Below are 72,089 nucleotides of genomic sequence, written 5' to 3'. Positions count from 1 at the left end.
ATGCTCTTTCACCTCTTTTGGCCTGGCCAATGGCCAGCTCAGACACCCCCTCCTACAAATGCTCTAATTGCCTTCCCAATGTGTTCTCCAAGCTTGTTGGAGGTAACTTTCTCACATGGGCACACCTTGAAATAAACTGAACAGGAAAATTTAACAGCTATTTCTGCAGCTGGGCACAAGACTGGTGAGAAGAAGTGAGGGAGATACATGGACAAACTTCAAAATTTTGCTCATGGCGTCCTTTCAGTTTTGGTAGATTTAACACTTCTAACTCATAAAACAACATAAGTCTAGATTTCAAGATGGGATATTAGATTGCCTTTGTGGCCTCACAGGAACAATAAAGCATTGTGAGACTTTAAAGTTCATAAAATTTAAGATTTTTCTATTAGTTTTCCCAATTATCTTCTGTTCTCTCCTTCTCAGCACAGCTAACCCATCACATAAAATGAATACGAGCCTTAGCTCCCAAGCCAAGCATCTCCAGGCATCAGGGTGGACTTGTGAGAATCAGGTAATGGGCTTAATCAAAATAATAGAAATACATTATATTCATATGGAATGTTACACTTTTGCGAAACATTCCCTGTATCCTAATGTGTTTGGCATTCACATCAATCATGAGACAGATGGAGCAAGTATGGGTTTCCATTTTGCAGAAAACAAAAGCGAGGCCAGAGAGGTTAAATGGCTTGTTTGGATTTCTTGATTAAATTTAAAACTGAAACCCATAAGCTATTTCTTATAAAAGTTAACATGCATCATTTACTGTATGACAATCACGTTCCATGTTTTCCAACTCTGAGCTCATTTAATCTTCCCAATCATGTTAGGAAGCGGGTGCTATTATTATCATCTCCACTTAACAGTGAGAAAACTGAATTTCTTTCCATTCAACCATAAGTCTACACAAAGAAGGAGACTCCATCAGCCCTTTTTCCTTGTTATAAGTGACAGAAACTGACCCTTGCTGCTGTAAGCAGAGAGCATATTTATTGAAAGTAATTGGATTTGAATGCAAATGACTTCTTAGTGTCAGAAAAAATTCTATTACTTTCATAGCTCATGTTTATCATATTTTTATATTCACTATTGTTTTACCTGAATTTTCTCTCTTTTCTTTAATCAATAAATTTAAAGTTGACTAAAGATGATGCACTTCATATATCTCTCAAGTGGAGTTGGTAATTTCTCACTTGTTCTATTGGAAGGTTCTAAAACACTTTTCCCAATTACAGCACTTTAATCAACTATTGAATTAATTTTGCATCCCATTTGGAAAAATAAAAAGTACATGGAATGATTGACCAACATTCAGGAGGAGACTGCCAACCACTCTGAGACGGCATCCAGAAGCAAAGCCCAAGTTCACTGCTGACCTGGGCTGCCCTGCCCACACCTCCATCACCCCACCCCCTCTACCCACTGCCAGGGGCCTGCTGGCTCCCTGCTTGTCATTTAGAGCTGGGGCAACCTCACGACTGGCAACACCCAAGTCCCATGGCTGCCAAGTGGGGAGGAAAGTGGAAAGCATGAGAGTCTGCATTTCCAGCTTTGACTATGAGTAGTGGGCTCAGACCCACAAGATGGCAACTCTCCCAAACATGGGCAGGGAGCTAATTTAATGCTGTGGACCCCAAGGTTCCTTATCTGAAGGTCATCCAGAGTCTCACCAGGACTGCCAAGTGCCCTCCCTCACTTCACGCAGGTATGAGTGACGTCAAGGGACCCTGGGCTGCCACCAGATGGCCTATCCTCGGTCACAACTCACCTTCTCTGCACCTAAGGTGGCAACTAGAAACACATTATGGAGTGGTGGGTGTTCATTTTACCGTGACGCAGCTGCCTTCCCCCTTCCTCCAGGATGAAGCCTTCTCTGATCCCTGACCTCTGACCTTCTGACCTCCTGACCCCCCTGGTCTCCAGATATAGTAAGTAGTCTGATGTTACTCTCACCCTTCCTTTGTGCATCCCTGGTATGTACTTATGCATATGTCACACTCCATTTTATGGATTTATTGCATGTATGTCTTGAAGCTCCATGAAAACAGCGATAACTTGTATCTTAATGTATAACTTCAGTGCATAACACCATGCCAGGAACATATGTGACTTTAGTATGTAAAACCCATTCCAAGGACTTGCCAACAGAAGGCTGCATGTGCTCACTGATTTCTTGGTACTTACCAAAGAGCAAGAACTTGAATTGTTTTCTGTTCAATATTAATCAGTAGCTTAGCTATAGAAAACACTATTTAGAGACATTTGCCTGACTAATTTCAGTCCATTTATTTTTCTAGACCAGAATTCACAAACTGGCAGCCCAAGGTGGAGGTTGGTCCTCGGAAGTATTTGATTTGGTCTCTACAGTATTTTTAAGTGTGACTCGCATGCCCTTGCCCAATCTGGTACTTCCCACAACTCTCTGTTGTCACATGCTGGGCACAGACAGTATCACTACCTGCCACATCCTGAAAGTATTTGGGTTTAGATCCGTCCTCCTCAGATATGATGTATGTTACCTTCAGAGTAAGTTCAAGACCAGAATGCATCATGCCTGGGCGTCATTGTTTCAGTACCATGTCACTTTGCCCTTGCTGTACTGAGCTGAGATGGTGTGCCCTCAGCCAACACAAGGGATGCAAGGCAAACAGTCCTGTAAAAGACATTCCTCCTTGTATTCTTATGAGGATGGTTTTGCTGCTGTAGTCCTTGGAGTAAGGACTTTATGAGCTTTCAGCAGAAGCCACTGGAGACATTTATGCCAGGAGTGTCTGTGCCTCTCCAGAGTTCCGGGTTTATGATTATTCTCATGGGATTCCATAAATCCTGTAAAGTTGACAGTGTTGTTGATTGTGCTTTCCTCTTGGGCTGGTGTTTAGAAAAAGACAGAGCTACAGTTTTGATCCATCTCCAGAAAACTATCTGAGCCCCATGGATATATTTGGGGTAAAAACCATTCCCTGGTTTCATTACGTTCCATTTTCTTCACTTTTTAAAAAAGTGTTTAAACTGCAATATATCTTTCTAAAGGCTTGTTAAAATAATGTAAACTAAAAACAATGATATTAAAGACAGTCAACTATAATAATCGATGTCCTGGGAACTATCCAAAGGACATATCAGATGAGGTGGTGGGAAAAGACAAGCAAAACCTAAACTCCACTAGTGGAGAATGGAAACCTTACCTGGGACCACGCACCACAGTATCTTTTCACTGTACATCTATTGCCTTTTTTAAATTATTTATTAAATTAAAGAATAAGCCCTCAGAACTAAAAATAGAAACAAATCTCTTACATGCCCCTGTATGTTCAGACTGACCTGGCATACACTAGAAATCAATACATGTTTGTTGAACAAATAAATGAATGAGTACATAAATTGAACAAAGCAATAAGCGGTATGAGAGAGGTCTAGAACAGCTGAGCTACGAGAGCAGACTTCCAGAACAGGAAGCAGCATCAGCATCTCCATTGCAAAGGTAAGCCCATCGGAGAAACACCCAGACAGTAGGCAGAAGAGAGTTTCATGCACCTGCAGTTAAGACCAGCCCAGGAAAGGCAACACCCAGCACAAAACCCAGCCAGAGCAGCGAGGACGGTGGCAGGACCAGAGCAGCAGAAGTCTCGATCAACCAAGTCCAACCTCAACACTTGGTCATTTCCCTACACTCTGCCCAGTTCAATTGTCACTGTGGAGTTGCTTTCCCTGGATTTGGCCAAGAGTTTCTCTGCAAGCAATACCAAAGTTGTTGTGGCAACACCATCAGTGCAGAACTCCCTGAAAGCTTTCAGTCCCCCTGATAATGATGTTCACAAGGGTCTCTTGAAACATTTGATAATCCCCAGATTTCTGAGCATCATAGCATACAATGTCCCCATTACATGTACAAAGTACCGCTAAACACTTATGAATCTTTTTAACCCCTTAGTGAAGATTATTATGTACTCCAAAATGAGCAAAAAATACCAAAACCAAAGTGAGCTGTGCTGTTACAGTCTTGGCAAGCTTCACTCACCAGCAACTCCATACCAGCTTCATGCTACCCAGTATTCACATTTTATCTCTGAAAATGACCATTTATCATGGATTAAGGATTCTGTGGAGGTGCTTTGCAAATCAGTAGTTGAAACCACAAATATTAAAGTCATCCTTACTCCAAAATTAATTTACCAAACTCTTCCTCTCTCTTTCAATCTCTCTCTCTCTCTCTCTCTCTCTCTCTCTCTCTCTCTCTCTTCCTCACCCTCTCCCTCCCTCCTGCCCTCCTCCCAGCCTCAGAAGAAAACTATTAAAGCGCAGATATTAAAATCCTGAGCAATAACTTTAACAATGCGGAAAAAGCAACAACCTCAGGAAAGTATTAAAGACAGTATCAAAAATAAATTAGAACACCAATCACAATTATTTTTTCCAAATTATCAGAATAACTCAACTCTCACTCAATATCATTTGTGTTTTCTTCATTAACTTTGAAGTTTACCTTATCTCATTTTCTTCTCTCCCCTTAAGTATTTGTATATTGCTCTGTCCGTAAAGTTTGATATGAAGGGAAAATTCAGACTACAAATATTGAATCTGAGCTTCACAAATAGAGTGATAATGGAAAAGTCAGACAGAAAACCTTTGTAATAATAGACTCAGACAAAAATAAAGCCCTTAAATCAGCTGGTATAGTGAAGTCTAAATTGTTTATGCAATCAGTTATGCCCTCAGAGCTACGGGGGCTGCTGTCTTTTGATTTGGGCTCTAATGTGTGTCCGGGCATGGATCACCTGGTTTTTTAAAGCTGCTGCCAAAAACTGTCTCTAGGACCACAACTAGAGTATCATCAATTTCCTTTTGTCCCTGCCCAGCTCCCAGTCATTAATTAGTCTGATCACTTCCCTAATTTGTTCTGCATTTGGTGCCATACACCTGTGGTCTTGCTCTGGCCTGCTCTAAAAAGTGTCATGTGAAATGGTGGTGTCTTTCTGCTTACAATAAAGACCTCCCCAGTGCTGATGATTTGAGGGCCAGCAAGGTCAGCTCAGAAATAGAAAAATAAATGTTTCTGGAATGTGTTTCATTATTTTCTTGTTCTGCAAACATTAACCCTGACAAGTTAACAAAGTTCATTAATTTATTTACAATTCCGGCTTAGAACAGCGCTGTCTAATAGAAATACAATTCAAGCCACGTATTTAATTTTGTTTTTGTTTTTGTTTTTATTTTTTTGTAATTGAAGTTTATTGGGGTGACAATTGTTGGTAAACTTACATAGATTTCAGGTGTACAATTCTGTAATACATCATCTAACCCTAACCCTAACCCTAACCCTAACCCTAACCCTAACCTAACCCTAACCCCAACCACTATCCCTCTGACATCGCACAGAGCCATTACATTTCCACTGTCTCTATTCCTAATGCTGTACTCCTCTTCCTGTAAGTATATACATACATATATATATATACATATATATACATACAAACTTGTAGTTGACATTCATTATTGTTCAGCTTCAGCTTCAGGTGTACAGTGCAGTGATCAGGCATCTGCATCATCCTTCAGGTGGTCTCCCAAATGGGACAAGTGTCCATCGGATATCCTACAAAATCTTTACAACATTATTGATTACATTCCCCAAATTAATTTTCAAAACCCCGTGGCCATCTTGTGGTTACTGACTGTTTTCTAATCTCCTCACCTTCCCCCTTATCCCCACCCCCCTCCCATCTAGCAACCCTCAGTTTTTCCTCTATGTCTTCAAAACTGTTTCTGATTAGTTCATTCACTTATTCTTTTCTTTAGATTCCACATATAAGTGAGATCATATGGTATTTGTCTTTCTCTGTCTGACTTATTTCACTTAACATAATGTTCTCTAGGTCCATCCATGTTGTTGCAAATGGTAAGATTTCTTTCTTCTTTATGGCTGCATAATACTCCATTGTATAAATGTACCACAGTTTCTTAATCCAGTCATCTACCGATGGGCATTTCGGTTGTTTCCATGTCTTGGCTATTGTGTATAGTGCTGCAATAAACATAGGAGTGCATAAAGATTTTTGAATTAGAGTTTTGGATTTCTCCGGATAGATACCTAGGAGTGGAATTGCTGGATCATAAGGTAGTTCCATTTTCAGATTTTTGAGATACCTCCATACTGTTTTCCATAGTGGCTGCACCAATCTGCAATCCCACCAACAGTGCACAAGCGTTCCCTTTTCTCCACATCCACGCCAGCACTTGTTGTTTGTTGATTTATTGATGATAGCCATTTTGACTGGGGTGAGGTGGTATCTCATTGTGGTTTTTATTTGCATTTCTCTGATGGTTAGTGAGGTTGAGCATTTCTTCATATGTCTGTTTGCCATCTGTATGTCCTTTTTAGAAAAATGTCTCTTCATGTCCTCTGCCCATTTTTTAATTGGGTTGTCTGTTTTTTGGGGGTTGAGTTGAGTGAGTATTTATAAATTTGTGATATTAACCCCTTATCAGATACATCATTGGCAAATATCTTTTCCCATTCAGTAGGATCCCTTTTTGTTTTATTGATGGTTTCCTTTGCTGTGAAAAAACTTTTTAGTTTGATGTAATCCTACATGTTTATTTTTTCTCTTACTTCCCTTGTGTTAAGGGATATATAAGTAAAAATCTTACTCCGGGTAACGTCTGTGAAGTTTCTTCCTACATTTTCTTCTAGGAATTTTATGGTTTCAGATCTTACATTTAACTCTTTAAGCCATTTTGAATTTATTTTTGTATATGGTGTATGGAGGTCGTCCAGCTTCATTTTTTTTCATGTGTCTGTCCAGGTTTCCCAGCACCATTTATTGAATAGACTGTCTTTACCCCACCGTACATTCTCGCTTCCATTGTCGTAGAAAAAATGGCCATATAGGTATGTATTTATTTCTGGACTCTCTATTCTGTTCCATTGATCTATGTGTCTGTTTTTATGCCAGTATCATGCTGTTTTGATTACTGTAGCCTTGTAGTATAATTTGATGTCAGGTATTGTTATACCTCCCACTTTGTTCTTATTTCTCAAGATTGCTGAGGCTATCCGGGGTCTTTTATGGTCCCATATAAATTTTAGGATTATATGTTCTATTTCTGTGGAAAATGTTGGTAGTTTGATAGGAATTGCATTGAATATGTATATTGCCTTAGGCAGTATGGACATTTTAACTATATTAATTCTTCCTATCCATGAACATGGTATGTGTTTCCATCTATTTGTATCTTCTTTCATTTGTATATTGCCTTAGTCAGTATGGATATTTTGACTATATTAATTTTTCCTATCCATGAACATGGTATGTCTTTCCATCTATTTATATCTTCTTTCATTTCTTTCTTCAGTGTCTTATAATTTTCTGAGTACAGATCTTTTACTTCTTTGGTTAAATTTTTCCCAGGCATTTTATAGTCTTTGGAACAATTGTAAATGGGATTGCTTTTTTAATTTCTCCTTCTGATGTTTTATTATTGGTATATACAAATGCAACTGATTTCCGAATATTAATTTTGTATCTTGCTACTTTACTAAATTCACCTATCAGCTCTAATAGTTTCTTGGTGGAGTCTTTAGGGTTCTCTGTATATAGTATCATGTCATCTGCATATAATGACAATTTTATATCCTCCTTACCAATTTGGATGCCTTTTATTTCTTTTTCTTGTCTGATTGCTGTGGCTAGAACTTCCATCACTATGTTGAACAGAAGTGGAGAAAGTGGGCAACCTTGCCTTGTTCCTGATCTTAAGGGGAATGGTTTTAGCTTTTCCCCATTGAGTATGATGTTAGCTGTGGGTTTATCATATATGGCCTTTATTATATTGAGATATGATCCCTGTATTCCCACTTTCTTAAGGGTTTTTATCATAAGTGGCTGCTGGATTTTATCAAATGCTTTTTCTGCATCTATTGATATGATCATATGATTTTTATTTTTCATTTTGTTAACGTGGTGTATCACATTAATTGATTTGCGGATGTTGAACCACCCTGGCATACCAGGAATGAATCCCACTTGATCATGGTGTATGATCTTTTTAATGTATTGCTGAATTCTCACTAATATTTTGTTGAGGATTTTTTCATCTATGTTCATTAGAGATATCGGCCTGTACTTTTCTTTTTTTGGTGTCTTTATCTGATTTGGGGATCAGGGCGATAGTGGCTTCGTAAAAAGTGTTTGGGAGTCTTCCTTCCTTCTGGATTTTTCGGAAGAGCTTCAGGAGAATAGGTGATAATTCTTTTTTAACGTTTTGTAAAATTCACCTGTACAGCCATCTGGCCAGGGCTTTTGTTTGTTGGGAGATTGTTGATTACTGATTCCATTTCCCTGGTGGTAATCAGTCTATTCAGGTTTTCTGTTTCTTCTTGATTTAGCCTGGGAAGGTTGTACACCTCTAGAAAACATAGAATATAAAAACACCATTTGGCTGTGATAGACAAATTTGCAATAAAGACATTATTGGCTATGGAAAAAAAAAAAAAAAAGAAGAAAAGAAAATTGTCCATTTCTTCCAGATTGTCAAATGTGTTGGCATATAGTTGCTCATAGTAATTTCTTAAAATTTTTCGTATTCCTGCGGTGTCTGTTGTCACTTCTCCTCTTTCGTTTCTGATTTTATTAATTTGGGTCCTCTGTCTCTTTTTTTAATGAGTCTGGCTAAAGATTTGTTGATTTTGTTTATCTTCTCTAAGAAGCAACTCTTGGATACATTGATTTTTGTATTGTTTTTCCAGTTTCTGTTTCATTTATTTCCGCTCTGATCTTTATTATCTCCTTCCTTGTACTCCCTTTGGGCTTATTTTGTTGTTCTTTTTCCAGATCCCTTAAGTGTGAAGATAAACTGTTGATTAGTGATTTTTCTTGTTTCTTTAGTTAGGCCTGCAATGCTATCAATTTCCTTCTTAGGACTACTTTCGTGGCATCCCACAGATTTTGGGCCATCGTGTTTTCATTTTCATTTGTCTCGAGATATATTTTGATTTCTTCCTTGATCTCCTGGTTGACACATTCATAATTTAGTAACATGTTATTCAGCCTCCATGAATTGGTGTGTCTTCCAGTTTTTTTCCTATAGTTCATATCTAATTTCATAGCACTGTGGTCAGAGAAGACAATTGGTATGATTTCAATTTTCTTATATTTATCAAGAATTGTTTTGTGGCCTAACATATGGTCTATCTTGGAAAATGTTCCATGTGCACTTGAGAAGAATGTGTATTCTGCAGCTTTGGGGTGAAATGCTCTGAAAATATCGATTAAATCCAAGTGGTCCAATGTGTCATTTAAGGCTGTTGTTTCCATATTGATTTTCTGTCTGGAAGACCTGTCCCTTGTTGTCAGAGGTGTGTTGAAGTCCCCTACTATGATAGTGTTACTGTTGATCTCTGTCTTTATGTCAGTCAATATCTGTTTTATATATTTAGGTGCTCCTATGTTGGGTGCATAGATGTTCACTAGGGTTATGTCCTCTTGTCAGATCAATCCCTTTATTATTATATAGTGCCCATCTTTGTCTTTTAATATGTTCTTCATTTTAAAGTCTATTTTGTCAGATATAAGTATTGCAACTCCAGCTTTTGTCTCATTTCCATTTGCATGAAATATCTTACTCCAACCCTTCACTTTCAGCCTGTGTGTGTCTTTTGATCTGAGGTGAGTCTCTTGTATACAGCATATACAAGGGTCTTGCTTTCTTATCCACTCAGCCACCCTATGTCTCTTGATTGGAGCATTTAATCCATTTACATTTAAAGTGATTATTGATAGGTACATAGTTATTGCCATTTTTAAATTTGTAGTTAGATTGTTTTCATCTTTCTTCTATTTACAGAAGTCCTTTTAGTATTTCTTGCAATGCTGGCTTGGTGGTAATAAATTCCTTTAGCTTATTCTTTTCTGGGAAGCTCTTTATCTCTCCATCAACTTTAAATGATAGCCTTGCTGGATAAAGCAATCTAGGTTGTAGGCCTTTGTTTTCCATCACTTTGAGTATCTCCTGCCACTCCTTCCTGGCCTTCAATGTTTCTGTAGAAAAGTCATTTGATAGTCTTATGGGAGTTCCCTTGTATGTAACCCTCTGTCTTTCTCTTGCTGCTTTTAGGATTCTCTCTTTGTCTTTAACCTTTGCCATTTTAACTATAATGTGTCTTGGTGTGGACCTGTTTGGGTTTATCCTGGTTGGAACTCTCTGCACTTCCTGGGCTTGTATGTTGGTTTCCTTCATCAGGTTAGGGAAGTTTTCGGACATTATTACTTCAAATATGTTCTCAATCCCTTGCTTCCTCTCTTCACCTTCTGGTATTCCTATGATGCGCATGTTGTTGCACTTGATGTTATCCCAGAGGTCTCTTAAACCATCTTCATTGTTTTTTATTCTTTTTTCTTTCTGTTGTTCTGTTTGGGTGATCTCTGCTAACTTGTCTTCTAAGTCGCTGATTCGATCCTCTGCTTCATCTAACCTGCTGTTAATTCCTTCAAGTGAGTTCTTTATTTCAGTAATTGTGTTCTTTAGTTCTAACTGGTTGTTCATTATGATTTCTACATCCTTCTTTATGTCATCTCTAAGCTCCTTAAACATTCTTATCATCAGTATTCTGAACTCTGTCTCTGATAGTTTGGTTACCTTTGTTTCATTTGGTTCCATTTCTACAGATTTCTTCTGTTCTTTTATTTGAGATATGTTTCTTTGTTTCCCCATTCTGGCTGACTCTCTGTGTTTGCTTCGATGTACTAGGTAGATCTCCTAGAGTTCTTAGTTCTTGCTGGGTTATCTTATGTAGTATGTGTCCTTTATATTTGACTTGCAACACTTCCCTATTCTCCTGTGCATGTGATCCAAAGGTGACTCTTGTGTTGTGTATATTGTCCTGTTAAAGAAGATCTTTAATTGCTTTTCGCTTGTGAGTAGGTGGGGTTAACTCCTAGGCTGACTAGTTGTGAGACTTGGCTCTGCCCACCACAGGGTGTTCTGCTGCATGAGGGTTGACCACTTAAATGTTGTTTGGCCTCTATGGGCTCTTGTGCCTGTAAAGAATTCCCTCTGGGTGTGTCATTTGTAGGTCAAACCCGGTAGTACTCTGGTTTGGTCTGGAGTTGGCCTCTGGGTATGTTGAATCTTGTGCCTCTTAAGCTGGGCCCTGGTAGGGCAATTTCAGAACAAAGCAAATCACCAAGCACCACAGCAACAAATAAAAAATCAAATACATTCACATGCAAAAACAACCGACAACCCCCACTCAACACAGGCAAAGATATCAAAGATATAAAGACAAACAAAACAAAAAGCAGCGCCAGCCTTGGCTTAAGCCCACCAAGTAATCTCCAGGTTGTCCTCTGCTTTACCAAAGAGTTCTCTGCACATTATGCAGGCAGATCCGGTCACTTGGTGCCCAGAGTGACGTTGGGACTACAGATTTAGATGCGTGGGGCTGAGGGGTCTGGGTGGTAGTTTCTACGAAGTCAGTGCATTGTCTGCCGTTGCCTGCACACATGTACACTGAGAGTAGCACCAGCATCCCTGCATCCAGTTCTCCTGAGTCTTAGGGCACTTATTCCGTGTGTGTGTGTGTGTGTGTGTGTGTGTGTGTGTGTGTGGCAGGTGGGAGATTTCTAAGCTACTAAAAGCCCAGAGCTGCGTCTGCCACTTACTGCTGATCCCTGGGAGTGTCTCTGCAGTTGTAATTGCCCTGCCCTAGGCAGGCCAGAAAGGGTGGGGGCTGGGGATGGAGGGGTCTTCTCTCTCCCAGTCCAGCCGTGTCACACTCTTCCCGTAGGGCAGAAAAGGTGGTGGCTGTGGGTGGAGGAGTCTCTTCTCTCCTAGCCCAGCAAAAATCACACTCTTCCCAGCCTCTTCCCTGGGTCAGAGCCACCCGCCAGTCTTCCCAGAGCCTGAGCACTAAGTCTCCTCTATAATCTGACACTACTCCTCAGTTCAGGGGCCAGTTTAAGTCTCTGGAAGGGTCGGGGTAGGATTGGAAGAGCGGGGGGAGGGGCCCAGGTATGGAGTTTGTGTCCTTTGTCCGGCCTAGGGCCCAACTGGAGGTATCAGCTGAGGTTATTGCCTCAAATGCTGGATATGCTGCCCCTTCGATGGGAGAGATCAGCTGTAGGATGCAGGGAAAGAGCCCACCTCCTGGCTTTGTATTCTCTGTTTCATCCTGGGAACCCCTGCATCTCTGCAGCTGCGGATGCCGGCCGCGTTTCCACAGCCACAGATGCGGGTAGCGTCTCCACAGCTGAAGGTGCGGGCTGCATCCCCACAGCCACAGCTGCGGACTGCGTTTCCACTGCCGCAGATGCAGGTTGCATCCCCCAGCCACAGATGCGGGCCGCGTCTCCACTCCGCTCCTTTCCCTCTTCCCCTGCTCGCCCAATTTGCCCACCTTCAAGTAATCCTTGCGGGAGTCTCTTAGCTGTTCTGTATGATGAGCAGAGAGTCCTTTGATGGTTTATAGATGTCCTGTTTGTGATAAGATCTGGAGGAGAACTCAAAAAGTGTGCCCCGCTGCTGCCATTCCTATGATGTCCTCATAATTAACTGTTATTCAAAAATCTATTAAATGTTCTATCATGTACCCTGGAGTAAATTGGGCATAATATAATCCTGGAGTAACAACAAATTTCATGTGCATCTTTTAAGTGTGTTGTTGGAGAGTGGGTAGGCCTTCCAGGATGTAAGAACAAAGCCTCGTGAACAAAGCCAAGCAGGCCAAGCATTTATTAAAAGAAAATATAGTCCCAAAATGCAGTACATAAGGAAGAAAGTGACTGCCTATACCACAATTTCTTTATCCAACCATCTATCTAAGGACACTTTGGTTGTTTCCATGTCTTGGCCACTGTAAATAAAGCTGCAATGAACATTGGAGCACATATATCTTTACAGATAAATGTTTTCAGATTTTTTTGGGTAGATACCCAGGAGAGAGATTTCTGGGTCATATGGTACTAACAGTCACATTTAAAAAAATGAAAACAGATGAAATTACTCTTTAAAATATTTTTATTTAATTCAATATATCCAAAATATTATCACTTCAACGTGTAATCAATATGTGTCCAAAATATGGGGTGTATTTCACACTTCAGACATATATTAATAAGGACACTTATTTGCATCAAAATACTTGATCTATATTAAGAGTTTGTCAAATTTACAGTTGAAATTTTACCCAAATTGTTCACATACGCAAGTTGTTCCAAATGTACATAAAAGCTCTCCAATAACTGAATGGAGTATGTTTTCAATTTTAAATTGAAATGAATTAAAATTCCAAAACAGTACAAATTTGTTCAGTCACACTAGCCACATTCCAAGTGCTCAAGGCCATGTGTGGCTAGTAGCTACAGTCTCGGCAATACATGGTTAGAGAAGGGACTGCCTTTCCAGTGTAGCTTATGAGCTGGGCTGTCAAGTCAGTGCAAGCTAGATTGAAATCCTGGCTGGCACACTTACTTGTCTGGTGATCTTGGGCAAGTCACTTAACCTCTCTGAGTCTCCTGTTTCTCATCCAGAAATTGGAGCTAACAATGCCTACCCTCACTGAGTTGTTAGATAAAACCTTAGCTATAAGAGGTCCCCTGCTATCAGTACTTAATAAATGCTACTTCCCACTCACCCATTGAAACCTCTACACCTCCTTTTTTCACAAACTGATTTTTGTGATTACATAAGGCAATTAACATATAAATTAAATTTAATCAAGTAGGAAGACTTTTCCTCCAAGAACTACAAAGATTCTACTCAGTCCTATGGGCACCAGGGTCATGTTAGGCCCTCTGGGCCCCTCTACTGAGCAGGTGCCACTGGCACTGTAATTGTCTGTTTACACATCCACTCTCCCACACACCCCAGGAGCCACCAAAATATAGTTTAGTTTTTTAATAAAGCAATGAATTACCCTATGATACTATCTGTGAAAAAAAAAAGAGTAGGTGGAAAATCCTTGCACTGGAGATGGGGCAGGGGGGATGATGACTTCTAGATAGTAGAGACACATATTATCCATGAAGCTTCCCCCAAAGACTCTGACCCACAGTATGCTTAAATTGTCTAAAGTTCAGTGAATTTTGAAGGACAACTCAAAAATCCCGCATGTAATGCTATGAAAGTTTTCTCCAGTTCTTCCAATAGGCAGCACCTCCTCTCCACTCATCTCATTCTGGTTTATGTATTGGAAAAGCGTTTTCTACCTTCTTTCCTATCAGGCATGCACTGAATAAATCCTTTGAAATTCACCTTATCCAGTACTTCCCCTAAGAAGCCTCACCTATATCTTGCCCTTCCGCCCACTGTATTTTCACTATGTTACTTTAAGACTTGTAATAGTTTTCCGTTGCACTTAAGGTTACTACATTTCAAATTGTTCACTGAAATGTCTGCCTCTTCTCCCAGGACCTGAGTGTGAGCGTCCTGAGACAGGAGTTGTGCATCCCCCAGGCCCCGCTAAGTGTCAGGTGCAGGGGTGTGGGGTCGGTGTTTGGGGAACTGAACTGAATTGGATTGAATTCTAATCTTTGAAGTGTATGAAATCTTAATTGACTAAAGTTCAGAGAACTGCATTTTATAGTTTTAATTACAGTTTTCTAGAATTCTATTTTTGTGGCATTTCATCTTTCCAGGAGGAAGGACCCAGCATGTGTTACTCTAGTAGTAGACCCCAAGAGAAATGCCAAGATAAAAATGGGGGTGACTGAAGGTAAGGCAAGATAACAGCAGTATGAACCCCCACACACACAAGCACAATGGAGTACACACTTGTATAAGGAACAAGTACTCCTGAGAGACAACTGAGGGCTGATTAAGCAGCTTCTTAACAATAAGTTAGAGAAAATGAATAGAGAAGGTTGGGAAACCAGGAGAGCTCTCTGGGAACTTTGAGGACTCTCCCAAATGCAGGTGCCAGTGAGCATCGTTGTTTATGTCCCCTCTACTTCGATCGGGTGGACACAGCTCTGTTCAAACACAAGGTCGCCATGGCACCTTCCCAGCCACACTGCCCAGAACCCATTTTTGATTCAAACAAAGGGAGCAACCAGCATCAGCAGTGCATCACCACATGCCTGGCTTCCCTGCCTGAAGCCCCTCCAGCTAGGTAGGCCAGCAAGCCAGAGCACCAGGCACCATAACCACCCACCTGGCCACAACCAGCACACGCAGCCTACACAGAAGTCGCTTATTTGCAAGATCACTTTTCATACAAAAAGAGAGAATAACCACATAGAGAAGACTGGGGAGTTGCGGGAACTCTCTGGAAACTGTGGGAATTCTCTGGAGTCAGAGCAGCCAGTGAGCACCATCGTGTATGTCCCAGTCCACCTTGGTAGGGTAGACAGGAGCTCTGTCCAGGTGCTCTGGCCTACCTGCAAGGTCACTGCAGTGCGTTCCTGGACACATCTCCTGAGCCCATTTCAGCTCCAAACAAAGGGAGTAAGCAGGATCAACAGAGCATTACTACACACACCTGGCCTCCCTGCCTGGAGCCACTCCAGCTTGGTAGGCCAGGGCCCGAGAGACTACAGGAACCCTCTCAGCTCCAAACAGCCTGCCAAAAAATAAAAATATAAATAAATAAATAAATAAATAAATAAATAAACAAACAAACAAACAAACAGCTCACACAGACTACATAGAGATTGCTTCTACACAGACCACTTTTTCAAGGATGGGAGGGATAGCTGTTTTGTCTAATTCATATACACAAACATAGAAAGTCAAACAAAATGAAAAGACAGAAGAATGTCTCTCATATGAAGAAATAAGAAAAATCTTAATTAAAAGAAAAAAACCTCAATAAAACAGAGATAAGTGATTTGCCTGATAAAGAATTCAAAGAAACAGTCAGAAGGATGCTCATCAAACTAGTAAGTGGAAGAGAGGAAACTATGGAGAATTTCAAAAAAGAGTTCAAAAGTATAAGAACCAAGAACAACTGAAGAAAACAATAACTGAAATAAAAAACACACTAGAAGGGATCAATAACAGATTAGCTAATACAGAAGAATAGATCAACTACTTGGAAGACTGACTAGTGGAAATCAACTAATCAGAACAGCAAAAGTAAATATGATTTTTTTAAATTAGGTGTTACATAAAATTTCCCATCGTCAAGAGACAGAGAAAGAGGCTGACAACTCCACCATGACATCAGAAGTTTTTTAAGGGAACTTACATAACAAGTCTCGTCTTGAGCAATGGCAAGACAACATGGGTATCACCTATCCATGTGGCAGCAGCTAAAGGGCTATTAGGAGAGGGGTACTGGGCGCTGACCTACACCAGATAAGGGGGAAATGCCTTACACACTTCCCCAGGGCAAGGCAAGGGCCTGTTTCAGGAACCAGCATGTCTGGGGTCTAGGCCATGGGGGAGCGGTCAGACCGTCTCTGAGGGGATTTACAGGGAGCAGTCTCTGTTCAAGCCTGGATCTAACAGAAGGGTCTCACAGTGTTCAGGCAGCGGTCGTGTCATGGCACATGAGGATAGTTTAAAGGACCTCTGGGACAACATCAAGTACACAAACATTCACATTATATGGATCCAGAAGGAAAAGAAAGAGGAAAAAGAAACAGCAACTTTATTATAATAAATAATGGCTGAAAACTGTCCTAACCTGGCAAAGGAAATGAACATTAAGGAAATACAGATAGTTCCAAACAAGATGAACACAAAAATACCCACAACAAGATATATTGTAATTGAAATGGCAAAAGTAAAGATAAAGAGAAAATTTTGAAAGCAGCAAGAGGAAAATGACTACTTACATACAAAGGAAACCTCATAACACTATAAGCTGATTTCTCAGCATCAACTTTATAGGTCAGAAAGGAGTGGCAGGACATCTTTAAAGTGCTGAAAGGAAGGAAACTATAACCTAGAATAATCTGCCAGGCAAAGTTATCATTCAGAATTGAAGGCAAGATAAAGAGTTTCCCAGACAAGCAAAAACTAAAGAATTTCATCATGATTTAACAAGCTTTATGACATAGGTTAAAGGGTATTCTTTAAGCAGGAAATGAAAGACCATAACCAGAAATAAGAAAATGTGACAAAGGAAAAATCTCACAGGTAAAGCCAAATGTCCATACTACCCAATGCAATCTACAGATTCAATGCAATTCTTATCAAAACACCAATGGCATTATTCACAGAACTAGAACAAATAATTCTAAAAATTGAATGGAACAACAAGATCCTCCCAATAGCCAAAGTGATCTTGAGAAAGAAAACAAAGCTAGAGGTATCATGCTACCTGATATCAACAACACTACAAAGCTATAGCAATCAAAACAGCATGGTGATGTCATAACACAGACACATAGCTCAATGGAACAGTATAGAGAGCACAAAAATAAACCCATGCCTATATGGTCAATTAATCTATGAAAAAGGAAGCAACCATATACAATGGGATAAAGATGGCATCTTCAATAAATAGTGTTTGGAAAACTGGACATGAAAAAAAGTATGAAACTAGATCACTTTCTTAAACCATATACAAGAATAAACCCAAAATGGATTAAAGACTTAACTGTAAGACCTGAAACTCTGAAATTCCTGGAAGAAAACATAGGCAGTAAACTTTCTGACACTGCTCTTAGTAATACTTTTTCTTATATATCTCCTTGGGAAAGGAAAACAAAAGAAAAAAATAAACAAATGGGACTACCTCAAACTAAAAAAGGTCTTGCACAGCAAAAGAAACCATCAACAGAATGAAAAGACAACCTACTGAATGGGAGAATATATTTGCTAATGATACATCTGATAAGGAGTTAATACCCAACATATATAAGGAACTTATACAACTTAACACCAATAAAACAAACAACCCAATGAAAAAATGGGCAGAAGACCTGAATAGACATTTCTTCAAAGGAGACATACAGATGGCCAACAGACATATGAAACGATGCTCTATGTCACAAATCATGAGAGAAATCAAATTAAAACCACAGTGAGGTATCACCTCACACCTGTCAGAATGGCTATCATCAAGAAATTGATAAAAAGCTAGTTTTGATGGGACAACCAAGATGGCAAAGTAGGTAAATGCTGTGCTTACCTTCTGTCACAACCACATCAAAATTACAACTAATCTATAAAACAACCATTATTGAGAATCACCTAAAATCAAGCTGAACTGAAGCCTTTCAACTAAGAATATGCAGAAAAAGCCACCTTCAGAGTGGTAGGAGGGGCAGAAACGCAGAATGGGCTGGTCCCACACCCATGTGTGACCATTAAAGATCAGGAGGGTCTTCCCCACCCCACAGAGGAGCAAAAGGTCCCAGACCCTCCCCAACCCAGGGTTCTAGTGCTGGGGAAAGAAGTCCCCATAATTTCTGGGTGTGAAAACCAGCAGAGATTGTGACTGAGTGAGACTGAGTACAGCTGCATTCACAGGTGCTCCTTTTAAATGGACCACATGCAGACTCACCAACCAATGGAATCACTCGCTCTGAGCTCCAGCGCTGTGGCAGCAGCTGGAGAGGTGGCAGGGACATACGGTGGGGAACTGAGTTGTCTGGCTTGGGATGGGGGCTGCATAGGTAGCTTTCTCCTGGACGGGGAAGCCCTCCCCTTTCCCACATGCAGACACAGGTGGCCTCCATATATGAGTATCTGCCAATTGTTCACCATGCCCTGGTGATTCGAGACCACACTCCACCCAAATTTCAGGCAAACCCAGGCTGCTTCCAGTGTCTTTTTCATAAAAACCACCTGCCTTGACTCAAGCTGAAGACTTTCTTAGACTCTCAAAGGTTCACGGAACCCAGACAAGCAGCATCTGGCTTAAGCATGTCCTGTACCTCTGGCTGAGCAGCCCTAAGCATGGCATCAGCGATAGCCAGCCTTCATTCATGGCTGGTCCTCCCAAAGCACTTCCAAGCAGAACATGGGTGGCAGTCATCTTCAGATTTCTTTGTGGCTCCTGCTAGGTCGTCCCGGGTGGGCCCCGTGTGGCTGAACTTGACCTACAGCAGATCCCCTCCAAGGTGGCCCTGGGGCTGGCACCCCCAGGGGCCAGCTTCAAAACGAGCTGGAGCATCACCTAGCCACCTCCAAGTATGACACACCCAAGGGGCGGATTGGGCAGGCACCAGAGTCCTGTTGAGGCAGATCCTGCTCCATAGGTGGAGCCCCTGCACAACAACTCATCCACTGTAGTCAAGGCCAGTCCTCACAACCAGTGAGCCCAAGAGTCAGTCCCTCGCACTGATGTGTAATTATCAACCAAGGCTCAACTACAAGAGGAGGGCACACACAACCCACACAAGGGAGACACCTAGAGTGCATGGCTCAGGAGAAAAGAAAGACTGTGCCACTGAAACCCAGAACACACCTACTACATAAGGCCACTCTACTAAGACCGGAAGACATAGCAGCACTACCTAATACATAGACACAAACACAGGGAGGCAGCCTAAATGGGGAGACAAAGAAACATTTCCCAAATGAAAGAACAGAACAAAGCTCCTGAAAAACAGCTAAGCAAAATGGAGATAAGCAACCTATCAGATGCAGAGTTCAAAACACTGGTTATAATAATGCTCAGTCATCTCAGGGAGAACTTCAACAGAGAGCTAGGAAGCATAAAAATGGAGATGGAAACCATGAAAAAGAACCAGTCAGAAATAAAGAATAAATAACAGAAATGAAGAATATATTACAGGCAATCAACAGTACATTAGATGGATGTTGTATGATGTCTTTCAAGTTATTCATTATTAAAACCATGTGTTCAAAAAAAACAGTACATTAGATGAAACAGAGGATACAACCAGTGATGTAGAAGATAGGTTAGCAGAAAACACCCAACCAGAACAGCAAAAAGAATCCAAAAAATTGAGGAGAGTTTAAGGGGCCTCAAGGACAATGTCAAATGTACCAACATTCACATTGTAGAGGTACCAGAAGGAGAAGAGAGAGAGCAAGGAATTGAAAACCTATTTGAAGAAATAATGACAGAAAACTTCCCTAACCTCGTGAAGGAAATAGACATACAAGCACAGGAAGCACAGAGAATCCCAAACAGGAAAAAAACAAAGAGGCCAACACCAAGACACATCATAAGTAAAATGCCAAAGGTTAAATACAAAGAGAGAATCGTAAAAGCAGCAAGGAAAAACAGTTAGTTACCTATAAGGGAGCCCCCTAAGATTGTCAGCTGATTTCTCAATAGAAACTTTGCAAGCAAGAAGGGAGTGGCAGGAAATATTCCAAGTGATGAAAAGCAACAACATACAACCAAGATTACTCTACACAACAAAACTATCATTTAGACGTGAAGGGCAAATAAAGAGCTTTCCAAACAAGAAAAAGCTGAAGGAGTTCATCACCACCAAACCCTTATTACAAGAAATCTTAGAGGGACTCCTTTAAGATGGGAGGGGGGTTAAGGATGGGTGAAAGGAGAAAAGATTAAGAAGTACAAATTGGTTGTTACACAGTAGGCATGGGGATGTAGGGTATAGCATAAGGAATATAGTCAATAATATTGTAATAACTATGTATGGTGCCAGATAGGTACTAGATCTATCAGGGTGATAGGAGGGAATGGGATTGGGGGCAGAATGAAAAAAGGTGAAGGTATTAAGAAATACAAATTGATAATTAATACAGTGTGGGGAATATAATCAACAACGTTGTAAAGGTGCCAGATGGGCACTGGACTTATCAGGGGGATCACTTCATAGACTGTGTCCAATGCACTATACACCTGAAGCTGAAGTAGAATAATATCGAATGTCAACTATAACTAAATATATAAGTATATTCACAGGATGTGGAGTTCAATATAGGGAAGATTGTCAATGGTATTGACAACTATATAAGTTGTCAGAGGGGCAGTAGCTTGGTGGGCGGGTTATCACTACATGAGGTGTTTAAATGTCTATTATGTTGCTTTGTAGAGCTGAAATCAAAAAAAAAAAAAAAAAAAAAAAAATGCATGCTATGTTTCAATGACAGTTTCCTAACTGCTTCTGCCCACTTAAAGCCCAGCTAAATTCTCACCTTTTCTTGAAATGTTACAAGACCATACCAGCTTCCATGCATTCATATATGTTGCTACATTTCATCATTTATGATACTGGATTTTGTTATTTTTTTAATTTTTTACTCTTTGTGATGAAATATGCATACAAGATCTGCCAATTAAGTTTGCAAACTTATGGCAATGATGTTGCTAAACTTTTTTGATATCAGAGATATTATTCATTATGAATTTGTGCCAACTGGACAAACAGTTAACCAAGTTCATTATTTGGAAGTGCTGAAAAGGCTGCATAAAAAAAGTTAGATTACCTGAACTTTTCACCAAAAATTCATGGCTTTTGTATCACAACAATGCACCAGCTCACACAGCACTATCTGTGAGGGAGTATTTGGCCAGTAAACAAATAACTGTATTGGAACACCCTCTCTACTCACCTGATCTGGCCCCAAATGATTTCTTTCTTTACCTGAAGATAAAGGAAATATTGAAAGGAAGATATTATGATGACATTCAGGACAAGGGTAATACAACAACAGCTCTGATGGCCATTCCAGAAAAAGAGTTCAAAAATTGCTTTGAAGGGTGGACTAGGCACTGGCGTCAGTGCATAGCTTCCCAAGGGGAGTACTTCAAAGGTGACTGTAGTGATATTCAGCAATGAGGTATGTACCCCTTTTTCTGGTACAAGTTTGTGATCTTAATTGTCAGGCCTCATATTATTTATCCTGCTTTTAATAATTTGTGAGTATATGAGTCCACAGCATGAATTATAATCACAATGCTGTGTAAGCATCACTACTATCTAGACCCCAATCTTTTTCATCATATCCAACAGAACCTCTGCACTCATTAACAAATCCTCTACCTTAACCCCTACTTTCAGCCTTTGTAATCTCTACTTTCTCTCTCTTTGAATTTGCCTATTCTAGGGACCTCACATAAATGGAATGATATATTATTTGTCTTTCTCTGCCTTCCTGATGTCACTAGGCATCATAGATTTTCAAGGTCCAGTCATGTTTTAGTATACTAGAAAATCTAATCCCTTTCATGACTAAATTGCATTCCACACACAAGCATGTACATCACATTTTATTCATTCACTCATCACTTAATGGACTTTGGGGATGTTTCCATCTGTGGGCTACTGTGAATAATGCTGCTATGAACATTCCTGTACATATCTCTGTGTGATATTCCAATGGTGAAACATATTATGATATTGCCAAAACTCATAGAATGGCACAGCACAAGAAGTAAATCCTAATGTGAACTGTGCACTTTTTAATTAATAAAAATATAGTTATATTTTTTTAAAAGCTAATTTTGGTGAGAATGTGGACAAAAGGCAAACCTTATGCACTGTTGGTGAGATGGCAAATTGGTGCAGCCACTATGGAAAATAGTATCAGGATTCCTCAAAAAATGTTTAAAAAAAATTTTAATCTTTTAATAAGAACTACAATATAACCCAGCAATACCACTTCTGGGTATTTATCCAAAGAAATCCAAAACACTAATTTAGAAAGATGTATCTACCCCTATGGTCATTGCTGCATTATTTACAATAGCCAAAATATGGAAGTAACCTAAGTGTCCATCAATAGACAAATGGATAAAGAAGTTTTGGGGCATATACAGAATGGGATATCACTCAGCAATTAAAAAATAATGAAATATTGCCATTTTTAACAACATGGATAGACCTAGAGAGCATTACGCTAAGTGAAATAAGTCAGACAGAAAAACCAAATACCATATGATTTCACTTGTATGTGGAATGTAAAAAACAAAATAAATGAAAAAACAAACTCTTAGATATGGAGAACAAATTGATGGTTGCCAGATGGGAGGAAGATTCAAATGGGTGTAAAAAAGAAACTGAAGGGATTAAGAAAAAAGTAGTCACGGGGATGTAGAGTACAGCACAGGGAATATAGTCAATAATATTGTAACAACTATGTATGGGGTCACATGGGTACTAGACTTACTAGGATGATCACTTTGTAAGATACATGTGTCTAATCACAATGTTGTATACCTGAAACTAATATAATACTGTATGTCAACTTTAACTAAACATTTTAAAATTTTAAAAAAGAATTATTACCATACGTACCAAATAAAATTAAGGATAAAAATCATATGATCATCTCAATAAACGCAGAAAAGCATTTGAAAAAAATTAATATCCTTTTAGGATAAAAACTCTCAACAAAGTGGGTATAAAGGAACATACCTCAACATAATAAAGGCTATATATTACAAACCCACATCTAATACTATGTTCAATGGTAAAAAAGCTGAAAATTTTTCTTCTAAGATCAGGAACAAGACACAGATGCCCACCAGCACCATTTCTATTCGACATAGCATTGGAAGTCCTGGCCACAGCAATAAGACAAGGAAAAGAAATAAAAGGCATCCAAATCAGGAAAAAGTAAAACTCTATTTGCAGATGACAGGGTACTAAATATGGAGAATCCTAAAAACTCCACTAAAAAACTATTCGAAGTAATAAACGAATTCAGTAAATTTGCAGGATACAAAATCAATGTACAAAAATCTGTTGCATTTCCATACACCAAATAACAAATAATCAGGAAAAATAAGAAAACAATTGCATTTATAACTGCATCTAAAAGCATAAAATAACTAGGAATAAATTTAACCAAATAGGAAAAAAACCTGTGCTCTAAAAACCATAAAACACTGAAGAAAGAAATTGTAGAGGATACAAATAAAATGGAAGGATATCCCATGCTCATTAATTGGAAGAATTACTATAGTTAAATGTCCTTACTAACAAAAGCAATAAACAGTTTCAATGCAATCCTTATTAAAATACCAGTGGCATTTTACTCAGAACTAGAACAACTAGTCCTAAAATTTATACGGAACCACAAAAGATCCCGAATAGCCAAGGAAAACTTGAGAAGAATAAAGTGGGAGGTATCACACTCCCTAATTTCAAATTGTACTACAAAGCTACAAAAATCAAAACAGTATAATACTGGTATCAAAAGAGATATATCAATCAATGGACTAGAATCAAGAGCCCAGAAGTAAATCCTCACTTATGTGGTCAATTAATCCATGACAAAGGAGGAAAGATTATACAATGGAATAAAGACAGTCTCTTCAATAAGAGACGTTGGAAAAACTGAACCGATACATGCAATAAAGGTGAAATTGGACCACTTGCTTACACCATGTACAAAAATAAACTCAAAATGAATTGAAGAGTTAAATGTAAGACCTGAAACCATAAAACTCCCAGAAAAAAAACATAGGCAGTAAACTATATGACCTCAGTCTTAGCAATATCAAAAAAAGCAAACAATCCTATTTAAAAATGGGCAGAAGATCTGCACAGATATTTCTTCAAAGAGGACCTCCATATGGTTAACAGGTGCATGAAAAGATGCTCAACATCATCACATATCAGGGAAATGCAAATTAACACCACAACTAGATATTGCCTCACACTTGTCAGAATGGCAAGTATCAATATATCAACAAACAGCAAATGTTGGCAAGAATGTGGAAAAAAGGGAACCCTCGTGCACTGTTGGTGGGATTAAAAATTGGTGCTACCTCTATGGAAAACAGTATGGAAGTTCCTCAAAAAACTAAAAATAGAGCTGCCATGTGACTCAGCAATATCAATTCTGGGTACTTATCCATAGAAATTAAACACAATAATTCAAAAAGATATATGTACTCCTATGTTCATTGCAGCATTACTTAAAATAGCCAAGATATGGAAGCAATCTAAGTGTCCATCAACAGATGAATGGGTAAAGACATGGTATATATACACAATGGAATATTATTCAGCCATAAAGAAGAATGAAATCTTATCATTTGCAACAACATGGGTGGACCTAAAGAGTATTATACCAAGTGAAATGTCAAACAGAGAAAGACAAATACCATACGATTTCACTTAGAAGTGGAATCTAAAACAAAACAAAAATTTAGTGAAGAAACAAAACAGAAACACCTATAAAGAACAAGCTGATTGTTGCCAAAGGGGAGGGTTTGAGGGCATAGATGATGTATTTTTAAAATGAGGTGACTGAGGAAAAGAAGTTGGGATGTTCTACTTTCTGGGCACCTGCTCTGATCCCAGCACCCATGTTTCCCCGAAAATAAGACCTAGCTGGACAATCAGCTCTAATGCATCTTTTGGAGCAAAAATTAATATAAGACCCAGTATATATTAATTATATTATACTATATATATTATATTATATTATATTATATTATATTATATTATATTATATTATATTATATTAGAGCTGGTCTTAATTATAGTAAAATAAGTCTGGGTCTTATATTACATAAAACCCAGTCTAAACATTATAGTAAAATAATATAATATAGCAAAATAATATAATATAGCATAACATAATATAGCAAAAAATAATATAAGACCAGGTTATATTATATTATATTATATTATATTATATTATATTATATTATATTATATTATATTATACTATGTTATATAATACCCGGTCTTATATTGTAGTAAAATAAGACCGAGTCTTATATAAATTTTTGCTCCAAAAGACGCATTAGAGCTGATTGTCCAGCTAGGTCTTATTTTGAGGGAAACACAGCATATACCACTCATATGCACCATGACACCAAATCGTCACTATGATTTCTGCAGTACTTACTCTTCTTATTATTAAATAGGTGGGGAAAGTGAGGCTAAATAACTTGACAGAGCTAGTATTCAAATCCATTTCTGTTGCGATCCAAACTGAGGGCTCTCGGTTTTACTGTGCTGCTTCCAAGTCTGAAATGACAGCTAAAAAGGTGAGGGGGGAGGTTGGGCAGGGGGCAGTAAGACACAGGTAAAGGAAAGGATGGGATTTAAAGGTTTGCCAACTGCCAATCCCTCCAGTCAATGTAAAACAAAAGGAAGATAATTCACTCTGTTTAGCTGGGAAAGTGCCACAGAGAAGAGAAAGAAAATGGCCTGCCAATTTATTTGTTTGTTGCACACATATTTATTTAGTACATAGTAAAACATCAGAGTCAGGAATGAGGGAGGACCTTAAAAAATAGAAAGTGCATAAGTTTGAATATCAACGCTGCCACATACAGCTGTCTCACTTTGGACAATGTACTTAACCTCTTGGCACCTCAGTTTCCCTATCCTCAAAGACTAGTAATCTACCATGCAGATTTGAGTTAATATAAGTAAAGAACTCAGCACAGAGCATGACTGATAGTTGGTGATCAGTAAATAAAACTGTTATTGTTACTGAACAAAGGTGGTAAGAGTTCCTAGCTCCCCATTTACAGAGAAGCCAAAAGTCTGAGGAAGCATGTTTTCACAGACAGAGTTTATTCATCTGGCCAGCTGACCAAGGAGATCAGACACAAGGTTCAAATTAGTCTCCCCAAACTAAAGCTGGGGATTCGTTTTAAGAGGTGAGGATAAGGAGAGGTTATACATATTTATTAATTATTTTTTTATAGTAGAGAAAAATAAATGTACTTTTTATCTTCTTGTTTTATTATTATTAGTTTCAAGTGTACAAAACAATGTAATTGTTAGACATTTACACCCCTCACAAAGTGATAACCCCCTCCCCCAATTTACTACCCCTCTGCCATCGTGTACAGCTGTTACAATTCCATTGACTCTATTCCCTATGCTGTACTCCACTTCCTGTGAATATATATATAATATACCTATATTCAATATGAATAGTACTGAATGTCAGCTATAATCAAATATATATATATATAAATATACATTCAATATTATTCAGCTTCAGCTTTAGGTGTACAGTGCAGTGGTCAGGCACCTACACAGTCCATGAAGTGATCTCCCTAATGAGACAAGTGCCCATCTGACACCCAACAAAATCTTTACAGCATTATTGATTATATTCTTCAAACTGTCTTTCATATCCTTGTGACAATATTGTGACTACTAATTTGTACTTTCTAATCCTTTTACCTTCTCCCTCGTCCCCATCCCCTACCATATTGCAACCATCAGTTTTTTCTCTATATCTAGAGAATATTATTCTAAGTGAAATAAGTCAGATGGAGAAAGATACATGCCATAGGATCTCACTTGTATGTGGAATCTAAAGAACAGAATAAATGTGCAAACTAAACAGAAATAGACTCAAATGTACTTTATTTTTTTGAAATATATCTTCCTTGCGCTCACATCTAGAGAAAGAGAAACCTAATATACTGAAGTGCTCAGTGTATTTGAAGCGATACTTTAAGTTGAAAATCTCAGACTTAAAGAATCAGTACCAGCATAGAACCTTAGAGGGCAGGTAGGTGGAGTGTGGTAAGGGCTGAGTGGGGAGGGAAAGAAGAGGCGCGGCAAAGGAGGGCAGGCCCCTTTGTGAGACTCCAGGCCCAATAGCTCTGGGCAGACAGATGCCTGGATGGGACCGCCTCCTGTCCTTATTCCTGTCAGTCCCAGTAACACCATGCAGTGGAGAACCTGGGAACGGGGGTGAGGGCAAGCAAGCAAGCAGTGGAGCAGAGATGTTTGTGGCCAGGAGCCTTGGAGAGCACAGTTCCAAGGAATCAGCAAACTCAGCTTCAGAGATGGCCTTGGACTTGGTCCCTGCGTACCCTCCTCCACTCCCACCTCCATCATTCAGGTTCCCATCCCACTTCCTCTCATGGGGCCCCTGCAGGGAAAGAATCCCAGACACAAGTAAACTGAGGCTCCAACTCCACATTTCAAGGATTGACCTGGCCACCAACCTACCCCACTCAGAAGCTCCAGAGTCCACAGCCCTTGGGGCAGCAGATCCATTCCCCAGGTAGAGCTGGCCTCCTCTTCTGGCTGCTCAACCCCTCAAGCCATTTCTTTAGATCAGCTGAGTCTTGACCTTTTCTAGCCCCTCTTCCTTCCATGCCCTCTTTTCTCCTCCCCCCACCATCCTCCCTAACCCTTCTTGTATTTCCCCAGACCAAGTTGGCATTGCCCCCAAGTGAAGCCCCCATCCTGTCCCCCAGGGCCCTATGCCCTCATCTGCTGGAAACCCTGGAGCCCCTTCTCAATGAGCACTGTGGATGAAAAAAAGGGGTTCTGTGGAAAGTAACTTCACAGGGTAATCTGACCAAGGATTCCTAATTGAACAGGTCATGGTGGGTAGTCACGCCCCAGCCACAGAGTTTCTTTAGTGAGAGGCTTATCTTTGCCTTAAGTACCACTGTCTATCATTTCTGTGCATCTAGGTTAACACACCTTTGAAATGCTTCTTTTCAAATCCTCCTAAAGCTTAACCATCTCAAGAGAGCAAATACTCTAAACTACTCTGCCCTTGACACCGGATTACCAGGCCAAGATGCCAATGATCATGCCCGTGGCTAGCTCCAGGTCTGTCATTATGCTGCATAGGGACCCATGTTTCTGCTGGGGCTGGCATGGCTGAAGAAGTGTCCATGTTTATGAATGCTAACCCAGAGGGTCTGGTTGGGAATCTTGGAACTAAGCCATCCATAGTTAGGGATGTGGAAGGGGCCACAGAGAAAAAAAATTCAATCTGGCAGAGTTTGATGTGTCAATTTTATATGTGTCCAAATTAAAACTAGTAAAAAACTATTAGGGTCTGGTTTCAGTATTAGGGTCCAGTTTCATTATTATTGTTCTTGTTACTGTTTCTAGTGTTGCAAAGTCAAAATAAGCATCTTGACCTCAGTGAATGTATAGTCAGGTAGAGGAGACAAACAAGGAAACTAATGATTAAATATATTGCAGCAAGTCATTTTGTAGAAATCAAGGAAGTATTCCCACCCCAAGCAGGCTCCCACCCCCAAGCAATGGATTTTTCTTGAGACACACCATGTATGTCTTTCCCACTCTCGACCTAGAGATGTCCTAGAGGTGATGTTAGGGCCCTTTCTGTATCACCTTTGGCAGCTGTACTCCATGGTCCTCAAAGCTGATAGGATGATGGTTTCTCCAAGCAGATGCCAACCCACTTCAAGGAAGCCCTGGCCCCTAACCACATAGGAAATGAGACCCAAATTCCCCTTGGCTGGGAACAGCCCCTTCACTGACAGTTGGGTGCGCTGATCATGTGCCTGACTTAGTACCATGTAGGACAAACAGTAATTAAACAAGCCAGCTTGGCCCAGGCACTCACTCATGCAGAATGGGCATCTATGTGGACTTGTTTCCACAATGATACACATGGCTATTTCTTTCTTTCTTTTTTTTACCCTGACAACGTTGTGACTAATGGCTTTACTTTTGGAGATTATGGATCATTGAGTACATTTTAGGGTCATTGGTGAGGGGGAAAACAGCCTGCTTATTCTTCATCATTTTATCCTCAAAATATTTTCTATCCAGCTCTTTCCATTGCTGTCACAATCAGCATGAGTGCCCTTGACGTGGGTGTAATATCATTTGGCTTGCAGTCACCACAGACCAACAAATAAACAGCAGCAACAACGAGGTGTAGATCACTCCAGCATGACAGCCTAGAACTGTAATGGATGTACCAGTCAATTTGTTTCCCCAGCCAGGCACCCCAGCCTCTTCCCCTCCCTCCTGCCACCCAGGGCCTTTCTCGGAAAATCTGCTCCCACAACATGCCCTCAGCAGGCAGCATACCAAAGGATAAATTATACTCCAGCACTAGCCAATTAAACCTGTAGTCACTACTTGACACAACTCCAACCAACCCACTGGCCAGCCAGCAATCAAATATACTCTGTCCCTAAAATCTGAAGTAAGGGACACAGCTATGCTAATCATTGACAGGCAATGAAAATGTCCTGTCATGCCCACTCAGTGACCCATTTGGTTATGTGCATGGCAGTATTCAAAGAGGAACACAAATAAGAGTTTGGCAGACACCAACAAAAGCAGGAATGGGGGCCACTCAGCTCAAGGGCAGAGGTCTGCAGAGGAGCTGCCAGAATACTTTCCACTGCGTATAACTGGGGCCATAGGTGCCCTGAATGAGCCAAGAATGGTTTATTCAGAGGCCTTGGAAATTCCTCTAATACAACCACCTCTCTTACAGATGGGAAAACTGAGACCGGAAAGGGACATGGTTGACCAGGAATACCCAAGGGGGCAGTGATGGACCTGAAAGTTGACTTTAATGGTTACTTTTATGTATTAAGTTGGCTAGCAAGGGCTCTGCACCCAATTGCAATGCGTGTATATGTGTGCGGAGGAGGGTTCCACACCAACAAGCAACTCTCAGACATGAGCTGGGTGTCCTACAGTTAAACACAATTCTGACACTATCTACGTGGAGATAGCATCACATCCCACAGTTAAAGGCTCAGTTAATACCCCAGCAGGCTATGTGTGCAATTTTTAGGGAGCCTCAACTTGCAAGTACCTACAGAAATGGGGAAATACCAGCTCAAGATGGCCAAAGTGGGGAACTTTTGACACTTTCGAATTGATTTTTTTGCATGCTCAATTAGAAAAAGCCAGTACTAAAATTAAAATCAATGAATGGAAAGCTTACCCTAATTAGAAGTTAGAAGCTTGTAAGTGGAGCACAGATAAATTCTCTTCTCTACAGGAAGTTAATAAGAAAATTTTAGAGACTACTGCTTAACTAAAGGAGCCTTATGAAGCTGATAAATGCTAACAGCCCATTCCTCCGCCCTCTCCAGCTCCACTTTATCCTTTGCATTCTGAGCTTCCTTGTCTGAATTTGCCCTCCCCTCCCTTTTACCTCCCCCTTCTATCTCTTCTATATCTCCATCACCACTCCCTATGGACCCCGGGGAAACTGAGAACAGAAAGACAGACCAAGACAGACAAGAAGAAAAACAACAACAAAAGAAAAAGAAAAAAAAAAGAAACAGAAATTCTGGCAGCTCCCTTTAGGGAAAAGGCAGTCTCAGCCAGAGGTGAACCTACAATGTTTAATGTTCCTTGGACCAGAACTGAATTGAGGAATCTAACTAGATTTTTCCCAACCCTCTCCAGAACCCTGATGGGTTCACAAAGGAATTTGATTTAACTAGTAGAACATATGATCTTGGCTATTCTGACCTACTATGATACATCTACTGGTTCCTGAGAGCAAAGCAACAGAATAGCTAAATAAGGTTCATTGGAAAACTCTTGTAGAGGACTTTTTAAAACAGAAAGACAGACCAGGATAAATGCAGGAAATTAGCCCACAAGCTTAACTAAGCGATACCTAAGATTTTTCCCTGGAAAATTGACTGGGCCAAGATCCAGCAAAGTAAGAGAAAACCTGATTTCTTTGAATGTTTTGAAAAAATTTTCAAACAAAATTCAGGTCTGTCTCCAGACATGTTCAAGGATCATCAAATTGATCTCTTACTAAATAGGCATTTTGGGAAGGATTAGAGGAACAGTTTGTAAGTCTGATTAAACAACATAAATTGAACAGTCTGAACACACCTATTGATAAACTAGCAATACTGGCTGATCAACTATCTAAAACCATTCAAAAAACAGAAAAAGATAAAGCTGCCCAAAATCATGAACTTACAACTCCCACAATTAAGCAATCAGGCCAGATCACCCTGAAAGTTTTTTAGACCAAAAGAAAGAAGAGTCTGCTTTTATGTTAGAAAACCAGGTCATCATAAGGATTGTAGAAAATTGAAATGGGATTTAGCAAAAGAAAAGAAATAGAAGCAAGCATAGCGCTGTTCTGAGAAAAAATTGAAAATACCATAAAAGGAGAGACTATTACACCCCTTGTGGATACTGAGGCTACTTTGTCTGTTCTTAACTCTACCCATTTAAGTTGCCCATTTCCTCAGAGTAAAACTTCAGTACAGGACTCCTGCAGACGGAATGGCGGCAGCGAGGCAGACTTCTTGAGTTCTCCTCCAGAGCTTACCACAAATTGAACATCTATAACCCATCAAAGGATGCTCTGCCCGTTACACAGAACAGCTAAGAGACTCGTATGAGGATTACTTGAAGGTGGGCGAGCAGGGGAACAAGGAACGGAGAGGAGTGGAGACACGCATCCATGGCTGCAGAGACACAGGAGGTCCCAGGAGGGAACAGAGAACACAAAAGCCAAGAGGTGGGCTCTTTCCCTGTGTCCCACAGCTGATCTCTCCTGCTGAGAGAGCAGCATATCCAGCATTTGAGGCAGTAACCTCAGCTGAGACCTCCAGCTGGGCCCTAGGTCAGACAAAGGACTTAAACTTCATACCTGGGCCCCTCCCCCACTCTCCCAATCCTTCCCTTACCCTTCCAGAGACTTAAGTTGGCCCCTGAACTGAGGAGTAGTGTCAGATTACAGAGGAGCATTAGCGATCAGGCTCTGGGAAGAGTGGCATGCAGCTCTGACCCAGGGAAGAAGCTGGGAAGAGTGTGATACTACTGGGCTGGGAGAGAGAAGACTCCTCCACCCCCAGCCAATGCCTTCTCTGGCCTGCCTAGGGCAGGGCAATTATAATTGCGGAGACACTCCCAGGGATCAGCAGTAGGCAGCAGACGCAGCTCAAAAATCTACCACCTGCCACATACACACAAACACACACACCCAAAGAAGAAGTGCTCTAAGACTCAGGAGACCAGGACACAGGGCTGGTTTTGTTACTCTCAGTGCGCATATGTGCAGGCAAGAGCAGAAACTGCACTGACTTTCTAGAAACTACCATCCAGACCCTTTAGCCCCACTCATCTAAATCTGCAGTCCCAATGTCACTCTGGGCAGCAGGGGACTGACTCTGCCTGCACAATATGCAGAGGACTCTTTGGTAAAACAGAGGACAACCTGGAGATTACTTGGTGGGCTTAAGCCAAGACTGGCGCTGCTTTTTTTGTTTTGTTTTGTTTCTATTTTTATGTTTGATATTTTTGACTGTGTTGAGTATGGGTTATCGGTTGTTTTTACACGTGAATGTCTTTGGTTTTTTCTTTGTTGTTGTTGTTGTTGTTGATGTTGTGCTTGGTGATTTGTTTTATTCTGAAATTGCCCTACACCAGGGCCCAGCTCAAGAGGCACAAGATTCAACACTCCAAGAGGCCAATTCCAGACCAAACAAGAGAATTAATGGGTTTGACCTACAAGTGACACACCCAGAGGGAATTCTCTACAGGGACAAGAGCACATAGGGGCCAATCCTTATTTGAGCGATCAACCCTCACCCAGCAAAACATCCTGCTGTGGGCAGAGCAACGTCTCATAACTAGTCAGGCTAGGGTCAATCCTGCCTACTCACAAGCTAAAAGCCATCAAAGATCAACTTTAACAGGACAATATACACAGCACAAGAGTCACCTTTAGAGCATATGCACAGGAGAAGAAGGAAGTTGTGCAAGTCAAACATAAAGGACACATACTACATAAGATAACCCAGCAAAAACTAAGAACCCTAGGGGATCTACCTAACACATTGAAGCATACACAGAGAGCCAGCCCAAATGGGAAAACAAAGAAACATGCCCCAAATAAAAGAACAGAAGAAACCTCCAGAATTGGAACCAAATGAAATAGAGGTAACCAACCTATCAGAGACAGAGTTCAGAAAACTGATGATAAGAATGTTTAAGGAGCTTAGTGACTATATAAAGAAGGATAGAGAAATCATAATGAACAACCAGTTAGAACTAAAGAATACAATAACTGAAATAAAGAACACACTAGAAGGAATTACTAGCAGGTTAGGTGAAGCAGAGGATTGAATCAGTGACTTAGAAGACAAGTTAGCAGAGATCTCCCAAATGGAACAACAAAAAGAAAAAAGAATAAAAAACAATGAAAATGGTTTAAGAGACCTCTGGGATAACATCAAGCACAACAACATGAGCATCATAGGAATACCAGAAGGTGAGGAGAGGAAGCAACAGATTGAGAACATATTTGAAATATTAATGTCCGAAAACTTCCCTAACCTGGTGAAGGAAACCGACATAAAAGTCCAGGAAGTGCAGAGAGTTCCAACCAGGATAAACCCAAACAGGGCCACACCAAGATACATTATAGTTAAAATGGCAAAGGTTAAAGACAAAGAGAGAATCCTAAAACCAGCAAGAGAAATACAGGGGTTATATACAAGGGTCCTCCTATAAGACTATGAAATGACTTTTCTACAGAAACATTGCAGGCCAGGAAGGAGTGGCAGGAGATACTCAAAGTGATGGAAAACAAAGGCCTACAACCTAGATTGCTTTATCCATCAAGGCTATCATTCACACTTGAAGGAGATGTAAAGAGCTTCCCAGAAAAGAATAAGCTAAAGGAATTTATTACCACTAACCCAGCAATGCAGGAAATGTTAAAAGGGCTTCTGTAAACAGAAGAAAGATGTAAACAATCTAACTAACGAACACCAAAATACAAATAACAAAATGGCAATAACTATTTACCTATCAAAAATCACTTTAAATGTAAATGGGTTAAATGCTCCAATCAAAAGACATAGGGTGGATGAATGGATAAGAAGGCAAGACACTTGTACTTGTATATACTGTATACAAGAGTCTCACCTCAGATCAAAAGACACACACAGGCTGAAAGTAAAGGGTTGGAGTAAGATATTTCATGCAAATGGAAATGAGAAAAAATCTGGAGTTGCAATACTTATATCTGAAAAAATACACTTTAAAATGAAGAACATATTAAAAGAACAAAGATGGACACTATATAATAATAAAGGGATCAATCTGACAAGAGGACATAACCCTAGTAACATCTATGCACCCAACATAGGAGCACCTAAATATATAAAACAGATATTGACTGACATAAAGACACAGATCAATAGTAGCACTATCATAGTAGGGGACTTCAACACACCTCTGACAACAATGGACAGGTCTTTCCATACAGAAAATCAATATGGGAACAATGGCTTTAAATGACACATTGGACCACTTGGATTTAATCGATATTTTCAGAGCATTTCACCCCAAAGCTGCAGAATACACATTCTTCTCAAGCGCACATGGAACATTTTGCAAGATATACCACATGTTAGGCCACAAAACAAGTCTTGATAAATTTAAGAAAATTGAAATCATACCAATTGTCTTCTCTGACCACAGTGCTAGGAAATTAGAAATGAACTACAGGAAGAAAAAAAAAAACTGAAAGACACACCAATTCATAGAGACTGAGTAACATGCTACTATATAATGAATGGGTCAACTATGAGGTCACGGAAGAAATTAAAAGATGTCTTGAGACAAATGAAAATGAAAACACAATGACCCAAAATCTATGGGATGCAGCAAAAGCAGTCCTAAGAGGGAAATTCATAGCATTGCAGGCCTACCTAAAGTAACAAGAAACATCATTAATCAACAGTTTATCTTCACACTTAAGGGAAGTGGAAAAAGAACAGGAAAATAAGCCCAAAGGGAGTACAAGAAAGGAGATAATAAAGATTAGAGTGGAAATAAATGAAATAGAAACCAGAAAAACAATACAAAAGATCAATGAATCCAAGAGTTGGTTTTTAGAGAAAATAAACAAAATCAACAAACCTTTAGCCAGACTCATTAATAAAAAGAGAGAGAGGACACAAATTAATAAAATCAGAAATGAAAGAGGAGAAGTGACAACAGACACCACAGAAATACAAAAAATTTAAGAAATTACTATGAGCAACTATATGCCAACAAATATAACAATCTGGAAGAAATGGACAATTTTCTAGAAGCATATAACCTCCCAAGGCTAACTGAAGAAGAAACAGAAAACCTGAATAGATTGATTACTACCAGGGAAATGGAATCAGTAATCAACAATCTCCCAACAAACAAAAGCCCTGGACCAGATGGCTTTACAGGTGAATTTTAGAAAACATTCAAAAAAGAATTATCACCTATTTTCCTCAAGGTCTTCCAGAAAATCCAGAAGGAGGGCAGGCTACCAAACACTTTTTATGAGGCCACTATCACTCTGATCCCAAAATCAGACAAAGACAATGCAAAAAAGAAAACTGCAGGCTGACATCTCTAATGAACATAGATGCAAAAATCCTCAACAAAATATTAGCGAACAGAATTCAGTAATACATTAAAAAGATCATACACCATGATCAAGTGGGATTCATTCCTGGTATGCAAGGGTGGTTCAACATCCGCAAATCAATTAATGTGATACACCACATTAACAAAATGAAAAATAAAAATCATATGATCATATCAATAGATGCAGAAAAAGCATTTGATAAAATCCAGCAGGTATTTGTTATTAAAAACCCTTAAGAAAGTGTGAATAGAGGGATCATATCTCAACATAATAAAGGTCATATATGATAAACCCACAGCTAACATCATACTCAACGTGGAAAAGCTAAAACCATTCCCCTTAAGATCAGGAACAAGGCTAGGTCGCCCACTTTCTCTACTTCTATTAAATATCGTGCTGGAAGTTCCAGCCAGAGCAATCAGACAAGTAAAAGAAATAAAAGGCATCCAAATTGGTAAGGAGGAAGTAAAATTATCATTATATGCAGATGATATGATATTATACAGAAAGAACCCTAAAGACTCCACCAAGAAACTATTAGAACTGACAAATGAATTTAGTAAAGTAGCAGGATACAAAATTAATATTCAGAAATCAGTTGCATTTGTATATACCAATAATAAAATATCAGGAGAAATTAAGAAAACAATCCCATTTACAATTTCTTCAAAGACTATAAAACACCTGGGAATAAATTTAACCAAAGAAGTAAAAGATCTGTACTCAGAAAATTATAAGACACTGAAGAGAGAAATTAAAGAATATACAAATAGATGGAAACACCTACCATGTTCAAGGATAGGAAGAATTAATATAGTTAAAATGTCCATACTGCCTAAGGCAATATACATATTCAACACAATTCCCATCAAACTACCAAGGACATTCTTCTCAAAAATAGAACATATAATCCTAAAATTTATATAGGACCATAAAAGACCCCAGATAGCCTCGGCAATCTTGAGAAATAAGAACAAAGTGGGAAGTATAACAATACCTGACATCAAATTATACTACAAGGCTACAGTAATCAAAACAGCATGGTACTGGCATAAAAACACATAGATCAATAGAACAGAATATAGAGCCCAGAAATAAATCCATGGCTGTATGGTCATTTAATCTACGACAATGGAAGCAAGAATTTATGGTGGGATAAAGATAGTCTATTCAATAATTGGTGCTGGAAATCTGGACAGACACATGCAAAAAAATGAAGCTGGACTACCTCCTATGCCATATACATGAATAAATTCAAAATGGCTTAAAGACTTAAATGTGAGATCTGAAACCATAAAATCCCTAGAAGAAAATATAGGAAGAAACTTTACAGACATTACCTGGAGTAAAATTTTTACTGATATATCCCCTGGCGCAAGGGAAGGAAGAGAAAAAATAAACATGTGGGATTACATCAAACAAAAAGATTTTTCACAGCAAAAGAAACCATCAATAAAACTAAAAGGAATCCTACTGAATGGGAGAAGATATTTGCCAATGATATATCCGATAAGGGGTTAATATCCAAAATTTATAAAAAACTCACTCAACTCAACTCCAAAAAAAGGAACAACCCAATTAAAAAATGGATAGAGGACATGAAGAGACATTTTTCAAAAAGGACATACGGAAGACAAACAGACATATGAAAAAATGCTCATCCTCACTAACCATTAGAGAAATGCAAATGAAAACCACAAAGAGATACCACCTCACCCCAGTCAAAATGGCTGTCATCAATAAATCAACAAACAAGTGCTGGCGAGGATGTGCGCTGTTGGTGGGATTGCAAATTGGTGCAGCCACTATGGAAAACAGTATGGAGGTATCTCAAAAATCTGAAAATGGAACTGCCTTATGATCCAGCAATTCTACTCCTAGGTATCTATTCAGAGAAATCCAAAACTCTAATTCAAAAAATTTTATGCACCCCTATGTTTATTGCAGCATTATACACTATAGCCAAGGCATGGAAACAACCGAAATGCCCATCAGTAGATGACTAGATTAAGAAACTATGGTACATTTATACAATGGAATATTACGCAGCCATAAAAAAGAAATCTTACCATTTGCAACAACATGGATGGACCTAGAGAACATTATGTTAAGTGAAATAAGTGAGACAGAGAAAGACAAATACCATATGATCTCACTTATATGTGGAATCTAAAGAAAAGAATAAATGAATTAACTAATCAGAACTTCAGTTTTTAAATCAGAACCTGTTTTCTTCTAGCTAGGGAATGTTACAGGGATATATATATATATATATATATATATATATATATATATATATATATATATAACTAGTCAAATCTGCCACAATTCACCTGATAAGGAGAGACTTTCCTGAAACCCATGATGCCCACATATACTTTTCCCAGAATGGTGAAATGTATTTAGAACTAAATGAATCAGATACTGAATTAAGCGGGAAAATAATGATTTTAAAGAAACCTTTACAAGAGGAAACTAATTTTGAGACTGAACTTTTATTGCAGGACATCCCAATGCAATTCTGGACCCTTTGCAGTATAGATGTTGGCAAGATTAAGTCAGCCACTTCTATTAAAATAACTAAAATACTTTGCCTCTACCTAATATTTGCCAATATCCTTTGAGAGCTAAAGCACTACCTGGAATTAAACCCTTTATATAAGATTACTTAAAAAGAGGTCTTATAATTCCATGTACAAGCCTTTGTATTCTCTTATCCTTTCTGTAAAGAAACCCATTGGGAAAGGATGGACATTTGCACAGGATCTCAGCTACAAATAAAATAGTTATTCCCAGACGTCCTGCGGTTCCAAATCCACATACCCCATTTTCAGTTATTCCCATGGAATGCCAATATTCTTCAGCAATAGATTTATGTAGTGCCTCTTTCATCATTCTTATAGAAAAAAACCAGTCAATACTTATGTGCTTTCACCTGTGAAGATCATCAATGTACTTGGGCAGTAATGCCCCAGGGATATACAGAGAGTCCCACCTATTTCTCTCAGATACTAAAGGCTGATTTGAATGATGTTGAATTTCCCAGAAATTCCACTCTAATCCAATATGTGGATGATTTACTTTATGCTCTGGGACATTATTAGATTCCCAAGAGGACACAACTTACCTATTACAACAGCTAGCTGTAAAGGGACATAAAGTCTCAAAGGACAAGCTTCAATTCTGTTATCCCATGTAAAATACCTTGGTCATCTAATATCTGAAAATGGGCTACTAACTAACCTAGAAGGATTCAGAGGAATCCTACCGTGTTTCCCCGAAAATAGGACCTTGCCAGACCACCAGCTCTAATGCGTCTTTTGGAGAAAAATTAATATAAGACCCAGTATTATATTATACTATGCTATGCTATGCTATGCTATGCTATGCTATGCTATGCTATGCTATGCTATGCTATGCTATGCTATGCTATACTATATTATACCCGGTCTTATATTATATTAAAATAAGACTATGTCTTATATTAATTTTTGCTCCAAAAGACGCATTAGAGCTGATGGTCCGGCTAGGTCTTATTTTCAGGGAAACGTAGTATCCTTTCCTCTTTCAAGAACAAAAAAAGCAGCTTATAGGATTTCTGGGTCTCACTGGATACCGTCAGAACTGGATTCAAAATTTTTTATCAATGGCCCAGCCTCCACGTGTCTTATTAAAATCAGATCAACCTGATCCAATTCAAAGGAACCCTAAAGGGAAACAAGCTGTAGAAACTCTAAAGAAAGAGTTAGCTAAAGCTCCTTCTCTGGGAGATCCTAATTGTAGACCTCCTTTCTTCCTTTGCATATGTAAAAATAAAGGAAATGTTTTAAGAGTTTTATTCAGAAACATGGAGCTCATCATAGAGCTGTAGGATATTATAGCCAGGAACTAGACTCAGTACCCAAAGAAAGGGCCCCCTCCTTCTATGAGGGCCATTTCTGCTACACCCATGTGATACAAACAGAAGAAGTAGTTATGGGCCCTCCTTTAACTATGTGTGCTCCTCATTCTGTTGAATCCTTACTGAACTCTCATCCCACTCAACACTTCTGTCAGTTAACTGGCTTCTTATGAAGTACTCCTGCTTCCTGCACCTAATATTAAATTAACTCAATGTAACAGTCTTCACCCATCAACTTTGCTACCTTTTTTACAGGATGAAGACACCCACAATTATGCTTTGCTTACTGACCACCTTCCTTTTCCTAAGAATGATTTACAGAAAATTTATATTGATAATGCTGACTTAATTTGTTTTACAAGTGGATCTTACCTGAAAGATAAACAGGGACATTACCAAGCTGGGTATGCAATAACTCCCATGGTGGACATAATTGAAAGCTCTTATTTACCTGAAATAAGATGTGCCCAGCAAGCTAAATTGCCCTAATTAGATCTTTTCAATCAACCAAAGATCAAATAGCCAATATTTACACTGACAGGCATTATATTTTTGGCTTAGGATTTTGGAATGTTATGGAAGCGGTGAATCTTTTTCACTTTCTCAGGACAGCCCAGAAAGAATGGAAAACAGGTCGCAGAATTATTAGATGCCATACAGTAACTGAAACAATTGGAAATTATCAAAATTCCAGGACATTCTAAAGCTGCCACCATGGAAGAAAAAAAAATGATTTAGCTGATGCTGCAGCTAGACAAGCAGCACTAAGCAGCCAAATTACCCAGACCCGAGAATGCTCCTTGATCCCTATTAAATCAGTAAAAATTATATTTTTCAGTTCCAATGGACAGCTACAGAAAAAGAAAAGAGAACATAGCAAAGAAAAGGGGGGGGGGGGGCACTTCAACCCAGACAAACAAACATGGCTTGAACCCAATCACAAACCAATCTTACCTATAGGTTACCTATAGGGGCTCAATTACCTACACTTCAGCATATACATGAGCTAACACATTAGGGCCCTGAAAAGAAGATTTCATGGAGTAAACAACATTACTGAAAACCTTCCCTCACTGTAGGTCATAAAGCACATAGCAGACGTTCTATCTGTCTAAAATATAACCCAGGAAAACTACTCCACAGGTTCCAAGGACACCTCCTACTTACTTTATGTCCACTTGAGGTATGACAATTGGACTTCATACAAATACCACCATTTCAGACATAAAACTATGTATTAGTTATAATTTCTGTGTTTTCTCACTGGGTTGAGGCATTCCTTGTAAGAAAGCAGCAGCCTTAATAGTAGTTAAATTGTTATTGGAAAAAGTAATTCTCAATTGGGGGATTCCCTCTGAGCTACGCAGTGATGGAAGGACTCATTTCACTGGGCAAATAATGTAATTTATCTGTAACATCTGGCCTATTCTACAGCACATTCATTGTGCTTATCACTGCCAGTCCTCTGGATTGGTGGAACGTACCGATTGTACAATCAAAACACAATCAGCTAAATTTTCAGAAGCTTCTAATCTCCCTTGGCCAAAAGCCCTCCCTATAATGCTCCTCAACCTGAGATCTTCTTTTGATAGCATAGCCTTTCACCTTATGAAATATGGTCACATTATGCATCTGGATGAAGGGGCATATGAACCAAACCTTATTAAAAGGAGACATTCTACATTATTGACAAGGACTTATCAACCAGCTTAAAGGGATTGATAAATTAGTAACTGATTCATTTCACAGTGTGCTCCCAGGAGACAGACTGCAAAGATCATGGCTTACAACCAGGAGATTTTTGTCTACTGGAAAAAAAAAGTATCAAATAAAAGACTCTATACAACCTCACTGAAAGGGACTCTTTCAGGTATTACTAACTAATGCACACAGCCAAACTTAAAGGAGTTAATCATGGATTCACACTTCTCATTTTAAAAAGTCACCTAACAGTGAATGGACATCTATTGCTGTCTCTGACACTTGCCTCTGCATACAGTAAATATCAAAAACTCTTCAAGGATGAGAAGCGCCAACATCAAAGACAGACAGCTATTCCAAGACATCAACAAAACCTATATACCCACAAATTGATGTTGGACTCAGAAACATTCATTAAATCATTTCTTTGTCTGCTAATAATAATAATAGTTACATTTGTCCTTTGAACTTCTCTCAAACCTTACTCTTATATCACCTATTTTTTCATGATCAATTTTTAAGGATCAATCTTTATATAAAGATATACAAAATTCCTTTTATATTGGTATTATCTTTATTATTGTTTCCTAAGGGAAACAATAACTATCTCCCCAGAATCCCTCCCTTATTGCATATAAAAATTTTAACTTGGGTCCTGTTAATCTTTCCCATCTATAAACAATGATATTTGGATTGTCCATTATGATAATGAAGTTAACACCTTGTTAGTGATACACTGGTCTTCTCGTACTATTAATAGGTGTATAACTGATGGTACATTTTTCTCAGGATATATCTATTACAAATGACTCATCCTGGGCACATACCTCCCTGATAATTGTCCTGGTGGAATTATATATGGGTCTAATTTATATGAACATTGTATAGCTATAGAAATGGATGACTGAAAAAAAAGAAAAAGAAAAATACCTGGATATGATGGAAAAAAGACACAGCGGCCTGTGTGATCTGTCATAGTGTATCTTGTCTCAGACTCACCACTAATGCTCTTGTGGCTGGATGCCCAAAAAACAGGGAAACAATCAATGGGTCCTCATTTCAGAAATTGGGATTCTTTGGTGGGCTGATATGTTTGTAACTACCCCACCATCCTTGTGACACTTATGGGACGCCCTATGGAATACTCAAACTTTAGATCATTTAGGGGTTACCTCTACACATTTAACTGTTACATGGAAAACTCCACATTTTGGGGTCCATTTGGTATACTGCAATTGCTCTCAGGCCATAGGTACCCAATGGCAGCAACATTCCTAGTGGATCCAACAACATTGGCCTTCTATAAGAAATAAAAGGGAAATCCTTGGAGGATTAGGGGCTGGCCTTGGTATTCTGGGCTTTAGGAAGTAACAGACCCCTAGTCCTGCTGGTCCCAACAGGCTGGTACTGGCCAGGTTCTGCCTTCCGTATGAAGGCTGCTTCGCTGACCAAAGTCTCCACTGAGACAGACCAGAGGACTTTGATGGGAAAATGCTTTCATGTGGGAATGACAGGTGGCCTGGCTGGAAACACCACCATGAGTCTGGTAGTCACTGCCCAATTAGTCATTCAGTAAATGTTCATAAATAGCTAATGAGCCCTTGCTGCTGTTTGCTTAATATTTATTGAGTACCTACTAAGTGCCACTCCCTATCCTATAAGCAGGAAGCAGTGTGAACAAGACAGATAGAACAGTCTAGAGGAAGACAGAAAATAAGCATATAATAATGTATGCATATGTTATGTGTATATATATGTAATGTGTATTTATATGTATATATACATATATTTTATATATGTACATATGAGGTCGGACAATTAAGTTCACGAACTCACCCTAGAAAAAGTGCTACAAACCTCAATGCTGAGCATCACTATGGTCACCTTTGAAATACCCCCCTTGGGAAGCTAAGCACCAACACCAATGCCTAGTCCACCCTTCAAAGCAATTTTGGAACTCTTTCTGGAATGGCCATCAGAGCTGTCATCGTATTACCCTTGATGTCCTGATTGTCATCAAAATGTCTTCCTTTCAATGTTTCCTTTATCTTCTGGTAAAGAAAGAAATCATTGGGGGCCAGATCACGTGAGTAGGAAGGGTGTTCCAATACAGTTATTTGTTTACTGGCTAAAAACTCCCTCACAGACAGTGCCGTGTGAGCTGGTGCATTGTCGTGATGCAAGAGCCATGAATTGTTGGCGAAAAGTTCAGGTCATCTATCTTTTTCACACAGCCTTTTCAGCACTTCCAAATAGTAAACTTGGTTAAGTGCTTGTCCAGCTGGTACAAATTCATAATGAAAAATCCCTCTGATATCAAAAAAGGTTAGCAACATCATTGCAATAAGTTCATGAACTTACTTGTCAGACCTCTTGTGTATGTTAATTTATTACATATAAATACATATATACATATTCAATTATTATACATTTTCAAAATATGTATATCATCCGGGAAAGGCAAAGGGATATAGAGAATCAGAAAGCAGAAGTGGCCGTTTCAGACCAAGTGGTCAGGACAATATTCTCTAAGGAAGAGATACTTGAACAAAAACCTGAATAAAGGGAAGGATCCAGCCACATACAGATCTGGGTTTATTTGTTTATTATGACCTTTCCTATCTAACCTATAAGGAAAGATTTTTGGCTGTCCTGCCCCCCCAACCTGTGTACCAAACTCTGCCCTTATCCAAGTCCACTTCACTCTCCCCCTCAGGCCCAAGCCGCTCCCACAGCTGAGCCCTGCAGCTCAAGGTGGAAGAGTTGTGACCAGCCTTAGTGAAGGACCCAAAGTTCCCCTGCTTTTGTGCCGTTTCGATCTTGCATCCCAACACTGATAACGGGATTCTTTGGGGGAGAGCTTTCATTTTTGCCTTTAGTGGTCCCAAATCTCTTTAATGCTGGGCCTCATCTTGATTTTCTAAATATCCTTCTTGCGAATATAAACCTTGGCCAGACTCTGTGACAGCTGTCCCTCATGATGCCTACCTGTCCTCTGGCCAGAAGTGCTGACCACATCCTGCCCATGCACCCTTCTCTGGACACCCATGGACCAGCCATCCCAATGCCGCTGGTCATGCTGGACCATCACACCTCAGTCCTGGGACTCTGTCCTGCTCTGCCTCCTGCCTGAAACCCACTCCTGTCCAGAGAGTTAGAAATCTTTGGATCCGAGGGGATGTACCCACATATCCCAGGACCTAAGAGACTGGAACTGCTGGAGCAGAGAGCCCCAAGACTGCATCCAGGGCCTGTGAGAGCCTCTTCACTGGCCATCCTTCCAGGGGCAGACCAAACTGCCAATGTGTGCACCCCAGGGCCATTTGGGGAGATAAATGGAGCACGAACATAGGGGCTGGATGTCCACATGCTTGCCGGCAAGGCTCTTGTTCATGCAGCACAGAGTCAGGATGGGGGAGAAGAGAAAGCAAGAGGCTTCTGCTCACACTCCTTCCCCAGACCCTGCAACTCCTAGGGACATCCCTCACTGGTCCACTTCCCCATGTTTTTCTGGCTGTTCTCCAGTTCCTGCCCCACCACCACAGTGGAACAGGCTAATTTCAGGAACTTTATCCCATGCAAGACTGAGTAGACCCACTGCTGTGATCTGACCATTGCTAGATGTGGCGAGAGAGAGGGCAATATCCCTTCACATTGTTCCAGACTTCCAAGTACCACTTGGTTAATATTTTGGGAATGGATTGGCCAACATTTGAAAAGCTGCAGCTCAGCAGAGTTTGGGGTATCATGAATAAGCTCACAATATACATGTGTAAAAGCCTGACACTAGTTAGGAGTTTAGGTGAGATCCATGCCTCAAGATTAATAACTCATTCTCTTTATCATCTGAATTTGGCTGTAAAGCAGTGACGTCCAACAGAAAAATAATGAGTCACATATGTAATATTTAATTTTCTAGTAGTCACTTTGAAAAAAACAAGAAGAAAGTAAAAATAATTTTAACAATATATTTTAAGTTACTACATCTCAAATATTATCATTACAATGTATACCCAATTTTAAAAATCATTTATAATTTATTTTATATTCTTTTTTCCTATAAATTCTTCAAAATCCAGTGTATATTTATACTTAGAATATGATAGCTCAGACCATCTACATCTCAAGTTCTCAAGACCAACATGTAGCCAGTGGATGCCACATTGAACAGCTTGGGTCTAAAGGATCCTACTTTCATAGGTTGCCTTATAAAACCACACCATCTTTTCAGTAAAAGCTCCTTCAGTAGCTAAGAAAGAGGGGAAAAAAAAAAGTTCTAAAGTGGATATCATGTGCCTGAAAGCTTCTTGCCATTCCAGACTTTCTTGTTGTCTTAAATTCTCACCCCATGCCCCATTTCACACGTGTGGAAACAGGCTCACAGAACTTAAGTAGGCTACTCAAGGCCACACAGCAGCTAATGGCAAAGCTGGGATTTGAACCCTACACTCTGTTCTTTCCCTTCTCCATGTTCCCCTAAAAATCAAACCGGATACACACACACACACACACACACACACACACACACACACACAGAGACACACACACACACAAAGACACACACACATATACCAGGGGTGCCAAAGAAATGTATACAAGTGGACACTTCGGTCAACGTTGCTCAAGCAGTAGTTCACCATAATCAGAAGAGTCTGGACACTGATGGTAACCACTTTGAGCACCTCTTGTAATTGCAGACGTCAAACGAGACTTGTATTCATCTTTTGTTATTGGTATATATTGAGTATTACAATTTTAATACAGGTTTTTCCTTTCTTAAAATATGTATACATTTTAAGATAAATACAAGTCATGTGTATACATTTTTTGACACCCCGTATGTGTGTGTGTGTGTGTGTGTGTGTGTGTGTGTGTGTGTGTGTGTATCTTAGTCTAGGTCTAGGGCTAAGGCTGCCATAACAAAATACCACAGCCTGGGTGGCTTATAAACAGCAGAAATCTATTGTTCACAGTTCTGGAGACTGGAAGTCTGAGATCAGGGTGCCAACATGGTCGGTTCTAGTGAGGGCCTCTTCGCTTCCAGAAGGCCGCCTTCTGGCTGCATGCTCACAGGGAGGAGAAAGAAATCTCTCTCTTCCCCTTAGAAAGACACTAATCCTACTGGATCAGAGCCTCACCCTTATGACCTCATTTAACCTTAATTACACACATAAAGTCTTATCTCCAAATACAGTCACATGAGGGGGGTTAGGGCTTGAACATATGAATTTGTGGGGAGCACAAACATTCAGTCTATAACAATTTCTACCACAAATTCTCCCCCAAAATGTCAAACTCTACCCTTACCCAGATCACTTACCACTCAAGCTGATACCTCCACCCACCTCCATGCCTTGATCTGCCACATGCTGTGATTAGCAACTTTCATGGCAGGAAGTATTGGAGAGGCCACGTAACTGAAGAAGCAGCTGATAAATTGTTATATTTAGTTACACTCCTGACTTCTGACCACTGGCTCCCTTTGACTTCTAGTTCCTGAGCCCTCCCTGAATCCTCACTGTGCACCTGACTACTGACCCAGGCTGCAATCTGACTGTTAGCCCTTGAGTGCCATCTGCATGTTTGGCTTTAATTTTTTATTCCCCATTGGACTCCATCTCCCCCAGCCCTACTGCCTGGGCCATCTGCCCAGCCTCCCAGTGGTCTCACTGAGACAACTTATGTGGATGGCCCTCCTTGCATCTCCTTACAAAGCAGCCACTTCATCATCCCACTGTAACACCTGCCCCAGGTGTCCTTGTGCAGTAGCATCTCCATAGCTTCTCCAAGAGGCTGGCAGCCAGGTTGATCCCTGGGATGATGGGGTAGGCAAGCTCTGCACAAAATTTATAAATAGAACATCTCTGCCTTCAATTATCATCATCTAGCACATCACCAGAGACTGTTTATGAAAAACCCACACTGAGGCAAGTGGATTGATTGAAGGTTTCCAGCTCTCATCTAATGATTGCTGCATGGCCATCATATGCAAGAAAGGAAATAGACATGCAAAGGAGCAGCTGGAGAAAGTTACCTCCAGTGCCTTGCCCAGAAGACAAAGCCATGTCTATTGAGGGCACCAGCATCCCTAAGTCATAAGCTAAGAATAGCCAAGAAAGAAAAGAGCAAAAAAAAGTGAGAAGATAATAGTAATGAGAAGACAAGGAAAGGAAAAAGAAAGAGAATGGAGAGTAAAAAATAAATAAACGCATGGCAGGTAGTGGTGGCCTGTGCTGGTTCAGTGTGTGTGAACCTGGTCTCCGTACACATGGGAGAGAAGCAAATTTTCAGCATGTCAAGGTCTTTACTTAGGAATTCTATAAACAAAGCAGTAGATTTAGCCATGAGCCTACAATTGGTCAATGAGTTGGATGCCAGTGCTCAAGAAATTCTAATAGCAGCCAACATTTATTAATTTGATATGGGTAGTCAATGTACTAAGTGCATTAATTCTTTTAATCCTCATAAAAACGTAGGCGATAAGAACTATAATTATTTTCCACTTCACATATGAGAAAATACCTTCTTATCTATTTCCTTGCCATGAGGAAATATCTTGCCATGATCACCCAGCTATTAAGTGACAGGGCAGAACAAAAAACCCATTCTGTCTGACTCCAAATGCCAGCTGTTAACCATCATATTTATTATTAATCAGGATGCAGGGAATATTACCATTCAGCAGAAAATGTATAAGGGTGGGAAGAGAAGATTTAAACTTGTAAAAAGAAAGTGATCATAAGCAAAAACTGGGAGATGCAGGTGGATTTGGTATGTTCCTAATTAAAATTATGACTTTTATTCCTAAACAGTCAAATTAAAAATTCAAATTCCTGACACTTTCTTTGACTGTGAAAATACTGTCTCCAGAACTAGAACAATTTGTTCTGGAATGTCACTTGATAAAGTTTGGATTCCTTCAACTCAAGAGTATGTTAATGACCCTGATTCAGGGCATTACTTTTTGAGATAACCAACCTAATTGCAAAAATTAAGCTGTTTCCAGAAGTTTGCCGCTATATAGCCATCACTGAATATAGAGAAGTGTCTCTCAGCAAATATATGTGGGCCATGGCTTTCTAGATACACTTTTTCCTTCTCCGTGTTTGGGGCTCCAGCACCCCTGGGTTGTCACCTTGTAGGATCCTATGATAAATAAGTTAGTGTGGCCACTCACATCTTGTGAACTTAACTTCATGTCGTCAGTAAAAGAGAGCTACCTGACCATGCAACCTAAGAGCTAAGCCAGATGGATATGTTTCTGGATTCATGGTCCCCAGAGGATCACAGATCTCTCCTGCTAATCAGACACAGAGTTCTGAAGGAAGATCCAGACCTGTAGCAGTGAACAAGATCAACGTGGCCACGTGTGTCTGCTGAGTGCTTACCGTGTTGCTAGTCTGCATGGAGATATACTCTCAGTATAAAATACACACCACGTTCCTAAGACTAAGGATTAAAAAAAAAGTACCTCATTAATAAAATTTTTAGTCATCACTTGATAGGTTAAATAAGTATATCAATAGTATTAATTCACTTGTTTCTCCATATGTTTTTAATATCACTACTAGAAAATTTAAAATTACATATATGGTTCACATTCTATTTCTTTTAGACAGCCCCATTCTAGACACTCAAACCACTGAAGGGCCCTGGGTCTTATTAAGACCTCAACAAATAAGTGTGTGTTTCCCATCTCTTCTTCAAATTGCGCTGGTAGGTTAAACATGCAAAGCTCCCACCCTTCACCTCCCAATCCTGTCCCTTTCTACTTCTCTAACCTCCTTTTTTCCTAACACAGAAGGTACAGAGTTTGGAGACTTCTCTAACATGCATTTTGGGCTTCAACCAGGTTGATAGCTTAGGAAAGGACTGGCAACACATTCGCAGCAGAAGCATGGGTTTTGGAGGTAAACAGACTCTCCTGTTTGAATTCTGGATTTCCAACTAATAATAAATGAGAATTTCGAAAAGTTATCTCCGTGCTTCAAAAATTCTTCCATGGTACAGCAAAAACATTTATTTGATTGAAGCAGAGAAAAGCTTGGTATTCAGCAGGTCTTTTCTTAACATTTGTGGGGCTCAAGGGCACATAAAAATGGAAGCCCATATATCATATGTGGGGTTCAATTCACGAACAATGGGGAGACAAAATTCAGTCCATACTACCTATGCCCAAATATTTAAAAAATATAAATCAAATGAACAAACGGCTTGATAAAATGTGTTCTATCCTTCTACATTGACAAATACTCCTTTTCTGCAATGAAATTAAAAATGTGTAACCCTGTGCTTACTAAAAATTAGCAAAATATCAAAGACAATGATGGCAATATTGCGCTTTTCTACTGATGAGTGAATGAGTAATAATTTAAAAATATAATAAATTATTATATTTTTATTCCATAAAATGTATTATTCTTTACTTCATTTCATTAAAATCATTATTAAAGGTTTATACATAATTCTGTACTATTGTCAGTAATGATATGAAGAATTAAAAAACAAAACAAAATTACATTCAATATGTACAAGATTTGACTCTATTGTCTTCAAAAGTGTCAATAAAAAATAAAAATCACTGGTCTTATATTTTCCAAAAGTTTTCTTCAAAATAGGTAAGTTACTTAAATATCAGGCAGTCTAAAATTATAATGAATGAATATCAACTTTTCAAATCAAATATAGTTAAAAAAGGTCAGGGAAGGGTTTTGTATTGAAATTTTTTTTTTCATGATTTTTTTTTAATTAAATTTATTGGGGTGACAATTGTTAGTAAAATTACATAGATTTCAGGTGTACAATTCTGTATTACATCATCTATAAATCCCATTGTGTGTTCACCACCCAGAGTCAGTTCTCCTTCCATCACCATATATTTGATCCCCCTTACCCTCATCTCCCACCCCCCACCCCCCTTACCCTCTAGTAAGCACTAAACTATTGTCTGTGTCTATGAGTTTTGTTACTCATTTGTTTCTCTTGTTCTTTTGTTGTTTTTGGTTTATATACCACATATCAGTGAAATCATATGGTTCTCTGCTTTTTCTGTCTGATTATTTCGCTTAGCATTATACTCTCAAGATCCATCCACGTAGTCACAAATGTTCCTATATCATCTTTTCTTACCGCCGAATAGTATTCCATTGTGTATATATATCACAACTTCTTTATCCATTCATCTATAGAAGGACATTTTGGTTGTTTCCACATCTTGGCCACCGTAAACAAAGCTGCAATGAACATTGGAGCACACGTGCCTTTATGGATAAATGTTTACAGAATTTTTGGGTAGATACCCAAGAGAGGGATTGCTGGGTCATATGGCAATTCTATTCGTAATTTTTTGAGGAACCTCCACACTGCCTTCCATAGCGCCTGCACCAGTATGCATTCCCACCAACAGTGTATGAGGGTTCCTTTTTCTCCACAGCCTCTCCAACATTTGTTACTATTTGTCTTGTTGATGATAGCCATTCTGACTGGGATGAGGTGATATCTCATTGTGGTTTTGATTTGCATTTCTCTGATGATTAGTGATGTTGAGCATTTTTTCATATGTCTATTTGCCATTTGTATGTCCTCTTTGGAGAAATGTCTCTCCAGGTCCTCTGCCCATTGGGTTGTTTGTTTTTCTGTAGCTCAGCTTTCATGAGTTCCTTGTATATTTTGGATATTAGCCCCTTATCGGAGGCACTGTTTGCAAAAATCTTCTCCCATTCACTTGGTTGCCTATTATTTTGTTGATGGTTTCTTTTGCTGTGCAGAAGCTTTTAAGTTTCATATACTCCCATTTATTTATTTTAGCTTTCACTTCCCTTGCCTTTGGAGTCAAATTCATAAAATGCTCTTTGAACCCAAGGTCCATAAGTTTAGTACCTATGTTTACTCCCTTGCAGTTTATTGTGTCAGGTCTTATGCTTAAGTCTTTGATCCATTTTGAATTAATTTTGGTACATGGTGACAGATAGCAGTCCAGTTTCATTCTTTTGCACGTGGCTATCCAATTCTCCCAGCACCATTTATTGAAGAGGCTGTCTTTGCTCCATTGTATGTTTTTAGCTTCTTTGTCAAAAATTATCTGTCCATATTTATGTGGTTTTATTTCTGGGTTCTCAATTCTATTCCATTGGTCTATGTTTCTCTTTTTCTGCCAATACCATGCTGTTTGGATTATTGTAACCCTGTAGTACAAGCTAAAGTCGGGGAGTGTGAACCTCCAGTACTGTTCTTTTTTCTCAAGATTGCTTTGGCTATTCGGGTCTTTTGTGATTCCAAACAAATCTGATGATTTTTTGTTCCACTTCTTTAAAAAATGTCATTGGGATTTTGATAGAGATTGCATTAAATCGGTATATTGCTTTGGGTAATATGGCCATTTTAACTATGTTGATTCTTCCAATCCATGAGCACGGAATGTCTTTCCATTTCTTTGTGTCTTCTTCAATTTCTTTCAAAAATGTCTTATAGTTTTCAGCATATAGGTCTTTCACATCCTTGGTTAAGTTTATTCCTAGGTATTTTATTCTTTTTGCTGCAATTGCAAAAGGAATTGTTTTTTTGTATTTCTTTTTCTGAGATTTCATTGTTAGTATATTGGAATGCAACAGACTTTTGTATGTTGATTTTGTAGCCAGCAACTTACTGTATACATTGATTGTTTCTAATTGCTTTTTGGTGGAGTCTTTAGGGTTTTCTATATATACCATCATGTCATCTGGAAAGAGTGACAATTTAACTTTTTCATTCCCAATTTGGATGCCTTTTGTTTCTTTCTCTTGCCTGATTGCTCTTGCAAGGGCTTTCAACACTATGTTGAAAAGCAGAGGTGATAGGGGACAGCTCTGTCGTGTTCCTGAATGTAGAGCAAGAGGCTTCATTTTTTCACCATTAATTACGAGATTAGCTGAGGGTTTGTCATATACAGCCTTTATTATATTAAGATATTTTCCTTCTATACCTATTTTATTAAGTGTTTTAATCATAAACAGATGTTGTATCTTGTCAAATGCTTTTTCTGCATCAATTGATATAATCATATGATTTTTGTCCTTTACGTTTTTTATGTGATGTATCACATTGATGGATTGGCAGATGTTGAACCATCCTTGTGCAGTGGGAGTGAACCCCACTTGTCGTGATGAATAATCTTTTTTAATACATTGTTGTATTCGATTTGCTAGAATTTTGTTTCGGATTTTTGCATCTGTATTCATCAGAGATATTGGTCTCTAGTTTTCCTTTTTTGTATTATCCTTAACAGGTTTTGGTATCATGGTAATGTTAGCCTCATTAAATGAGTTAGAGAGTACTGTCTCTTCTTCAACTTTTTGGAAGAGTTTGAGCAGGATTGGTATTAGATCCTCTTTGAAGGTTTGGTAGAATTTACTAGTGAAGTCACCTGGTCCAGGACTTTTGCTTTTGGGAAGGTTTTGGATGACTGATTCAATTTCGTTATTGGTGATTGTTCTGTTTAGATTTTCCAGTTCTTCATGGTTCAGCCTAGGAAGGCTATATGTTTCCAAGAACTTGTTCATTTCTTCTAGGTTATTGAATTTGGTGGCAAATAGTCCTTCACAGTATTCCTGAATGATCCTTTGTATTTCTGTGGTGTCCGTGATAACTTCCCATTTTTCATTTCTGATTTTGTTAATTAGTGTCTTCTGCCTTTTTATCTTAGTGAGTCTAGCCAAGGGATGTCAATTTTGGTAATCTTTTCAAAGAACCAGCTTTGTAACATTAATTTTTTCTAATGTCTTTTTGTTCTCTATTTCATTTAGTTCTGCTCTGATTTTTGTTACTCCCTTTCTTCCGCTGACCTTAGGTTTCATTTGTTCTTCTTTTTCTATTTCTTTAAGGTGTAACATGAGGTTATTTATTTGGGATTTTTCTTGTTTCTTGAGATAGGCCTGTAATGATATACATTTCCCTCTCAAAACTGCTTTCGCTGCATCCCCAAAATTTTGGTAGGATGTATTTTCATTCTCATTTGTTTCTATGTATCTTTTGATCTCTCTCTAATTTCTTCTTTGACCCGGTCGTTCTTTAAAAGTATGTTGTTTAATCTCCATGTGTTTGTGTTTTTTCCTGCTTTCATTTTGCAGTTGATATTCAAATTCAAAGCCTTGTGATCAGAGAATATGCTTGGTATGATTTCAATCTTCTTAAATTTGCTGAGGCTGATTTTATGTCCCAAAACATGGTCTATCCTTGGGAATGTTCCATATACTCTAGAAAAAAATGTATAGTCTAATGTTTTAGGATGAAGTGCTCTATAAATATCAATTATGTCCATTTCATCTAATGTGTCATTTAGGGCTCCTATTTTGTTGTTTATTTTCTGTTTGGATGATTTATCCATAGCTGTCAATGATGTATTTAAGTCCCCTAGTATAATTGTGTTTTGGTCAATTTCTCCCTTTAGTTCTGTCAGTAGTTACTTGGTATATTTCGGTGCTCTCTGAAATGGGGCATAAATATTGATGACTATTATATCTTCTGGTTGTACAGTCCCCTGTACCATTATGAAATGTCCACCTTTGTGTCTTGTTACTTTTTCACCCTGAAGTCTGTTCCATCTGATATGATTATGGATACACCTGATTTTCTCTGGGTACCATTTGCTTGGAGTGTCAATTTCCACCCTTTCACTTTGAGTCTATGCTTGTCCTTGTAGCTGAGATGTGTCTCTTGGAGACGGCATATGGTTGGGTTTAGTTTTTGATCCAATCTGCTATTCTGTCTTTTTATTGGTGAGTTCAGAACATTTACATTTAGGGTGATTATTGATATGTGAGGATTTCTTGTCATTCTATCTTTAGTTTTCTGGTAAGGCTGTGTCTCCATTGTTTCTTTGCCTTTTTGTTATTGTCTATTATTTCTGTGTGGTGGTATTGTATGATGTTTCCTTCTGTTTCTTCTTTAATTACAGTATATATTTCAGTTCTGGATTTTTTTTCAGTGGTTACCATTAAGTTTATGTAAAAGAAAGTTTGATATTTAGAGTTGTCCATTTTCTTCAGCATGCTTACTTTCTCCATTCTCATATTCCAGTTCAGGCCTTACTCGCTCCCGTTTTATGTTTTGGTTGCCACAAATTGTCCCTGTTGATGGTTGTCGAATAGCATCGTTTAGTATTTCTTGTAGTGCAGGTCATGTATTAGAAAATTCCCTCAGCTTCTCTATGTCTGGAAAGGTTTTTATTCCTCCTTCATATCTAAAGGATATCTTTGCTGGATATATTATTCTTGGCTCATAATTTTTCTCTTTCAATAGTTTGAATATTTGGTTCCACTCTCTCCTGGCTTGTAGAGTATCTGCTGAAAAATCTGATGATTATCTAATGGGCTATCCTTTGTAGGTTACCGTCTTATTTTCCCTGGCTGCCTTGAGTTTTATTTTTTTGTCGTTGATTTTAGACAGCTTCAATACAATGAGCCTTGGAGAAGGCCTGTTGGGATTGAGGTAATTAGGTGTTCTATTTGCTTCTTGGATTCGAGGATCCAATTCTGTCCACAAGTTTGGGAAGTTCTCATCGACGATTTGTTTGAATATTCTATGTTCCCTTCTCTCTTTCTTCTCCTTCTGGTATGCCCATTATTTTTATATTGCTCTTTCTGATGGAGTCAGAAAGTTCTTGTAGAGTTCTTTCATTTCTTTGAAGTCTCAAGTCTCTGTCTTCTTCCATCCGTGTAATTTCCAGGTTTCTATCTTCGATATCACTGATTCTTTCCTCCATCTGGTCAACTCTACAACCCAAGCAGGCTATTTCATTCTTATTTTATTTTATTAAATTTATTGGGGTGACAATTGTTAGTAAAATTACATAGATTTCAGGTGTACAATTCTGTATTACATCATCTATAAATCCCATTGTGTGTTCATCACCCAGAGTCAGTTCTCCTTCCATCACCATATATTCGATCCCCCTTACCCTCATCTCCCACCCCCCACCCCCCGCCCCCGTTACCCTCTGGCAACCACTAAACTATTGTCTGTGTCTATGAGTTTCTGTTTCTCATTTGTTTGTCTTGTTCTTTTGTTGTTTTTGGTTTATATACCACATATCAGTGAAATCACATGGTTCTCTGCTTTTTCTGTCTGACTTGTTTTGCTCAGCATTACTCTCTCAAGATCCATCCATGTTGTCACAAATGTTCCTATATCATCTTTTCTTACTGCTGAATAGTATTCCATTGTGTATATATACCACAACTTCTTTATCCATTCATCTATCGAAGGACATTTTGGTTGTTTCCATGTCTTGGCCACCGTAAACAAAGCTGCAATGAACATTGGAGCACACGTGTCTTTATCTCTAAATGTTTTCAGATTTTTTGGGTAGATACCCAGAAGAGGGATTGCTGGGTCATATGGCAATTCTATTCGTAATTCTTTGAGAAACCTCCACACTGCCTTCCATAACGGCTGCACCAGTCTGCATTCCCACCAACAGTGTATGAGGGTTCCTTTTTCTCCACAGCCTCTCCAACATTTGTTATTATTTGTCTTGTTGATGATAGCCATTCTGACTGGGGTGAGGTGATATCTCATTGTGGTTTTGATTTGCATTTCTCTGATGATTAGTGATGTTGAGCACTTTTTCATATGTCTATTTGCCATTTGTATGTCCTCTTTGGAGAAATGTCTCTTCAAGTCCTCTGCCCATTTTTCAATTGGGTTGTTTGTTTTTTTTTTTGTTGAGTTGCATGAGTTCCTTGTATATTCTGGATACTAGCGCCTTATTGGAGGCACTGTTTGCAAAAATCTTCTCCCATTCAGTTGGTGGCCTCTTTATTTTGTCAATGGTTTCTTTTGCTGTGCAGAAGCTTTTAAGTTTCATATAGTCCCATTCGTTTATTTTAGCTTTTACTTCCATTGCCTTTGGAGTCAAGTTCATAAAATGCTCTTTGAACCCAAGGTCCATAAGTTTAGTACCTATGTTTTCTTCTATGCAGTTTATTGTGTCAGGTCTTATGCTTAAGTCTTTGATCCATTTTGAATTAACTTTGGTACATGGTGACAAATAGCAGTCCAGTTTCATTCTTTTGCACGTGGCTATCCAATTCTCCCAGCACCATTTATTGAAGAGGCTGTCTTTGCTCCATTGTATGTTTTTAGCTTCTTTGTCAAAAATTATCTGTCCATATTTATGTGGTTTTATTTCTGGGTTCTCAATTCTATTCCATTGGTCTATGTGTCTGTTTTTCTGCCAATACCATGCTGTTTTGATTATTGTAGCCCTGTAGTACAAGCCAAAGTCAGGAAGTGTGATACCTCCATTATTGTTCTTTTTCTTAAGATTGCTTTGGCTATTCGGGGTCTTTTGTGGTTCCAAACAAATCTGATGATTTTTTGTTCTATTTCTTTAAAATATGCCATTGGGATTTTGATGGGGATTGCATTGAATCTGTATATTGCTTTGGGTAATATGGCCATTTTAACTATGTTGATTCTTCCAATCCATGAGCACGGAATGTCTTTCCATTTCTTTGTGTCTTCTTCAATTTCTTTCAAAAATGTCTTATAGTTTTCAGCATATAGGTCTTTCACATGCTTGGTTAAGTTTATTCCTAGGTATTTTATTCTTTTTGTTGCAATTGCAAAAGGAATTGCTTTTTGTATTTCTTTTTCTGAGATTTCATTGTTAGTATATAGGAAGGCAATGGACTTTTGTGCGTTGATTTTGTAACCGACAACTTTACTGTATTCGTTGATTATTCCTAATAGCTTTTTGGTGGAGTCTTTAGGGTTTTCTATATATAGCATCATGTCATCTGCAAAGAGTGATAATTTAACTTCTTCATTCCCAATTTGGATGCCTTTTATTTCTTTCTCTTGCCTGATTGCTCTGGCAAGGACTTCCAACACTATGTTGAAAAGCAGAGGTGATAGGGGACATCCCTGTCGTGTTCCTGAACGTAGAGCAAAGGGCTTCAGTTTTTCTCCATTAATTATGAGATTAGCAGAGGGTTTGTCATATATGGCCTTTATTATGTTAAGGTATTTTCCTTCTATACCCATTTTATTAAGTGTTTTAATCATAAATGGATGTTGTATCTTGTCAAATGCTTTTTCTGCATCAATTGATATAATCATATGATTTTTGTCCTTTATTTTGTTTATGTGATGTATCACATTGATGGATTTGCGTATGTTGAACCATCCTTGTGCCCCGGGGATGAACCCCACTTTGTCGTGATGAATAATCTTTTTAATGAATTGTTGTGTTCGATTTGCTAGAATTTTATTTAGGATTTTTGCATCGGTATTCATGAGAGATATTGGTCTGTAGTTTTCTTTTGTTGTGCTGTCCTTACCAGGTTTTGGTATCAGGGTAATGTTGGCCTCATAAAATGAGTTAGGGAGTACTGTCTCTTCTTCAATTTTTTGGAAGAGTTTGTGCAGAATTGGTATTAGATCCTCTTTGAAGGTTTGGTAGAATTCACTAGTGAAGCCATCTGGTCCCGGACTTTTGCTTTTGGGAAGGTTTTGGATGACTGATTCAATTTCGTTACTGGTGATCGGTCTGTTTAGATTTTCCAGTTCTTCATGGTTCAGCCTTGGAAGGCTGTATGTTTCTAAGAACTTGTCCATTTCTTCTAGGTTGTTGAATTTGGTGGCATATAGTCCTTCATAGTATTCTTGGATGATCCTTTGTATTTCTGTGGTGTCCGTAATAACTTCCCCTTTTAGGTTTCTGATTTTGTTAATCAGTGTCTTCTCTCTTTTTATCTTAGTAAGTCTAGCCAAGGGTTTGTCAATTTTGTTAATCTTTTCAAAGAACCAGCTCTTTGTCATATTAATTTTTTCTATTGTCTTTTTGTTCTCTATTTCATTTAGTTCTGCTCTAATTTTTGTTATTTCCTTTCTTCTGCTGACCTTGGGTTTTAATTGTTCTTCTTTTTCTAGTTCTTTAAGGTGTAACATGAGGTTATTTATTTGGGAGTTTTCTTGTTTCTTGAGATAGGCCTGTAATGAGATAAATTTCCCTCTTAAAACTGCTTTCGCTGCATCCCAAAATTTTGGTAGGATGTATTTTCATTGTCATTTGTTTCTATGTATCTTTTGATCTCTCCTCTAATTTCTTCTTTGACCCAGTCCTTCTTTAAAAGTATGTTGTTTAGTCTCCACGTATTTGTGTTTTTCCCCGGTTTCTTTTTACAGTTGATATCCAATTTCAAAGCCTTGTGATCAGAGAATATGCATGGTATGATTTCAATCTTCTTAAATTTGTTGAGACTGATTTTATGTCCGAATATATGGTCTATCCTTGAGAATGTTCCATGTATTCTAGAAAAGAATGTATAGTCTGATGTTTTAGGATGAAGTGCTCCAAAAATGTCAATTATGTCCATTTCATCTAATGTGTCATTTAGGGCTACTATTTCGTTATTTATTTTCTGTTTGGATGATCTATCTATAGCTGTCAATGATGTATTTAAGTCCCCTAGTATAATTGTGTTTTGGTCAATTTCTCCCTTTAGTTCTGTTAGTAGTTGCTTGGTGTATTTCGGTGCTCCCTGATTGGGGGCATAAATATTGATGACTGTTATGTCTTCTTGTTGTACAGTCCCCTTCACCATTATGAAATGTGCATCTTTGTGTCTTGTTATCTTTTTCACCCTGAGGACTTTTCATCTGATATCATTATGGCTACACCTTGTTTTCTCTGGGTACCGTTTGCTTGGAGTGTCAATTTTCCACCCTTTAGCTTTGAGTCTGTGCTTGTCCTTGTAGCTGAGATGTGTCTCTTGGAGACAGCATATGGTTGGGTTTAGGTTTTTGATCCAATCTGCTACTCTGTGCCTTTTTATTGGTGAGTTCAGTCCATTTACATTTAGGGTGATTATTGATATGTGAGGATTTCCTGTCATTCTATCTTTAGTTTTCTGGTAAGGCTGTGTCTCCATTGTTTCTTTGCCTTTTTGTTGTTGTCTATTATTTCTGTGTGGTGGTATTCTATGATGTTTCCCTCTGTTTCTTCTTTTATTTCAGTATATATTTCAATTCTGGATTTATTTTGAGTGGTTACCCTTAAGTTTATGTAAAAGAAAGTTTGATATTTAGAGTATTCCATTTTCTTCAGCATGCTTACTTTCTCCATTCCCATATTCTGGTTCAGGCCTCTACTCTCCCCCTTTTTGAGTTTTGGTTGCCACAAATTGTCCCTGTTGATGGTCGTCGAATAGCCTCCTTTAGTATTTGTTGTAGTGCAGGTCGTGTATTAGAAAATTCCCTCAGCTTCTGTATGTCTGGAAAGGTCTTTATTCCTCCTTCATATCTAAAGGATATCTTTGCTGGATATATTATTCTTGGCTCATGATTTCTCTCTTTCAATAGTTTGAATATTTGGTTCCACTCCGTCCTGGCTTGTAGAGTTTCTGCTGAAAAATCTGATGATAATCTAATGGGCTTTCCTTTGTAAGTTACCGTCTTCTTTTCCCTGGCTGCCTTGAGGATTCTTTCTTTGTCGTTGATTTTAGACAGCTTCAATACAATGTGCCTTGGAGAAGGCCTGTTGGGATTGAGGTAACTAGGTGTTCTATTTGCTTCTTGGATTCGAGGGTCCAGTTCTGTCCACAAATTTGGGAAGTTCTCATCGACAATTTGTTTGAATATATTCTCTGTTCCTTCTCTCTTTCTTCTCCTTCTGGTATGCCCATTATTCTTATATTGCTCTTTCTGATGGAGTCAGAAAGTTCTTGTAGAGTTCTTTCATTTCTTTTAAGTCTCAAGTCTCTTTCTTCTTCTATCTGTGTCATTTCCAGGTTTTTATCTTCGATGTCACTGATTCTTTCCTCTATCTGGTCAACTCTACTACCTAAGCTGGTTATTTCATTCTTAATTTCTTCTATTGAGTTCTTCATCTCCAGAAATTCTATTTGGTTCTTTTTTAAGATTTCAATCTCTTTCGTAAAATGCTCATGTTGTTCTTTGATTGAGTTTCTGAGTTCCTTTAACTGTCTATCTGTGTTTTCTTGTATCTCGTTGAGTTTTTTCAGAACTGCAATCTTGAATTCTCTGTCATTTAAGTCACATATTTCTGTATCTTTAAGTGCCTTCTCTGGAGATTTTTCACTTCCTTTCTTAGCTATCTTGTTGCCTTGGTTATTCATGGCGATTACCGGTTTACTATTTCTCTTCCTAGACATCTACAGGAGTGACTTCTGCAACAGGTTGATAGAAAGCGGTCTTTCTTTTGTTTGCCAGTACTTGTTGGTAGAATGTTTTATTATTTCTCCAACTGCAGCTTATTTTTCTTCTCCCACACCGTAGTGCTATGTTTTCTCTGCACTATTCCAACTTCTCACACAATGGGGGTATTCCCTGGGCGACGGACTTCTCCTCTGTTAATAGTTCGTCTAGGTCACAGGGCGCAGTGTCCCGGTGGGTATGCGGAGAGCTTTAGATGTTCCAAAGCTCTTCCAGCTCCTGATTCAGAGCCCGTATATTTCAGCAGTTCTGTTTACTCCTGCAGGGATCCGCCCAGATAGGTGGTGTCAGGGGCGGGGTGAGTTGTGAGAGGTGGCCCAGAGCAATGGCGGCGACCACCACCACAGCCGATCCTGCTTCCACAGCTCTCTCCCCTTTGCCGGAACTAGTTGGGCTGTGAATTTGTGTTTGCGGTCCACAGTTCTCAAAACAGCAAATTTTCTGTTGTTTTGATCTGACACTGCTACTGTTTCGCTTCTAGCACCGGGCAGGTGGGGGCGGGGCGAGCTCTGGGATGGTAGGGAGGGGACGGCTAGTCTCAGTGCCTAAGGCTCCGTTCTCTGCTCGGCAGTGCGGGCTTAAACCACCGTTTTCAGCCTTTTTCCCTCAGTCTTTTCTCCGAGGTCTCTGCCGTGAGCGTTGGGTTCAGCCGTGGTATATGCTGTCCCCTCAGCCCTGTGGAGCCCTGGCGGAGCCCTAGCAGTCCGATCTCCCGCAGCTGCAGTAATTCCAGGAAGCAGCGAGCTCGGCGCACTGAGCTGGGTCTGCGTCCTGCGCCCGTGCGGCTCCGTCTCCACGCGCTTCTCCCTTTCCTCCTCCCCCCACTCGCGCGAATCTCCCACCTGTAGGTGATTTCAGTCGGTAGTGGGCCTCTTCGTGTTGCCTGTCTGCTGTGCAGGGAGTCCTTTGTGGAGTTTTTGTTGTTCGATTCTTTGTAAATTCCAGGGGAGCTTTACAGAGGCTCACCTCACTCCGCCATTTTTCCAGAAGTCCCAGCTATTTCATTCTTAATTTCTTCTATTGAGTTTTTATCTCCAGAAATTCCATTTGGTCTTTTTTAATATTTCAATCTTTTTCGTAAAATGCTCATATTGTTCTTTGATTGTGTTTCTTAGTTCATTTAACTGCCTTTCTGTGTTTTCTTGCATCTCATTGAGCTTTTTCAGAACTGCAATCTTGAATTCTCTGTCATGTAAGTCACATATTTCCATGTCTTTAAGTTCCTTTTCTGGAGACTTTTACTTTCTTTCTGAGCTATCTTGTTGCCTTGGTTATTCATGGCAATTGCAGATTTATTTCTTCTCTTCCTGGACATCTACAGGAGTGTCTTCTGCAACAGGTTGATAGGAAGAGGTCTTTCTTTTGTTTTCCAATACTTGTTGGTAGAATGTTTTATTTCTATTCTCTGACTACAGCCTTTTTTTCTCTCTCACACAGTAGTGCTGTGTTTTCTCTGCACTATTCCAGCTTCTTACACAATGTGGGGATTCCCTGGGAGATGGGCTTCTCCTCTGTTAATAGTTCCCCTGGGTCACAGGGCGCAGTGTCCGTGTGGGTATGTGGAGAGCTTTTGAAGTTCCAAAGCTCTTCCAGCTCCTGATTCAGAGCCCGTATATTTCAGCAGTTCTGTTTACTCCTGCAGGGATCCGCCCAGATATGTGGGGACAGGGGCGGGGTGAGTTGTGAGAGGTGGCCCAGAGCAATGGCGGCGACCACCACCACAGCCGGTCCTGTTTCCACAGCTCTCTCCCCTTTGCCGGAACTAGTTGGGCTGCGAATCTGTGACAGTGGGCCACAGTTCTCAGAACAACAAATATTCTGTTATTTTGATCTGACACTGCTACTGTTCCATTTCTAGTACCGGGCAGGTGGGGGCGGGGCGAGCTCTGGGAGGGGAGGGAGGGGGCGGCTAGTCTCAGTGCCTAAGGGTTCCATTCTCTGCTTGGCAGTGAGGGCTTAATCCACCTTGTTCAGCCTTCTTCCCTCAGTCTTTTCTCCAAGGTCTCTGCCGTGAGCGTTGGGTTCAGCCATGTTATATGCTGCCCCCTCAGCCCTGTGGAGCCCTGGCGGAGCCCTAGCAGTCCGAGTTCTTCCCTCTCCCACATCTGCGGTAGTTTCGGGAAGCAGCGATCTCAGATCACTGAGCTAGTTCTGCGTCCTGCACCCATGCGGCTGGGTCTCCCGACTTCTCCCTTCCCTCCTCCCTGGCTCGAGTGATCGCCCACATTTAGGTCAATTCAATAGTGGGCCTCTTCGTGTTGCCTGTCTGCTGTGCAGGGAGGCCTTTGTGGAGTTATAGCTGTTCGATTAGTTGTAAATTGCAGGGAAGATTTACAGAGGTTCACCTCACGCCGCCACTTTGATGACGTCTAAATAAAGGTTTTTTTAACTTTTTGAAATTGTATTAAATATTTTACATTACTCATCTAAAAATAAAATTATTTATAATTCTGTCATTCACTGTTTATCTCAATGTCAATGTAAAGAATAGGTATCATATTTTCTGGTGTTGTGTCCACATACATACAAATTTGAAAGATGATCCTCAGCTATCATTTGCAATTTTTGTGAATAGTGGCCTAATTGGTGAGTACTTCCAATTGGAATATGAAAAGATAAAAAATGAATGTTGAAACTGTTAAAAATAACACTTTGTTTTGCAAGACTCTACTGTATTCACATGTCCTGAGACAAAAAAAAATATGACTATTTAATTAGTCTGTCCTCAAGGGAAAACTTGATAACTAATTAGCTTATCTTTACCTTTATCTAAGTGCTTCTGCAACTCAAATCCTCCTGGTCTCCCAAAACAGTGTTCATCTCCAAAGTCTGCAGTGGCACAGCCCAAATTTTGACGTCTGCCAACACAGTTGTCTATTATTTCAAGGCGATAAGAGCTGTGAAGAAGTGTTTCCCTGGGCGCTGAATGGTGTTAGTCACCAGAGTGGATGTTTAAAGGTATAGTCACTTCGATGCCAGTGCTAAGCTCCAAGAGACAGAAGGTACCACGTATTCTCAAATAAACGTATTCTGTGTCTGTGATATATAAGACTCTCTAAAACATATCACCCAGCGTAGGGTTACCCTTGCCAGTATCTTAGGGGAGCATCAGGATGCAAAGCCAATCATCCTGGACCTGAGTTCATTCACTGAACTCCACCATTTTTTAGTGTGTGCATTTGAATGAAACAGGAAGCTCCTCATATACCACTAGACTATCAGTTCCTCTACTATCATAGACTCTAAATTTCTGATAGCCAACAACTTAGTCTGACTTCCACCACAGTATACTCAGCACTTAGCACAGTAATTTGACACAAAACTTGAGCTCAGTAATTACTTGACTAATTAATTAAGTTTCTAAGCTGAGATCCTTATTTTTCAAATCTGTAAAATAGGCACAGTTATACCTTACATGATTAAGATGGTTTTGAGGATTACATGTGATAATGTTTATAGAACTTCAGAATACTCTTTGACATGTAATAGGTACTCTATTAATATTTGATGAATTAATTATAATAAGTAAAGTTAGTAAGCTCCCAGAGGACTCTTTTCTCATTTACAAAATGGAAGAAGTGATACCTGTATTGTGAAGATTGTTTTGAGAATTAAATAAGATAACATATCTGGCACATGTTAAGGGGTCACTACTGAGTGGTAGCAGTGTGGATTACAAGATGGTGATAATGATGACAACGACAGCACCTCTAAGCTTGATGCCAAGCACTCACTTCATAATATTCACTCCAAAAGGGCATAACAACAAAACAAAACACCAAGAGCACTCAACACTATTTAGACCACAATATTTTAAAATTATTATTGTTCTAATAATTATTAGTCAGTCATGAAGTATTTATTTATGTAATTTTCACTAATGCAAGAGAACAGGCACAGAGAAGCAAAACTAGATTAGTTTCCATGGGAGCATATATTGTCCCATTGAGAAGATGACTTTAAAATACAAAGAAAGACTTTTTTTAATAACATAAGACAGCACATAGCACTAAGTCAAATGCTAAATTGTATAATTCTGACTACCTATAACAGGAACACTGAAGGAAAGATGGTCAGTGAGGCTGGCACAATCAGAGTATTTGTAATTGAATGACAGAAGAAAGGAAAAGAAAAAAGGAGGGGAGGAGAGAGGGTAAAAAAAATGGAAGGGAGGGAAAGAGGGAAGGAGGGAGTGCGGGAGGGAGGAAGGTGAGGGAGGGAAGGAAGGGTTAAAAAAGAAGGAAGAAGGTGCCAGAGTTGAGGGGACAAGTACTTGAGAGGATGAGTAGGGAAGTTACAGTGCACATGGGTTTATTTCAATAATGGGGAGAATGGAAACAAATATATTAAGATCAACATTCCCTTTCTCATTAGGTCTAGCTACTAGTTTTTTCAGAGTTTAAGGCTGAGGCCCTGTCCTTTGAGGTTAAATGATGCTAGTAGGAGGAAGCAGATGGTCTTCATGTAGCAGAAATAATCACTGCAGTGAACTGGGATCCATATGGGAACTTCAGTTAACACAAATTTTGACATACACTTTTATTGTTCTTTCTTTTCTGATTATTACCGAGTTTGTTCACTGCAGCTCCTGGTGTTTAAGTACCGTCAGTTGGCATTCTAGTTATTATTCACCATTAATTCCTCGGGCACTCCATGGCCACAATAATTATTAACCATCTGGTCCATCCTTCCACTTTTGCATGTTGCTTACATATGGCAATTACCCAAGCAAACGTGGCCATTTACACAGATAGGTTTTCACTCATTTCTAAAACAGTTACTGGGATAAAATTTTGTCAATATTAAAACATTTTAACCCCCTCTCCTCATTTTCCATTTGCAACCTCCCATTTCCTGGACTGGGGCTCATTGCTCCAGGACAGAAGGTGGCCAGGCCATGACTCCTTTAACAAGATAATAGGTTTAAGTCAGACATTGCAAAGAAGAGAAAGGATTTTCTAAGTTTATTATCTAGAGTCTATTCGCTACCTCAGGAGCCAGGACTGGGAGACTTCAGACTCTAGCATCTTTTTGCAAGGGAAGATACAATTGGAAAAGGAAGGGAAAACCACCTCTCCAGCCCAGGGAACTATGGGAAGAGGAGGCAACCAGGCAATGGAGGGAGCAGAAGGGGAGGGGTGTTAGATGAGGGGCAGGGACCCCCAAGGTCTGTGAGCCCTGCCCACTCATAACAAGAGGTTCTTGGAAGGAGCCACCTCAAAAGTCCTTCCAAGAGTCCTTCTTTTTCCTTCACCCCAGGATACCAGTTGCCAACTTGAAGAACAGTTGGGAGGGAAAATGTGAAAATAAAAAGGCTATGCTTTTTTTCCTAAAAGATTTAAATATGTTACCTAATGAATTAATCAGGTCAGACAGTGTTAAACCTTGAAGCACTTAAAAGTTAATTTAGAAAAAAACTAGAATTATGAAAAACATAAAGAAAATATACTTTTATCTACCCATCTGAGTAAATTTGTTTTCTGCAACATTCAGTCACTTTTGTCAATGCATATTTTCTTCACTAATGTGGAATCCATGTGAATTTAGATATACAAAATGGATGCATTCATCTAGGGACAAGATAACTTACTGTGCTCATCTTACAGAGTAAATCAAATTATGGGAGAAATATTTACCTTCTTGAGAGGAGAAAACTATTAACCATCTCAGAAGCACAGTTTGCTCACAAAGAATGTAATCTCAGCTAAAGAAGCAGGATGTGATGCTCAGACTAGTGTGTGATATGCTAATATGTCATCTAATATGAATTTATTATTAATGTAAGCTAACATTTACTGAACCTTTATATGGCCAGTCAATGTGCTAATCACTTACATTAACTCCAACCCTGGGAAGGATGCTATTATCTCCCTTCATAATGAAGGATCAAAACTACAAGAAATATCTGCTGTATTTATTGAACTTCTTGTACAAAACTTTTATACTTTATGAGGATGTTACTGGCTGGCAAAACAGTCAAATCCATCGAATAACAAAGTACATATTATAATGGAGGTCAACAGTATGAGGGCCTTTTATTTGGAGAATAAAATTACCCCAGGAGTTAATTTTTGGATAAACAACTTGGAGTTTATTTTTAGACCATTTCTCCCATCACTGAAATGCAGCTACCCCTGCTATAGAGATAAGTGGCTCTTGACCCACCCACAGTAACATGAGTCTCATTTTGCCAAAATCCTATCATAGGCAGGGTTATAGATGTTACTGCTCATTTTCCTGACTAGTTTTTAAGGTCAGAATGCAGTAAAACCCCACCCGCCTCAGTAAGAAAATCCATTTTTGTTTATTCCAAAGTCTTGGCTGAAACCTCCCAAGAGGCTGCTCCATGAGGTCGTCCCGCCCTCAATGTGTCTTTGCCCATCCACGGGAAGCAGTCTGCAGGGCCTCACTCCTCCCTGCACCCCATTCCAACCCCACTGGGCTCCTCACTAGTCTGCTTTTTGCTAGATACAAGCCTCCTCAGTACTCCTGTGCTCTGTCCCCTCTGCCTGGGGATGCTTCCAGACATCCCCGTGGCTCATTCGTTCAACCCCTTCAATCTTGGCTCAAATGTTACCTTCTCAGTTGGCCAGACTACCTTTCTGTAAATGGAAAATGCCCCACTCATCCACACACACAGCCTTGGCATTCCCTATCTTTATTAGACAGATCTATTTTCTTCCCATCATGCTTCTAACATTCTAACATGCCCTAAAACTAACTCTCTCCATGGATTGGAATTTAAGCTTCATGATGAGGGCACGGTTTTTGTCCTTTTTTTATTTACTAATATATTCCCAGGACCTAGAGCAGTGCCTGGACTACACACATAAATACCCAGTAAAGATTTGTTAAACTGAATTAGATTTTTATTCACTTAATACAACACAAAACCGGCTCCTCCACCATTAAATATTCATCTTTATCATCATCTTAGTGACAGTAAGGTATACCATCTGCAGATGCTGTACATTTTTATTTTACCAAGCTAATTATGAAAATTAAAGTTTTGGGGAGTTTATTGGTAAATCCGATTATGTCTGGATCAAAGGAAATGTAAATTTGGGAGTCTTTTGACATATATTGATATTCCAGGGGTGCAAAAAAAATGTATACAGGGCCGGCCCAGTGGCTCAGGCGGTTGGAGCTCCATGCTCCTAACTCCGAAGGCTGCCGGTGCGATTCCCACATGGGCCAGTGGGCTCTCAACCACAAAGTTGCCAGTTCAACTCCTCGACTCCCGCAAGGGATGGTGGGCAGTGCCCCCTGCAACTAAGATTGAACATGGCACCTTGAGCTGAGCTGCCGCTGAGCTCCCAGATGGCTGTTTGTTGGAGCACGTCCTCTCAACCACAAGGTTGCCAGTTCGACTCCTGCAAGGGATGGTGGGCTGCGCCCCCTGCAACTAGCAACGGCAACTGGACCTGGAGCTGAGCTGCGCCCTCCACAACTAAGACTGAAAGGACAACAACTTGAAGCTGAACAGAACTCTCCACAACGAAGATTGAAAGGGCAACAACTTGACTTAGAAAAAAGTCCTGGAAATACACACTGTTCCCCAGTAAAGTCCTGTTCCCCTTCCCAATAAAATCTTAAAAAAAAAAAAGGTATACACATTCATCTTTTCTTATCGGTATATATTATTACAATTTTAATACAGTTTTTTTCTTTCTTAAAATGTGTATACATTTTTTTGGCACCCTCTGTATTGTTTTTCCAGTCTTAGATTTCCCTTTATAAGCAAAATTTAATTAACATTGTACTTACAATTTTATATCCATTTGATATTGATTCATTTGAATAAATCCCTGGAAATGAAATAACTGGGTGAAGGGGTATTTTTGTTATCACTTTGATACATACAGAGTGTACTTTTCCTAATTGTTGACTATCTTTAGCTGGATGGATAGGTAATACATCTTAATCCCCTGCATAGTCTCTCTGTCTCTGTCTCTCTCTCTCTCTGTCTCTCTCGCTCTCAATCCCACCCATGTCTACTATACGAGACTCTCTGTAAGTTGCTTGGGTGACACTGGTGTGCATGTGGGGTTTAGACTTACTGGTGGAGGGGCTGAGTGGCCCTGTCACTGGGAGGCAGCCCTGCCAGGAGGGCTCCCAGTGTCTGATCAGGGATGCCCCACTTTTGGCCCCCCACAGCTTCACTGTATCCCCAAACATGTCTATATGAAACTGTCAACACTGCCCAGAGGACAGCCTTCAGGTCAGAGGCCAAGAGGGGACAAGCTAACAGAGTCTTCTAGAAAAGGGACAAGGATGTGAGCTGTCAATTCCCAACGGGGCACCAGAAAAACCTGTCCACGAAGCAAAACTAGTCTCACTGCAACAGGGACTCTTAGACTCATCCACCTTGGCAGTCTTAGTGGTGCCTCAGAGTGGGAAATTGAGGAGGAGGACTCCTAAGTTTCTGAAGGCTTGGCCTTGATAATTTTAAGGTGAATATTACAAAGTGGAGAACAGACTGACATAGGTCGAGTTTTGACATAATAGCTTGCGTTGGTGGGCATAGCAAGTTTAGTATAAAGCAAGTTTTGGTGCAAAAACTGTTATCTTGTTTGTTTATCATCTTATCTTCCAGGAACAGGTATTGTCTAGAGTAAGCAGCTGTTATTTTGTCTGGTCCCAGGATTGTAAGCACAAAATCAGGAAAATGTGCTTTCCATAGAATTTTTTAGCACAAAGCTAGGAAAGTATGTTTGTTCCCTATGCTGTTTAACATGGTGAAGCTGCTTTCAGTTCTCAGGGAGAAGACATTACATGGCCTCCTTGCTTGGGGCTTAAAAATACAAATTACTAAATCTTTGTTAGAGTAAAATGGATCTCCTTATCTTTAATCAGAGTCTAATTTAAAGCTCACAATTACAAAGGTTAGGGCAGTTGGTTGGTGCCTGGCATAGGCCCTTTGGAGTGGTGTGTGTGTGTGTGTGTGTGTGTGTGTGTGTGTGTGTGTGTGCGCACATGCAAAAGCATGCATCTGTGTACGTACATATCTGCTCACCCACCACAAACCAAGGTAGGTGGCCCTAGGCTGAGCTCTATAGAGCCTAGAGTGCATGTTTGTGACTTGGCATTTAACAAAAGGCATTGAAATCACCTGTCCACCTGTCTAGATTGTCCCCTGCACTGAATGCACATAACACCAAGGGTTGGGTTCTTCTGTCTCTGAAGTTCTTGGCACAGGGTCTAGCACGTGAGAGGAATTTAATATGTGGTTTTTACAACTGAACCTCGTAGATCTTTTTCTTTTTTTTTTTTATTGGGGTGACAATTGTTAGTAAAATTACATAGATTTCAGGTGTACAACTCTGTATTACATCATCTATAAATCCCATTGTGTGTTCATCACCCAGAGTCAGTTCTCCTTCCATCACCATATATTTGGTGGACCTTATAGATCTTAGGGCAGTTCTCCAAGGCCAAGGAAGAGAAGACTCTTTCAGGAATGTTCCTCCTTGAGGAGTGAGGTTTCAGGCTGGGAGTCCAGGACAAAAGACATAGCCAGAGAACCCAGTGTCCAGCCAGGCCATGCTTTAGCCTAGGGAGGGGAAATGCCATCCTTAGGGCCCAGACCCTGACGGCTTGTAGCAAACACGGCCTGGCAACTTTGAGGGAAAGGGACTGAGAGATGACCCTGGGATTCATGTTACACCATATGTAGCTCTTGCTTTTTTCTACTTACAGAAGAGGTCTGTCGTCAGATCTCTCCTAGTTGCACTTTTTGAGGTGGTCCTTCTAGAATGCATAACTGAAGACATTTATGTAGAGGCTAGAGTGTAACTCAGTCAACGACGCCGAGCTCAAACTGCCGAGCATATGGCTTCCATCTGCATTGCTGGGGAAGAGGCCACTGGCTTCACACTGACATCCAGTCAGTGTGGCCCGTGCCAGGAATCAGGTAGGTGGCCTCTCTGTAAGCGATTAAAAAGGAAAAGACACCCAACTGTCTAGAATGCGTGGCTGTGGTTGCCAGACATGGGAGCATTAACCAAAGTCCTGGAATTCTGTGATTATAAACTCCAGTATAGATAAATACCTCTGCAGAGGGATTTAACTCCCCTTTGCCTCAGTTTCCCCATCTACCAAGTACTTTGCAGTGTTGCCGTGAGGATTAAATAACACATATACAGTACATGAAACAGCGCCCAGCACAGAGTGAGCACCGCAGAAGGGACCGCTTGTGGGAGTTTTCTAATACCCTCTGTGAATCTTCAGCCTCATTTTCCTCATTGTTCCATCTCCATGTCTACAGTACATTTCAATGGGGTGATTCAGCGGGGTGAAAAAATCTTACTCTTTTTGTGTATAAAGCACAAATATATACAGTACATAAACAGATATACGGTATATTTGTGGTATTAAAAATTCCGAGCTCTAAAGAAAAGAATAAGTGAATGAACTAATCAGAAACAGTTTTGGAAACATGGAGGAAAAACAGAGGGTTGCTAGAGGGGCGGGGGGGTGGGGATAAGGGGAAGGTGAGAGGTTTTGGGAACGTACAGAGGGATAGTGGATGGGGGGAGGGGGGTTCACACAGTGTGAGGGATATAAATGATAAACGTCTAAGTTTTGCTTTGTCTTGTGCACCTGAAACTAATTAATTAAAAATAAATAAATAAATAAATAAATAAATAAATAAATTCCGAGGGAGAGGGTCAATTTAAAAAAATCTCCTTGGGACAGGGATTGGGACGGGACAGAGGGCAAGGGGAAGGGGGGAGCATCAATAATGAAAAAAAAGTTGGAAAGCCTGCCTGGAACTGTGAGGCCTGACAGTAGACCTGCCTGCTCCTGGAACACCCAGCCTGTAGCAGAATGCCTGCAGAAAGTACAGTGCCCATCAATAAACTCACTTCAGTCTCAGGTGATCCCTTAAAACACCAGCTTTCCCCTGAGGACACGCTAGTCTCAGGATCCCATAGAATATACTGCCAGGGGCAAGAATCAGGAAATGAAGGGAGCCCTAGAGAAGCAATTTAACAACAGCTGGTACCTGGGACCTTTGGGGACTCCACCGACCAGATCCTCTCACACAGCACCAGAGACCTTTCATGCCAGCTCTTAGGAAAATACCAGCCAGGCAAACGGGGTCTGCAAGACCTCTGCCTCCCTGTCAGCCCCCAGCAGTTACCAGCAGCCTAGGACCCACCTCAGCAAACCCTCAACTCAAACTACCCAGGTCCACACTATAAGGGTTATTGATCAGACAAGTTAACTGAAGTAAATATGTTGATGGCTGATACCTTTAACAATTTCACATCTCAAATCTGAATAGAAGATAATACTTGCA

The sequence above is a fragment of the Rhinolophus sinicus genome, linkage group LG01, assembly GCF_036562045.2.
Source record: "Rhinolophus sinicus isolate RSC01 linkage group LG01, ASM3656204v1, whole genome shotgun sequence".
Lineage (NCBI taxonomy): Eukaryota > Metazoa > Chordata > Mammalia > Chiroptera > Rhinolophidae > Rhinolophus > Rhinolophus sinicus.
Note: the sequence above shows the minus strand (reverse complement) of the source record.